We start from the raw sequence: 72,089 nt of genomic DNA, 5'->3' as shown, positions 1-72,089 counted from the left end.
CTGGGGCAAGACAATGGGCATTCCATCACCCCCATATGGATCCCACAGCTGCAGAACATTTTTCTGGCTTGCTAAATGGTGTGGTCATGGGAAAAGAGACTGAGGGTTACCTCTCCTGTGTGAGAGGGTTGTAACCTGATTGTCCAACAGGTGGAGAAGAAATGTCATAGTGAATCAGCATCACGGATGGCAATTGGGGATCACTTAACTTCATCTTTTGTAAAGAGCTAAGATGGTGGCCACAAACTTGGTTATTTGCAGATTTAAACTTGTTTCTTGCTAGTGTCTCAGCTGAGTCCAAGGATCAAATTCGACTTGACGTTATGGTTATTTGCAGATTTAAACTTGTTTCTTGCTAGTGTCTCAGCTGAGTCCAAGGATCAAATTCGACTTGACGTTAAATGCACTGCCCCTTGTCCGTCTTTTTATGTATTTATTTTCTTTAAATAACAGGCTGTAGAGCTCAACATCCGAGCCTTTGTACTGCACGTAGGAGATATCTCCAGACAAGACCAGCCACTGCCAGCCAGTATCAACCATTCTGAGCTAGACAGTCTACTGGGCTGCCTCAGTATAAAGCAGCTTCCTATGTAAATCCATTCGGAGACTATAGTATGTGGGAGGGTGTTGGGCAGCCTAATCCTATGCTTCCCACGACTGCGGGTTACAGCGACCCTGAAATGGCAGCCATTGTATCCTGCAGAGCCAAAGAAGCCACCAGAGGTCTTCTCAGGGGAAGGGGACATTTGTCGCCATATCCCAAGTAAAGTTCAGCTTCCGCAATAGGGCTTCCAAGCCCAACACAGAGGATAGGATGTGGTGGAAGAGGCCTCCACTGCTTCCACCCCTCTCCCGGGCTGATCACTCCTCCCATTCCACCTTCCCCTGCCCTCCCCCCACCCAGGAACACCTCCCAAACGTCCTCCTGCTGACTTCCCCGTGCCCTGTGCCTGTCGGCATTTACCTTTTTCTCCACCAGTGACTGGTGCCGCTTACTGCTTTATGGTGACGCAATCATGCTTTATGGCGCATTTATGACATCCTGAGCCAGCAGTACGAGTGTACTGCCAGCACTGAGGCCCATAGGATTGGGCTCTTAGAATCCTTTCCTGCACTGTAGCCCTGACAAAATAACGTTATTTGCCCCCAGAAGAAGCTGTTATGTGATGCCACAACAGCTTCTGACCCTGAGCAAATAACAGGTGTGGGGGAATTTTTATTGGGGAAATGGTATGGGGAAGCTTCTTCCCCCTGTGTTATGGTCCTAATCCCAATCAGGTCTCCTCAGGCTTTTTTTTTTTTTTTTTAACTCAAACAAGCAGACCAAAACCGAATGATGCATTGAATGTCATGTCATGTGTAGGTTGACAATAACTAGGGAGAATCAAGCTGAACATCAAGGTATTCATTGAAATGATCAGAAGTGAAACAGGAAAAACATGTCAGTGTATTTCTGAACTGTTCCAGATGACCTACACCAATGGGGAGAGTGGGAGGATCCAGTGTCTGTCACCTTCTATTGCCCACCCATTGCCCTTTGATAAGCTTGAGGGTTGTGGTGACCACCACTGAGGGGGAGGAGCCATAACTCAGTAGTAGAGCACATGGTTTACAAAACAAGGTTCCAGGTTCAATCCCTGGCATCTTCAGGTAGGGCAGAGACAGATTCCTGTCAGAAACCTTGGGTCGTCACTGCCAGTTACTGTTGACAATACTGAGATAGGCTTATGGCCCAATCCTGAGCCAGGGCAGTGCCAATGGTCAGCGCACTGTTCTGCCCTAACTGTCAAGAATTTCTTCCTGCTGTCCAGCCAGAATCTCTTCTCTTTCAGTTTGTACCCATTGGATCTAGTTCTGTTCTCAGAGGCAGTTGAGAACAAATTTATCCCTTCTTCCATATGACAACCCTTCAGATATTTGAAGTGCACTATCAAGTACCCAAAGGGTGTGATCTAGAAGAACAAATATGTTCTCAACTGTCACTGAAAGTAGAACTAGAAAAGAACTTGAGAGTCAAACTAGAACTGAACAAATTTCTGCGAGCCCTGAGCCTCAAAGGTCAGGCCAAATAGGCGAGTGTCTCAACACTTTCTAAAAATGCTTGGACATTGGTGAGTTTGCAGTGGGTGGGAATTATACAGGTATGGGACGGCCTTGATAGTTAAGGTGACGTCCTCACTCATCATAAACTGCAGGTCTTTTCTCATAACTGGGAGAGGAGCATCTCTACTCCAAATGTCTACTTTTGTGCCCTTGTTGAGTGCTACTGTATGCAATGTCCTTGAGAGGGTATCATGTGTGAATAGCAGAGATGGAAATGGGTCAAAAGGGAGTCTCTCTAAGGTGTGTTGGGCCTATTCTGTTTAGACCACTCAGTAGTCTAGCTACAGGAGAGTACAGCACCGTGTAAGTGGCCCCTCTCACTTGCTGTTGGAACCATTCTGGGCAGTGACAGCTACGGAGACTAGAACTGGATGTATACAACAATTGGATGGTGACTGTGAATCTGTTCTTGTAGAGAAGATGCAGGTCAAAGGACGCAGCATCCCGTATCTAAAGTGATAACTGAAAGCCTGGTGAAAAAGCAGCGATGCTGCCTGTCCTTTTGTGTGTGGAAGAACAGCAGGAGGGCTTTTCCTCAACCCCGGCCACTGCTGAAAAGACACTGCCTGCTGAATGCTGCGGTGCTGGTAAACGGCTAAGCACCTTGGGCACAAGAGGTGCTATAAAAATCTAATTGCATTCCGCCTCTGATGCTCATATAATATTCTCCTGACTAATAGAAGGACTTCATGCCACACACTTAATTTCTCCAACGTTAAATTTTGAGACAAATTTAGACATGCTACACAGGTTTTATGTGGAAGAGCATTCATTCCCCCTTTCTTTCCTTTTTTTTTTCTTTCTAATGTGATATGTCAAGTGGAGCCTAATCCAATCAGTATGGAGAACTTGGATGCAATTGTGTTTCCATATTTGCTTTTATAGGACAGAAAAGCACTTCAGGTGGAAATTGGATTTTGCCACCACCAGAAAGAACAGGGAAGGCTCTGTGTGCACAGGACTGGATTCAGACTTAGCAGCAGCCTTCCTGGCTGCAATACATATTTGGGTCATGGCCAATCAGGCAAAGGGTGACTGCCTTGCTGGTTAGGGCAAGTCCCTTGCTGGGTTTGAACCCATCTTGCCTGACTCCCAGCCTGTGTATTTGTGCAGTGACCTACCTGCACCCTGCTTTGCTTGAGATAATTACTCTTGGGAAGAAATAAATAGAAGGGGGGGGGCAGGAAACATAGTAGAACTGTGGCAGGGAATAGCAGGGAGCTTTAGGATATTGCACCAACTACAGTTCCAAACTCAATCACTGCCCTTCCGCACACTATTTTTACTAGAAAAAAATCTTCCATTTATTTTCCATGGAAGTGTTTTTTGTTTTCATAAAAATAGTGCATGGGATATGGGTGAGCTCAGAACTATGGCAAGAGCAAAGAACTCAAGCCCACTTTGGCCTCCTGTTACAGTTTTGCTATGTTTCATGGCTCCTGTGCTGTTTATAAAAGAAATACAAAACTTACCAGGCCATGTTATACCTTTAGTATGCTGTCTCATTTATCCCTTCTCCTGTATTTTCAAATGAGTATGGATGTTGTGTGGATACCTGTGCCTGCTTTGGCAAACATTTGACTTTGCTTGACCTTTTTTTTTTTTCCCTAGGATGAAGACAAATTTAGGGAGGATCAGTCTTTAGCAACAGCCATGAGAACTGAATGGAACCTGCAGGCCGAGAGACAGGATGACAAGAACAGCAGGCAAGGGTCTAAGGAGGCAGAATGGCCTTAACCAAATGCAGAATTCATTTCTGATGTTCTTTCTCTGCAGATGGCCACAGACTGCTGTCCACTCTTTTTTATAATTCTCCTTGCCCTTTTGGGCAATAGAAGCTGTAGAATGGATTTCTATTTTCTGACCAACCCAGGAAGCTCCAAATACTGGCCTGGACTACAGAATGGTTCAATGTCATAGTTGGTTGTATCTCTTATTTTTCTGTTTCCTATCCTCTCTCTCTCTCTCTCTCTCTCTCACAGACACACACACACACACTTCTTCAGTCCTTAGCTAGTGCTTGGAAAGCAGGTTGTCCTGTCAACCAATATGCTGCTATAGGTGCTGCTGGGATCCATGTGTACTTCATGACACACAAGTCCAGCATGATGATGATGATGGTGGTGGTGGTGGTGGTGGTGGTCATCCAAGGCAAACTAAAGAGATCCAAGGCAAGCCAAGAGCGGGATAAGGGCCCAAAGCGGCTCAGCCAGAGGTAAAGGAAAACTCTTCCCATTACATCAGGGTAAGACACCCTTGCCGCTATGGGTCTCCTCAGTCTTGTGCCACCTCCTGAGGTGGTGCAAGTCTGAGGAGAGCAGAGCGGCTTGAAGCCACTCCAAACCCCCTGGGAATGGGTGTTGGGAGCCGACATAACTGCTGGATCCCAGCCCTGCCTCCCATTCCCCTCCTGCCCGCCCGTTCCTGGAGCTGTCCACCACTCACCCTCCCCCACCCAGGAATTCCTCCTCCCCGCCTCCTGCCTGCCCACCCCAGAGCGTTACATCGACCCAGCTAGACTGATGCAAGGCACCACAGATTCAGCCTCTGTGTGCCGGTGCACCTACGTGTGTCGGTGCAGCTTAGTCCTGAGGAGGCACAAACATGCTTTACGGCATGTTTGCAACCCTCCTGGGCCAGCGCAAGCAACTTGCCCAAGTCCTCCTCTGGATTGCACCTTAACAGCACAATCCTGAGCTGCCCGGGGCGCCCAGGCTCAGCGGCACCGAGGAGGGCTGCCGCCGAATCCAGTGCCTTCTGCACTATCACGGGAGGCATCTTGGGAGAAGGGGACTTTTGTCCACTTCCCTCAAGTAAGGTAAGCAGCACTGCAATGGGGCTACTCACTTTACCGCTGACCAAAAGGTTGGTGGTAAGGTAAAGGTGCTCGTGTAGGGCACGCAACCCTACCCGAGCACCCTGGATCCTGTGGAGTGGAGCTTTGCGTATCTACCATCCCTCCCCCAGGCACACCTCCAGCCCTCCCCCCTCCCTGTGTCACACCTTCCCGTCATGCCTCCTCCCTGCCCTATCTACGCCGCCTGCCAGCCTCCCCCCTCCCCAGAACGCTTCCTCCCCGCCCCTGCCTGCCATTCCGCAGCCCTGCGTTCCGGGAAACCGCCGAGCCGCGGAACCTGGGCAACTGCCCCATACTAGCCCAGCACTGGCCGGCGCTGGGCTAGCATGGGTGGGATCCCGGTGGTGAGCCCCGCGAACGTGCCTTATGGCATGTTTGTGACTGTGCTCGGCGGCACAGAGCCGTGCCACCAACCACAGGATTGGACTCTAAATCTGGTGTTATTCAGCAATCAAGAAACATTCAGGCAAACCAGAGGAGTGAGTTGGGCACCACTTGAAGTTAGATGCTAACCAGTTGATGATTTACTTTAATATTTCATATGAATTTTTCCATCCGGTTGAAAAAATAATAGAAGAAATTGGTAAGTGATTCAGGACATTTTCACAAGTAACTCAAGACTACTTCTTTGATCCCCTACAAGTGTTTTATGGCAGCTTCTGACTGCAGCTTCACAAATGAGATTTTTCCTTCTCAATGTGATTGTCGCAGTTTCTCTATTGTTGGAAATGTCTCTTCCTTCAAAATGTCACAATTTTGACTCGGGACTTGAATCTATCAAAAATTCTGATCAGGTCTGGTTAAGGACATAAATCAGTAGTTTTTCCCATGCTCTCCAACCTTTCACAGATGGAAAGAAGAACACAAGTGAATATTTGCAACATCTCTATTTCCTAGAATGTGTTAAGTCCATTTACAAATATCTGCACCAGAGGCAAGATGAAATTTAACTTGGGACAGGAGATCGAGACCTAAGAATGGAAACTCTAGCTACTAACAAAATGGTATCCTTCAAGTGCAAAAAAAAAAAAAAAAAAATAGACAGCAGGTTTCATCTGCGACAGGTACCAGAAAATAGGTACTACCTCTGTTAAATGTGCTGTTTAACTTGGACCAGCTTCTTGTTGGACTAGACTCTCTTTGTGAGTCTGGAAAATGTGGTAGCTGCTTTACCGATGTGTTTGTTTAGCTCGGTATCGAGAGAAAGAGTGTCGGAGAGCTTGCGTCCTGAGTACACTTCTGTACTGCAGCGAGTCATGGACTCTTCGTTCACAACAGGAGAGGAAACTGAACGCTTTCCACATGCGCTGCCCCCGACGCATTCTCAGCATCACCTGGCAGGACAAAGTTCCAAACAACACAGTCCTGGAACGTGCTGGAATCTCTAGCATGTATGCACTGCTGAAACAGAGACGCCTGCATTGGCTTGGTCATGTCGTGAGAATGGATGATGGCCGGATCCCAAAGGATCTCCTCTATGGAGAACTCAAGCAAGGAAAGTGCCCTACAGGTAGACCACAGCTGCGATACAAGGACATCTGCAAGAGGGATCTGAAGGCCTTAGGAGTGGACCTCAACAAGTGGGAAACCCTGGCCTCTGAGCGGCCCGCTTGGAGGCAGGCTGTGCAGCATGGCCTTTCCCAGTTTGAAGAGACACTTGGCCAACAGACTGAGGCAAAGAAGGAAGGCCCATAGCCAGGGAGAAAGACCAGGGACAGACTGCACTTGCTCCCGGTGTGGAAGGGATTGTCACTCCCGAATTGGCCTTTTCAGCCACACTAGATGCTGTTCCAGAACCACCATTCAGAGCGTGATACCATAGTCTTTCGAGACTGAAGGTTGCCAACAGAACAGGTGTGTGTGTGCCTTTCATTCGAGACTGAAGGTTGCCAACAGAACAGGTGTGTGTGTGCCTTTCATTCGTCACTTGGCGACTACTGGAAGATTAACATTTTGGGTTGGGTTAGGGGTGCATTTATTAAAGAGCTGCTGAAGTGGAATCTTTTCCATACAAGGAATGCTGAAAGTACACATTATTCACAGCAAAAACAATCTCACTGCTGCAGTAAACCTTTCCCTCTTTTCCACATTTCCTTTACTCCATTTTTGAAGATTGGTCACTCAAGTAATTCCTCAAAGGGCCCTACGACAAGAAATGGAAGGGAATGGCTGAACTATGAATATAGACCTCAGAGACGCTGTTGGGACTTGATAGGCATAGATTACCCTGTTGCAATGTTTGCTAAGGATTCAAATGTTCTTGTAAATACTGCATTCTGTTTTGTTCTTGTGCATTGTGTAAGGATTCCTCAGGTTGCTGGGGTAATATGGTGACTGTGATCTAGAATTTCCTAATTAGGTTGTGGTATTTGGTTTGCCTTATTTAGTGTACATGTGCTTTCAATTGCCTGCTTTCTGTGTCAAATGTACATGTCCCCAGACAGCAGTTTATACCAAGGTTCACAGGCTCATACAACCTATTACCAGCCTAGGGTACACAGCTAGACACAAACAGCCACCTAGGAGGGGACTGGATGGCCTCTTAGTGACACATACTCCGCAAGCAGTGTTGGCCCTAACTACAGGGACCCAGTAAAAGCATAAAACTGAACACAAACAGTAGAGTAGTCAAGTGGCCAGACTGAATTTAGAATGGCAACAGTTCAGAGACGCACATTCAAACAGTAAAGCTATACTCCTAAACTTAACTAATCCTACCACTTAGAAGTTAGTTAAGCTTTAAGAGCATTGCTAGTACACCGGTCTGTGCTAGAAATCTGGGTGAAGCATCAAAAAGATGCTCTGATCTTCTGATGATAGGATGTTTCCAAACTAGGTATCTTTATATCTCTAGCCTGATCAATCATCCAGTCAAGAGACAGATCTGAAATCTCCTGCCTGAGTGATGGAATGTCCTGAGGTCATTAAAAAGGTCATGCCACTTAGCACAAGTGGTGGGTCCTCCGTTATGCGGAATCCTCATTATTTACAGTGTCCTTGCACCTTCAGCTATATGGAATCATCTTCGTTTACAGTGTCCTTGCACCTTCCCTATTTCCTCCCACCTGCTGGCACTTACGAGCTTCAACTCTTTCTCCCAGAACGGAGGTCATTCCACAAAATGGAGTCCAACCATGGCCTGGTCTTCTTTGGTTCTTTACACATGGGATCTGGGATTTTCCTTCTTGGACTTACTTGTTTGACACTTGAGTCCATTCAATTGCTTGTTTTTAAAATTCTCAGAAGCTGTAAACTTTTCACTGGTGGACCTAAGGGGGGCAAATACCCCAGGCAGCACCCAGTGGGGGGGACTGCATCTCAACCCTCCCCACTGCAATTTTTTGAAAAATTTTGGCCGATCTTTGAGGTCTTAGAAGGCCTTCTAAGAGCAAAGGGAGGCTGCCTGTGGTGTCCCTGGTGCCCAGAAGGCCTTCTGAGTCCTTCAACATGCCTTAAAATAGCACTTTCAGTTTTCACGGAAAACTGGAAGTGCCGGTGTTTGGGTGGGTGGGGGGCAACATTTTGCAGTCCTGTGCCGCCCAGGCAGCACTGGGGCCAGTTCTGCAATTACTTCCAACAGCCTCTGTTGCACACCTTGCCTGCAGTTGGGCAAGGCTGTGCAATTGGTCAAGAAGGGAAAAGCCCTGGAAATGGGAAAAACAGACTTTCATAAATAAATTAATCATTGTTAGAGCAGTGGAGAGAAATGTGAGCAATGGATGGATCTGAAAGGATGCATGAACATGAGCCTCCCCGCTAATTTTCAGAAGCCACAATACAACCTTCTAGTCTGCATATATTTTGTTGATCCAGAAACTAAAGCCATAAATTAACTAGAATTTGGAGTTTGCTTGGATAATTTAACCTTTCCTACTTGGGGAAATTTTTTGCATAGATCCTGAGTTATTATACCAGTTTTGACCTGTGCATTATGCAGATACAGAAGGTGAGTTGCTTATTTCATCAAAATTAATGTGCATCAAAGCACCACTGTAGACAAGCCTTAAGAGATCTCCATTGTGCTTTGATGTTTCCTGTCCAGAAGGCATACAGCACTATGCAGTGGCATTGCTAGGGGGGTATGAGGGTGTGGACCGCACTGGATGACGCGCGCAGGTGGGGTGACACGCACTTGGGGGGTGACACACTAAAATCGCGGTGGTTAGGAGTAGCCCCATCATGTTATATACCGTTGGATGCAGAATTTCCAGCAGAATGCAATGAAGAAAACCAGAGTGAAATATCTCCTTTCTATCAAAAGTTATGGCCCAAACACCAGAGAACCAAAAAATGCATGGAGCCCTATGGAAAGTGAAACTGAGCCATATTGCGCATTTACTCGTTAGTAGGTGAACTTGCCTTAGTCTGTGGGAAAGGGCAGGCTGACAGGAATCCAGTGATATCAGAATGGTCCTGATCCAATGAATGCAGCCCCCAAAAACACCTGAGAAGTAAGTCCCTCCCTCCAAGCAATACAATACAAGTGTATTGAGCCCTATGGAAAGCGAAACTAAACCTCACGGTTGTGTTTACTCATGAGTAAGTAAACATGCCTTGGCTGGTGGTCAGGCCAGGCGAAGGGGAATGTGAAGCCACCAAAATGCTCCTGATCTGATGGAACTGGAGCTCAACAAATACTCCAGAAGGCAGCCCCCCCCCACTAAAAAGGATCAAAACAGAGGCTTCAGCTGTTTAAGTGAACTTTTTTGAGACTTGCAAAGCCAGGTGGATCCTGACAGTGATCTGGTTTGAACAGAAGTTCTTAAATTGAACTGGGCACTGGGTAGGGCTGAAAATCTTACTGATTTTGGAGGGGGAGTGTTATTGCAGGCAGGTTGCAGAGGAAGTTCACTTGGTGGAACAGGGCTGGCTTCTGCTTATTTAATTATTTGTTTAATTATTTATACTTATTTATTTTAATTTGCCTGATGATGTCACTTCCACCATGACATCACTTCTGGTGGATCTTGGACAGATTGTCATTCCAAAAAGTGGATCCCAGTGCTAAAAGTTTGAGAACTGCTGCAATAAGGTGTTAGTAAACACTGTGTGTGTGTGTGTGTGTGTGTGTGTGACACCACTAGTGACCAAAACCACTAAAATCAGTTTGGAGGAATAACACCATCATGTTATATAATAATATAATATACAGTATTTATATATCAATCAATGCGTAATTTCATGCAGAATGTGTTCTATCTTTGTTCTATCAAAAGGTACAGCCAAAAAACCAGTAGGGGCGGAGTGATAGTACATCACCACGCCCACCACCTGGAGTGTTCCCCCGCCCACTGCATGGGGGTGACACGCTGGCATCCCGCACCAGGTGACGCGAACCCTAGTGACGCCACTGGCACTGTGAAACCTCTAACTATAGAGGGCTAATTCAAACTCAGATGTTATTCATTGCCAATAAGTTGAAACTGAAGCCCAGTGGGGGAATGGAAAAAACCCTCAAATTATTTCTACTTAGCAGTGTGCTGCAACATCAAGAAAGAGATTGTGGAAGGATTATGGATAGCTTTGTTGCCACACAAGGCAATGCTGTTATCAACTGATGCTCAGAATTGCTAGGAAAGGGAGGGAAAATAATGCGGAAAGTATAATTATGTGCCTACAGAACGAAGGCACACCCTAGGCCTCAGCACTGTTTTGTTCTGATCATTCATCTCATAATGAATATAATGGAAGGTGAGAGAAACACATCAGGACATGTCTGCCCTATGATAAGATTTAAGACTCTCCACTTTGAAACCAGATAGACGAAGAGGGATATAATGTTGTTCTAGGCTGTGCAGCTTTTGCTTCCAAGTCTGCCTTTGGTTTTGGCAGACCCTGGCCACGAACACTGAATTGCAATTAATGGGCAATTGAGACAATAGATCACTTCAATTGTTAGGAGGGTCATCTTGCCTCAACCTGCAGAACGGGCAGGAGCTCAGCCTGTGTCTGGCGGCGAGGGGGGCGGACAAGAATGCTGAAAAGAAGAAGTGTGAATTTGACCAGAGGGTAAAAAGTGGTTCCAAGTTCTTGGAAGTCCTTGGCAGCCACTACAGGTGTGCTGCTGTTGCTGTAGTGATCCTGATACTGTCTTTTTCCCACCGCACCTCGGCAGCCCTTGCTCAACGGTATGGCTGTCATTAGCCAATTACAAAATGCCACAAATGCCTGAAACTGTAAAGCTGCTCTGCCCTTGTAGCAGAATTGAGGAGCATGAAAAGTTCCTGTGATACTAAGGCCCAAATCCTAACCAACTTTCCAGCATTGGCATAGCTGTGCCAACAGGATGTGAGCTGCATCCTGCAGTTGGGTGGAACTCACGGAAGCTTCCTCAGAATAAAGAATAATTGTTTGCTCCCTTACCTCGGAGCTGCATTGCACTTATGTCGGTGCTGGAAAGTGGGTTAGGATTGTGCCCTAAGTCTGTGAACTCGTTTTTAAATGACCCCAGATAGCTCCTTGGTGGTGGGATGAACTGGCTTGTTGGTGGCTTAGCTGACTGGGATGCAGCAGGCTGTGTTTCCAAACTGGCCAGATCAGATTGAGATTCCTGATCAGTACTGTAGAGGGTTCTAGAGTGTGCTCTGCTATTTTTCTTTTCTGACTACTCTAGTCTACCGCTCTCCTCTCTACACACTTCCTCTTCTGCTTCATCTCTGTCAGTGGAGGTGAGTGGGTAGGCCGAGTGGGCACCCTTGCCAGTTTGCTGCCTGAGGTGGCCTCTTCAGTTGGCCTCACAGATGGGCTTGCCACCATCTCCTCCTCCTCCTCCTCCTCACACCCCAGGCTCTCTTCTCTCCATCCTCTGCTCTCACAGTCTGAGCATAACCAGTTATGTTGTAACTGGGTGGCTATCATATAATGCCAGTAGAGCTAGCTGAGATCGAGGACACTTAACTCCAGGTGAAAAAACAAATTCAAAACTTTTAAAAAATTGCTCTGCTGGATCGCTGTCTGTAAAAGGGGAGAGCCTGATTTTCTGTCTGAACTTCTATGGCACACTTACAGCCTGACTTCATTGTTCAAATGCATATATAATTGAAGTTTATCCATTAGAGTGTCTGGTTTGGTAGTACTTTTTCCCTCTAACCCCATCTAAAGATCCCAGAGTGCCCATTTATGTAAGATTATAATGGTCTTATAATGTCTATTTTACAGCTTGCAGTGATCAATACCAATTAATTAGGAATGCCTTTTTTTTTTATCACTGCCACCATTGTCAAAGAAAGTCGGTATATTACAAATCAAACAATTTAGAGCTGAACTGTGGTGTTTTTCAGTAGAAAGGGAAGATGGTATCCAACTGATGATATATGAGGCTCATGGGATTTGCTTTCGTCTGGGAGAGAATTTTCCTTGCTTGCTGTTCAAAATCTCCTTTAGCTTTAGGCAAGACCGCTAATGAATGGGCAGTCAAGGGCTTTCAAACTCATGTGCCTGGATGGGGGCTGACACAGGTTTGAACTTTGACCTCAGGGGGAATAAGAAACAGTTTTGAATTTGGCATAGAGAGAAACCCTTTGAGTTTTGTAGACAATGGACAAGAAACAAACCAGGGAAGCTGCAAGGAAGTTCTGTTGCTTTCGAAATGGAAGAGATGGTGTGTCTGCTTGCTTATCACCCATTCCACTTATATCGTGTGTGTAATAATAATTACATTAACATTAATTACCAATTACAATAATAGAGTGAATCACTATCCATGCACTCTGTTTCCACTGATTCATTTATCCACAGAAACAAGAGTATGTCTTGTTTGCCTGTTCTTAGCTATCCATGGCCATTTGCTTCATCTGTAGTCATTCTGAAGCTCCCTGCAGCCATCCTTATTTTGTCTGCATTCATTTTCATCCTCTGCCATTCCTCAGCTCTCCATAGCCAGTCTGAAGCTACCTGCACCATTCTGAAGCTATCCACTGCTGACATCCTTGATTAGGTTAACAACTCCCCAAATTCCACTGATCCTATAGGAGCAATGGTTCAGTAACCACTGATTTGATATCCGCAGGGTTTTCCTCAAAGGTAGTGAGAATTGACTGTAACTGGTGTATTGGAAGAGATGATCGCATGTGAGAGGTCCGATAGTATACATTAATGGTGATACATGAAAACTAAGATGAAGGGGGCCTTGTGTGCTTACTGGTGAGCATTGGGATTGGAGGCCAAGAACGGCAATGTAAGCACTTTCCTGACCTGTCAGCAGCTGCACACCTACACAGAGCTGACCACATTCCCCCCTCATTCCAACACTGCTGCATAGCCGTCTGCTTCCCCCTTGGACACTGTGCAGTGACAGTGTGTTTCCTTCCAACACCACTTCACCAGTAACAATTATAGGAAGGAATCTCCATTTCTCTTAGTTTTCTGCTACCTATTCACTGGCCCCCTCTACTATGGGTTGCTACACAGTTGTGTACTGCTAGTGTGGTTAATGCTTAGAGTGCCAGACTATGACTGAGGAGGCCTGACTCCATGTCCTAACTCAGCCATGAAGCTCACTAGGGCTGCAGTCTTAGGGCGCAATCCTAACCAACTTTTCAGCACTGATGTAGCTGTGCCAGTGTGGCGTGCACTGCATCCTGCAGTGGGGAGGCAGTCAAGGGGGTCTCCTCAAGGTAAGGGCATGCTTGTTACCTTACCTTGGGGGCTGCATTGCAGTTAAGTCAGTGCTGGAAAGTTGGTTAGGATTACGCCCTGATTCACACCAGTATGTGCCATTAAACTCAGTGGGATGTACTTCGGAGTAGGCGTGCATCGGATTGCGCTGAAAGTGTCTTTGGACTAGCTGCTATTCCTCAGCCTAATGTAAGCTGAAAGATTGTGATCCACTATGATCCACAGACCTAGATTTGTTGTGAACATCACTCAAGAAAGTAGTACAGGTAATGCCTCTGCATCTGTGGGGGTTTGGGTCCCTAAACCCCCACAGATTCTGAAAACCACAGATAAAGAAATCCATGGTCTGACCCATGGAGGACCTCCCAGACACAACCAGAGGTCATGTCCATGAGGTCTTCTGAACTGTGGGAAGGCCACACACAGCCTCTCCACAACTCGGAGCCTTTTAAAAGCGACTGCGTCGCAGGGATTGTTCAAAGGATCCAGCAGGCATTCTGAGTTGTGGGAAGGCCGTGTGTGGGAAGCCGCATCCAGGAGGTCCTCCATGGGTCCCACAGCGGGTTAAATCTACTGATACCAAATCCGCGGATAAGGAGGACCCACTATATGTCCACCTCGCTTCTCTCCAAGAAAGAGTGGGAGAAAAATGTAATCAATATATAACAGTATAGCTGGCCCAGCTGATTATCACAGAAAAACAAAAAGAACCCATATAAATTCAGTATATTGAGAGATAAGCAGCATCATTTCTCATCTTTGCACTTCTTGAAGTTCAATGTATGGTAAACGTGTTCTTTGCTGAGGCAGCTGTTGGCAAGTTCAGTGGCAGAGGATGGTGAAGGTAACAAATCGCAGGAAGCTGCGGAGATGGTGCTGCATTAAACAGAACCAAGTCGCTTCCCCCTCCCTGCAATTTGTAGCAGAAGAACAGCTTGTAGAGGAGCAGAAAACAAGCCAGGCAGGCCCAAACTTATATGGATTAAGAGAAACAGTGAGTCATGCCAGAACCATTAACTCTTGGCATAGCGGCAGCCTTGCTCTGAAGAAGAAAAAAATTAAGATGAAAAGATGTATTTGCCAAGGTTTGAGACATTATGTAAGGAATCAACAAGGCAGGGATTGTTGCTGCTGTGATTGTTTGCTGTGGCTTTATTTCTTGCAGCTAACCGGGTTCCCAGAAACTGTGGGGCATTTCCAAAGAGCTGTAGGAGGAACTGCTTTAATGCACAGCTTGCAGAATTCACAGATATACCTGAAATATATGTTGAGGCTAAGTGAGAATTATTGCAGTCTGATCCATGCTGTCTCTTATGACTGAGATCCTATGCACACGTAGCCCCACTGGACCCAGATCCCAATTGTCTGAATCACACACTGTTCCACTATTTTTTCCACATACTTTTCACTACTTTTCACACACTTTTCAGTAGTGAAAAAGATGCCCACATTTTTTCATTACTTTTTCTCTTAGAACAGTGATTCCCGAAGTGGTGGGTCACAACCTACCATTGGGAACCAAAATTGGGCCATTCCCTCTTAAGGTGAGTGGTTCAGTAATGGGTGCTGTGGGAACCCAGGGGATTTCCCCTTTACCTGGGGGTTCCTGCTGGCCTTGAGGAGCATCTGGGAGGCCCACAGCCTCCTCCATGAGCCTCCCCAATGCTGAAAATCACTCTGCTTGAGGATCGGAGAACACTTACAGTTTTCATGCTAAAACTGGGACTGTGCTCTGATCTCCAAATGGAGTATTCAGCATTGGGGAGGCCTGCAGAGGGGGCTGCAGGCCTCCCAGTCCCTCCCCAAGGCTAGAAGGATCCCCCAGGAAAGAGGGAAAGCCCCTGGGTTCCCACAGTGCTGCGATCGCTGCAGCGCCATTGGGAACCCCCCCACCCCAGGCCCTACCCTCGCAAACAATCATGTCTTAGAACATGCTGCAGCACTGGAAGGCTGTAACATCATGACCAAAAATGCAACTTTTGATCCAGGGAGTCCCTAGGTACCTTTGGATAAGACACTATTTTTCTTAGCCTCCTGTGAAGATAATAGTAATAACAGCTATATGACAGTACAACGCTTTGCATGTCTGGGGCTTACTTCCAGTTAAGTGCATGTAGAATTGTAGCCTTAAAACACAGGTTGTTGCGGCCTGCTGAGAAAATGTATAGGACATGGTTTGAAGCTCCAAAAGTGCTATACAGTGAGCCTGGTGTATCTGTGGCCTTCACATCCATGGATGTAATTGCGGTGGTGTAACTGGAGGGGGGGAGCACTCAGCCTGGCAGGGAGGTGGGCGAGCGGCCAGAGCCACTCCTGGAGGGGGGCAAAACGGAGCCATACAGCTCTGTTTTGCCCTCCTGCCAGGAATGGCTCTGAAGGGAGGGGCCGCTCGCCCACCTCCCTGCCAGGCTGAGTGCTCTGCCCCCCCGCCAGCTATGCCACCATGTAATTGTCTGTGGATTGAAAATGTATTTTTCCACCTACCCTTCCCTGCTCTCTCTGGTTGCAGATTCATGCAAGTTTAGGCAGTTAGTGCAAGTTTAGGCAATTTGTGCAATTTGCACAAATTTACACAATTTGCACAATTTATTCCATTTTCTCAGTGTTAACAGCAGCAGTCAGGAGCATCCACTGATTCTGGCATCCATGTGGGGTCCTGGAAGTAACCCCCCCCCCCAAGAATACGGAGGGCCCACTGCATAAAATTATGAAGTCTTATTGAAATCAAAGACAATAACGTCCCTTCCTTATAACTCGGGTTGCCAAGTTTTTTAAAGGCTCCTGCTTCTATGCCTTTAACAGCATCTGGCCTCATAGCCATTAGCAGGTGGCAGAGTTTATCAGCCTCAGCAGCTGATTTTGGCATGTTATTAAAGGCACAGGAGCATACCAGACCATTTTCCTGGTTGTCAACATCAATAATAACTCCTTGAAATGGTTTTTCTCTGTTGATTCTCTTCCTATGACCAATCAGTCTTTTGCAGTCAGGCAACAGAAAGATTTAAGTTTTCTGCACACCATCAAAAACACCTGGAGCCATTTGTAGTGGTGTGCAAAGTTTAATCTTGCGCATTATGGCAGCTACATGTCTGCCACCAGGTCTGTTTAAAGGCCTAACTGGCCTTTAAAGGCCCAGGAGACTTCCTAGAATATCCTTGTACTAGGTGGTTGATTTTTATGGTATAATCCTATGTATGTTTACTCAGAAGTAACTCCCATAGAACATGGTCTCTGAGAGGAGTTTTATCAGGGGGTACAAAGTTTTGTTTGAGCCCCTTCCCAAAGTGGGACGGAAGGGGATGAAACAGAGAAGAAGAGGGTGGTGACAAGGGGAGGCAGAACGGGTAGGGAGAAGGCAGAACAGAGCAGGGGGAGAGCGAAAATAGCTGGAAAAGTCTTTGGACCCCAGGTCTACCAGGCTTCCAATGCAGAGCCCAGGTCTACCCACTTGTGCAGCATCAGCCGCTAGATACAGTTATATGGAAAGCGAAACACACTCCTAAGTCACTCTAAAAAATTTTAAATATAGAAAATCATTGCAGGAAATTAGTATCATCATATTTAAGCTCACACTAGAATGGAAAGTGTCCTGTGTGCACCAAAACTGCAGAGCTGTAGCCCCACAGCTGAGTCCCTGAGCTCCTATACGCACCTTCATAGCAAGCAGATCCACAAGCCAAAGAGCTGCTGTAATAGTCCAGTTTCCTCCCAGATTTCACACTGTGTAAAGGAGTGTCCTGTATGCATTCCTTGGTCCAGCATATATGGCTTGCCAGTAGCTGCAGCTGCAAGCTCGTGATAATGTCCCCAGAATCCCATGCAGGTAACAAGTCTGAGTAGATAGGAAAATGTAAGACCCCAGGACATTTTTGGGCTCCCTCCTTTGGCTCCTGGGCCCCCTTTTTGACTCTGGGCCTGGGTACAAATCACCCCCTTTACCCCCCTCTCCTAGGCCCTGCCATAGAGTGATGGGGCTTATTCCTGGGGATGTGATTGCGTGGATGAGACAGTGGGCGTGAATAAGACGGTGGTATAGGGAGGAGGGGTTTGATTTGTTAGGCACTGGGGAACGTTTTGGGACAAGCGGGGCCTGTACAAGAGGGACGGGCTTCAATTGAACCAGAATGGAGCCAGACTACTGGCACGTAACATTAAAAAGGTGGCAGAGCAGCTTTTAAACTGATACCTGGGGGAAAGCCAACAGGAGTCAAGGGGCATCCAGTTCGGAAACTCCTCATCCCAAAGGGACAAAGATGGGGAGGTTAGAGAACAACAAGACAAAGGCGGAATAGGAGAAGAAATTGGGAATGGTAGCGTGATGGGATATGATAGACGGTTTGGCACAGTGAGAGGATGCGGGGACAAAGGAGCGAATAAGCAGCCCATCCTGGGGCATTCCGTGTACAAATGCTTTTATGCAAATGCCTGAAGTCTCCGAGCAAAGATGGGAGAACTGGAAGTCTGGTGACAAGGGAAAGCATTGACATAGTGGGCATAATGGAAACCTGGTGGAATGTGGAGAATCAGTGAAATACTGCAATCCCGGGCCAAAAACTCTACAGGAGGGACAGGCAGGGGCATGTTGGAGGTGGAGTGGCCATTTACGTTAAGGAAGGGATAGAATCCAGCAAAGTAGAGATTGAAGTTGGGTCTGACTCCACCGTAGAATCTCTGTGGGTTAAATTACCAGGCCTGAGGAGCAATGTAATACTGGGGGCGTACTATCGTCCTCCAGACCAGAAACCTGAAGGGGACCTTGAAATGAGGAAACAGATCAGGGAGGTGACAAGGAGGGACAGGGTTGTAAACATGGGGAACTTCAATTATCCTCATATAGACTGGGTCAATTTGTGTTCTGGTCACGAAAAGGAGACTGGATTCCTTGACATGCTAAATGATTGTGCCTTAGAGCAGCTAGTCATGGAGCCCACCAGAGGACAGGTGACTCTGGATTTAATATTGTGCAGTACTCAGGACCTGGTTAGAGATGTCAGTGTTACGGAGCCATTGGGGAACAGTGATCATGTTGCGATCCGTTTCAACATGTACGTTGGGGGAAGAATACCAGGCAAATCTCTCACAAAAACCCTTGACTTCCTATGGGCGGACTTCCCTCAAATGAGGAGGCTGGTTAGAAGGAGGTTGTAAGGGAAGGTAAAAAGAATCCAATCTCGCCAGAGTGCATGGAGGCTGCTTAAAACAACAGTAATAGAGGCGCAGCGGAAGTGTATACCACAAAGGAAGAAAGTCTCCACTATGTCCAGGAAAGTGCCCGCATGGCTAACCAGCCAAGTCAGAGAGGCTGTGAAGGGCAAGGAAGCTTCCTTCCGTAAATGGAAGTCTTGCCCTAATGAGGAGAATAAAAAGGAACATAAACTGTGGCAAAATAAATGTAAGAAGGTGATACGGGAGGCCAAGCGAGACTATGAGGAACGCATGGCCAGCAACATTGAGGGGAATAATAAAAACTTCTTCAAATATGTTAGAAGCAGAAAACCTGCCAGCGATGCGGTTGGCCCTCTGGATGGAGAGGGAGGGAAAGGGGAGATAAAAGGAGACTTAGAGATGGCAGAGAAATTAAATGAGCTCTTTGCATCTGTCTTCACAGCAGAAGACCTCGGGCAAATACCACTGCCCGAACGGCCCCTCCTGACCAAGGAATTAAGTCAGATAGAGGTTGAAAGAGAAGATGTTTCAGACCTCATTGATAAATTAAAGATCAATAAGTCACCGGGCCCTGATGGCATCAACCCAAGAGTTATTAAGGAATTAAAGAATGAAGTTGCTGATCTCTTGACTAAAATATCCAACTTGTACCTCAAAATGGCCACGGTGCCAGAGGATTGGAGGATAGCAAATGTCATACCAATCTTTAAAAAGGGAAAGAGGAGCGACCCGGGAAACTATAGGCCGGTCAGCCTAATATCTATACCAGGTAAGATGGTGGAATGCCTTATCAAAGATAGAATCTCAAAACACATAGACGAACAGGCCTTGCTGAGGGAGAATCAGCATGACTTCTGTAAGGGTAAGTCTTGCCTCACAAACCTTTTAGAACTCTTTGAAAAGGTGAACAGGCAAGTGGATGCAGGAGAACCCGTGGACATTATATATCTGGACTTTCAGAAGGTGTTCGACATGGTCCCTCACCAAAGGCTACTTAAAAAACTCCACAGTCAGGGAATTAGAGGGCAGGTCCTCTCCTGGAATGAGACCTGGTTGAAGACCAGAAAACAGAGAGTGGGTGTCAATGGGCAATTTTCACAATGGAGAGAGGTGAAAAGCGGTGTGCCCCAAGGATCTGTCCTGGGACCGGTGCTTTTCAACCTCTTCATAAATGACCTGGAGACAGGGTTGAGCAGTGAGGTGGCTAAGTTTGCAGATGACACCAAACCTTTCCAAGTGGTGAAGACCAGAAGTGATTGTGAGGAGCTCCAGAAGGATCTCTCCAGACTGGCAGAATGGGCAGCAAAATGGCAGATGCGCTTCAATGTCAGTAAGTGTAAAGTCATGCACACTGGGGCAAAAAATCAAAACTTTAGATATAGGCTGATGGGTTCTGAGCTGTCTGTGACAGATCAGGAGAGAGATCTTGGGGTGGTGGTGGACAGGTCGATGAAAGTGTCGACTCAATGTGTGGCGGCAGTGAAGAAGGTCAATTCTATGCTTTGGATCATTAGAAAAGGTATTGAGAACAAAACGGCTAATATTATAATGCCGTTGTACAAATTGATGGTAAGGCCACACCTGGAGTATTGTGTCCAGTTCTGGTTGCCACATCTCAAAAAGGACAGAGTGGAAATGGAAAAGGTCCAAAGGAGAATGACTGAAATTATTACTGGGCTGGGGCACCTTCCTTATGAGGAAAAGCTACAGCATTTGGGCCTCTTCAACCTAGAAAAGAGGTGCATGGGGGGACATGATTGAGACATACAAAATTATGCAGGGGATGGACAGAGTGGATAGGGAGATGCTCTTTACACTCTCACATAACTCCAGAACCAGGGGACATCCACTAAAATTGAGTGTTGGGAGAGTTAGAACAGACAAAAGAAAATATTTCTTTACTCAGCGTGTGGTTGGTCTGTGGAACTCCTTGCCGCAGGATGTGGTGACGGCATCTGGCCTGGATGCCTTTGAAAGGGGATTGGACAAGTTTCTGGAGGAAAAATCCATTATGGGTTACAAGCCATGATGTGTATGCGCAACCTCCTGATTTTAGAAATGGGCTATGTCAGAATGCCAGATGCAAGGGAGGGCACTAGGATGCAGGTCTCCTGTTATCTGGTGTGCTCCCTGGGGCATTTGGTGGGCCGCTGTGAGATACAGGAAGCTGGACTAGATGGGCCTATGGCCTGATCCAGTGGGGCTGTTCTTATGTTTCTTATGTGCACAGTACTGAAGCCTTAATTACAAGCAAATGACCTTGCACATGATCAAAAGTGATATTATCAGACAATATGGCATGTGTCACAATGTCCTTCCTCATGTAGTGGGCATGGCTTCTTTCCTTCCTTCCATGATTTGCTATAATATCTGAAGTAAGAACATAAAAAGAACCTTACTGGATCTGGCCAAAGATCCACCTAGCTCAGCATCCTGCTTCCCACAGGAAGGTACCCTGTTGCCTCTGGGAGGAACAGTAACAGGTACCCTGTTGCCTCTGGGTACCCCACAAATAGGAGATGAAGGCATGCCCTTATCCCACCCTTGCTCCCTGCAACTGATATCCAGAGGCACGCCACTTCTGAATCTGGAGGTCACATAGCCATTAGTAATCAGTCTGAATTATTCAAAAGCAGTGTTAATCACAGTTTATTCCAACTAGGACTGCCACACACCAAATCATGGAGTGGAGGCAGTCCTAATTATTGCTAGCTTTAATTAGTTCCTACATAGACTGATTGGCAAACTGTAGTGATAGTAAACTATGGCAAGGAGTCATGAATCCAGAGAGGAGGAGGAAGCAGCATGTGAGCCTGTGGCATGTTTCTGATCTCCAAACCAGTTTCATCTTGCAACCCGGTCAGATGCATGCTTTCTTGGAAGTAAATCCCCTTGAGTTAAATGGATCCGATTTCTCTGTAGGGTAGATTGGGCAGCAGCCTTCTCCCCCTGTCCTGCTTCCAACTCCACCACTCCCCTGTTAATAACAAAGGTTAACAGAGGAGAAGGTTGTTAGAGCTGGCAAGGAAGAATAAAAACTGAGACGAGGCAAAGGACAGAACTGTTATTTGCTAGAAGGAGCCTGTTTTTAATCCTCAGTGTGACTTTGGGCAATTATGTTACAACAGAATTTGGAACAGTGGGAAGTACCCCACTAATAGTAAGTAATACGTATGTACAATCCAGAGAAAAGTTTGGTGCACCTAAAATAAGCGACTTAACTCAATAACCCTAAGCATGGAAGTATGTTTCACTGAAATCATAGAACTTACTCATGAGTAAACATGCATAGAGCAGAGATGATGATGATTGGCAATTGTACACTGGAAGCCACCTTGAGGAGCAATTGATCAAATGGTGACGTAAGAATCTTAAATAGCCAATAAGCGGCAGCATTGATTTCATTGGAACATAACCTTATCTATATTGTGCCCTGCTTTGCTTGCAAAATCCACATAAATTCTGTACTCCAACACAAGGTGTGTTATTCCCCACATATATGTCTGCATTTGAAAAACATGCCATATCTTTTTTAAAAGATTTTTAAACATTTTTAAAACATGCCACTGGTCAAGATGATAGATGATCAGCTTGCTAAGTTGTAAGAAGGAAGCCTGATATTGATTGTCTACTGTTCTAAGTGCTTAGAATCAGTAAGTCTGGATTGGTGTGGTTCTGGCTTGTTTTAAACCATTTCTACCCAATGTTGCATATATGCAACAGGGATCAAATGTGTACACCTGTGGGCTGGGCAGAAATGGGTTAACCAAGTTGAGTTGGAACCAAATATAGTTCCCTGAATTTGTATGTCATGGGAAACTGGTTTAGTCAAAGGCGGAAGCAGAAGTTTTCATGTGGGAAGGAGGAGGAGAGTGGAGGGGGAATGCTTTGGTCCAAGGCTTGCCATACCTTGTTAATGATAATCTAAACCAATGGTTCCCAAAATGATGGGTCAGGATCCATCACTGGGAACCCAAACCAAAACTCTTAAGGGGATTGACCCAGTAATGGTGTCCCGACGGTGCTGCAGCAATTGTGGTGCCGTGGGAAGCCAGAGGCTTTCCTCTTTACCTGGTGGGTCCTTATGGCTTTGGGGAGAGTCTGGGAGGCCCACAGCCCCCTCCGTGGGTCTCCCTGATGCTAAAAATCACTCCATTTGGGGATCAGTGTGAAAACCGGAAGTGCACTCCAACCCCAAACAGAGTAATTTTCAGCATCGGGGAGGCCCACAGAGGGAGCTGCAGGCCTCCCAGACCCTCTCCAATGCCAGCAGAACTCCACAGGCAAGAGGGAAAGCCCTTACGTTCCCACAGTGCTGTGATCATTGCAGTGCCATCAGGGCACTGCCCCTGCCCCAGGTTTCACCCTGCAAACATTCATCTGTGGTCCCAAAGTCCAAGTAGGACTTTGGAAACCGCTGATCTAAACCTTAGCTTGAATGATCATCCAAACTGGGCCCAAGTTAAGCATATTTAAGTCTATTGAAATGACAGACTTAAGCATGCTTAACTCTGTGTTGGATCTTGCCACCATAGTTGGGGCTGGCCTACCCCATCAGGTGAAATGACTGCCATGAGATAGATGGGTGCAGGTGGCCACCTCATATTGCCTCTATTTACCTTCTGTGCCTCTCCCTACAGAGTAAGGCTTGAACAGAGGAGCAATTTCCATAAAAGGTGTTTCCTTGAAGTAGAACAGTGGATGGGTAGCTGACTTTTTGGAAGTGGTGTGGCACCTTTCCCAGCATCTTTCTTCTGGCCCTGCTCTGCTGCTTTGAGAGTGAGGCAGAAGGTAGGGAAGGAGGGGATGGAGGGTAGGTGGGTTGGGGGACCAGCCTCAAGTACTGTTGCTAAAGACTGTGGTGGCAGAGCTGGAGGAGTTACTGGTCCCAGTGGTAACATACCTGCACTAATACATAGTCCAGTGGTTCCCAAAGTTACGAGGGTCTTGGCCCCCCCCCCAGCCTTCCCGGCTCAATCAGGCACTGCCGTCTTGTCTGTCACAAAACTTGAGAGATCCAAGATGATGGCACTCAAATCTCATGAGATATCTTGAGATTCAAAATGGAAGTACCCAAATCTTGTGAGATTTTGTGAGATCCAAGATGGCAGCATCAGGAGAACCGGTAGGAGGGCCCACTAGGGACATCCTTTGGTGTCCCTGCGAGTGCGCCATGATGCTCTAAGGCAGTCATTTTTAACCACTGTGCTGTGGTACAGTGGTGTGCCGTGAATGGTCTGCAGGTGTGCTGTGGAAGTTTGGGGGAGGGTAATTTATGAGTAGGGCCATTGGGGGATGTGTCAAAGACTGACAATTTTAGTATGTTGCCAATGTGCCACGAGACAAAAAAGGTTGTAAATCAGTGCTCTAAGGCTGGGCTTCTCAAACTGGGCCCTGGACTCTGCCCTCTTAAGGGGTGGGGGCAGGGGAGAGGCAGTGACGTAATCCCCAGGACCACATTACTCGGGGCTTGCCAGTTTACTTGCCATTTACTTGCCAGTCCCTGCAGCAGCTTCCTGGGGGTGTGGGGAGCCCTGTGCGAGCATCTTCAGGGCTCTCCAGCCTTCTAAAAGTGAAACTGGAGCAATCGCGCTCCACTTCCAGTTTGGCAGAGATGGAGTGTGATTGCTCCACTTTCACTGTTAGAAGGCTGGGGAGCCCTGCAGATGCCCCCAGTATGCAATATGCTGCTGCAAGGACTGGCAAGTAAATGCCAGTCCCTGCAGCCTCCTGAGCAAGGTGACCCTGGGGATTGTGTCGCTGCCCCCCGTCCCCCCCAAGACTTATAGCGGCTCAAACTCTCCGTGAGAGTTTGAGAATCGCTGCTCTAAGGTGTCGTGACTCACACTTTGGGAACCCCTGACATAGGCTGACCTGAGAAAAAAGGGAAATGGAATTTGAGGGCCTCTTTGGATGCTGATTTGGCTTGGGCCAGACCTGACTCTGGCTGTCCTGCAAACTCTGAACTCTGAAATTGCCAAGAATATTTTGATGGAGCTGTAATGGTGATTGGACATTAGTGATCTGTTTTCCAGCTTAATCATTAGAACAATTAAAATCACGTGGGTAGATGATCCATTTTGCTACTATGGCCCCATTACGTTTGCTGCTGCGCTACTCACTTTGTCCCACTGACATGATGATGTATGTCTGGATTGTCCACAGTTTTCCAGGTTAAAAGGTGGCAACTCTACTTGGGACACTGTTGCAATTACCCACACAAGTGCCACGTTTCTGATCACAAAAGTGGTGTATGTGTGTGTGAATCTGCTTATGTATTTTAATTAAGTACATGTAGCAATTATAAATTATGTGTTGGCGATACACAGAGTTCTTGAAAAACATTGCCTGCAGGGTCTGGCAGCAAAGGGATTAAGTATAATGTAGACTCCAGGCATGCAGAGGCGTGATTCACATGCACAGACGTCGTGTGCTGGGTCAGTTAGCAGTAAAGGTATCTCAGAGTACATCACACCTAGAGCTACAAGCGATCTGATAAGCTGTATCGTGTTTCCTCATTTGAACTCCCCAGTTGACTTTCTCCAACATGCTGGCTGCCAGGGAACGATTGCTGGCTCCCCTGTGCAGTCAGAGACATAAACAACAATGAGGTTGGCCTCTTTTTTGCCTTTGGCCTTCATGATGGTCACATGGTTTTCTTGTGTGTGGTAGTCCACAGCAAAGGCAACTGCGTTGTTAACAAGGCCGTGATTGTTGTCCAAGGACATGTGATTTCATGTACAAAATTCCCTGGAAGGTTTGCCCAAAAGGATGAAGAAAAATTTCTGAGAAAATGATGGACACAGATCAGGTCTAATGGCAGGAGAATCTAATTAGGTTGCAGCACCACATCTAGAAATAATTTTTTTTAAATGGGCCTCATGGTTTTTAATGCTTTCTCATCATTCTAGAACTCAAGACTGCCTAATGAAATCGATGGTGAGTAGGTCCAGGGTAGGCAAAAGGATCCCTTCGGGCTACACAGAATTAACTAATTTGACACATGAAGTGGCAAAATCTGCTCGCTGAGATTACTGTTAAAAAGATTCATAGAGGACAGGTCCGTGCACAGCTATTAATGGTAGTTAATTAGAACGGCATGATCAGAAGCAGTGATGCCTTTGAGGGCTGCCACTATTGCTCACCTTTTCATTCCTCGGCAGTGTCAGGGAGTAGAACGGAGGAACAAGATGGGTCAAGGCTCTCTCTGCTGCCGAGTGGAGCCACACATTGCTGACGAGCGCACCTAGGCAAGTGTAGGAAGGACAGATGCAGGACAGAAGCAGCACAGCTGCTGAAAGCCCTCTGGCTGCTAAGGGCTTCACTTGGTTGTCCGAGGAGCATTGCTGTAGCCAGCTAGGTTCTGTTCCTGCAGGAGCTGGGATTAGGTGCCATGTCAGCTTGTGGCACCCTCAGGTAGCTGTTGGAGCCTCGGCATCCTAGTAGGGACTACTCCTGCTTGCTTTGTGCCCTTCCAGGGATGATTTCACCTGGCTGTCATTTTTTCCCCTACAGTGTTTCCCAGGGCTGGCCTGTCTATGATACCACCTGAGGCAAGGTGTGTGCCTGCCACTTCACCATTCATCCTTCCCCCACTTTATGAGTTGAAAAATGGAAGACTGAAACTGTTGTAGTGGATAGGTAATGGGTGAAGGGGAAGCACCTGGCAACTAACACCCACTTCTAACCCATGTCATCCCGAGACAGGATTTAAACAGGGATGGAGTGGCATAGCTAAGGCGTCTTGCACCTGGGAGCAGCCTGTTCCAAGATTCGTGGCTGTATGTTCAATTTCAGCTGCAATCCTAACCACACTTTCATGAGAGTAAGCCCCATTGAACAAAATAGGACTTACTTCTGAGTAGACCTGGTTAGGATTGTGCCCTTCCTCTGTAGAAAGTCTCAACGGAATAAACTAAGGGCAAGATTCTCTGACTTGGAGACAAAAACAAAGCAATTTCGGTCTAAATCTGCGTGTGTTGTGATTTGCTAGACTACTTGTCTACGATTGGCTAGTTTGCCCCTCATTGGCTAAAGAGCCCTTTTCACCCATCCTGAGTACCCTTTCAAAGCTTGAATACAGCTCTGCAAGAGTCCCTTCTAGTCCAGAGCTGTTTCTTTCCCGAGGTAAGCTTCCTGTGGTTGCTGTTTCTTCATTCTGGAATGAACCTGTGCTTGTGCTGAAGGCCTGATGCCTATCTGCAAATAGCCCAGGTAACGCGCAGCTGACTCCATTTTGAAATAGCTCCATTTGGAAACCATGTAATTTTGGGGGAATTCCTCAGGCTGTGAGAATTCAAACTTGTGCATGTCTGCTCTGGTTCATCTGCACTAAATATGATATAGGAGTTCCTTTAGAGAATGGAATGTTAAGAACCTCCTTGGTGGTCTCATGGCCAATGGCAGTCTACCAAGGGCTTTTCAAGTTTTGACCCTTTGGGTCAGGAAAATTGGCAGCATGCAGTGAAACCTTTAGGTGTGCCACCTGACCCATCTCCACTTTAAAGCATACCATTTAAAATGCATCCAACGATGTTTTAAAAAGCCTTGCTTGAAGAGGTGAGGGGCTGGTGGTGCTGGTTCTTTGGGATTTGTGTTTAATGTCATGACTTGATCTTTGTTTGTTTTGTGGCTGCCGCAGGACTTCCATTTGCATGGGGTTGCTTTCATGTTGGGAAAGTTGCTTTTGGCTTGTCGATGCAGACCAACCTTCCTGACACGTTTTTTAAAACATCTCTTGAAATTTCACTGAAAGAAGAACCTCGAGTTTTGCCTCAGGTTTTGAGATTTTGCAAGGGCTGATTCATTGGCTCTTTGGGGAAGTTACAAGCCCCCAGAACATTTACATCAGAATGTTATGGAAACGTGAGAGATGAACATTTGACTAATGTTCTATTATCTGAGGCCCATAAAATGGCTCTCATTATTCCAGTGCCATCATGGCATGAATCAGGGTCAGCTGCAGGGCCCAATGCAAAACATTCTGCCCCCACCACGACCCCCCTACTCCCCTGGATGAGCAGCAGTGGCAAGGGACCTGGCATCAGCATCACTACTACCTGCTTTTGTGGGGGGGGGGTGTGCAATTTCAAGTCAAATGGGCCCAGGGGCTGGTGGGCCGTCCAGTGGCAATGCTTCACTCACCACACTGTCCTCATGACACCTTGGCATGGGAAATTCCATGCTGGAGTGTTGGCTACAGAGTGCGGTGCAAGCTGTTGTTGTGGGTGCTCTGCTCACTGCCCCGGTGTGGGGCCCCTCCAAGAACCGGGCCCAATTTAGCCAAATTGGACACATTGCCCTAAGGCTAGCTCTGTCGTGAATCTTTCCTATGCCATACATCTGTGGTCTTTGGGAAGTGACAAGACTTTTACATTGGGAACCAAATCACAAATGTAAGCTTGGATGTGGAAATAAACTAATGATTTGCTCAGCCATTAATAAACTGTTCTCTTCTTTTTCTCTTAATAGCTTATCGCAGAATAAAATGTTGCTGACAATGCACCAGTGTTAGGAAAAAAAAAACAACTGCATGTGCTAACTGGATCCATACCTAAAATGGGGGCAGGGCAGAAGTTTATTTATATAGCCAAATTATGGTTAGGACAGAAATGCAGATGGTCACTAGATCAATATGCAAAATATGGCTGGGTGCAAAATGCATTACAGCAATTCTGGAAGAATGCAGATCTTTATTTGTTTGAAAAAATCCCTTGTGTTCTTGTACAGGTGGTGTGTCCGTGTCCCTATGTATTTATTCAATTGCATTAAGTTCAGTAGCTAATTGCTAATGGGTGAAATTGCTGGCGCTTACAGGGAGACATTCTGGTAACAGATAATTAAGCATCTAAGTAGTTGAAAATGTCAGGAGAGAAAAATGATCTCTTCACTTGGCTGAGTTCATTTTAAAAAGCTGGGTCAGTTCAGCTTACGTTCCCCCTCCCCACCCCACAGCCAAGATCTCAGTGCAGTCAATGAACTGTGACAGAGTCATAGTGTTAAATGGAATGAAAGACAAAATGGAAGCAGGTGGAAAAGGATTCCCCTTACCCATTCCCCTACAACCACTGGCGTCACTAGGGGGGTGCGGGCTGCACCAGGTGACGCGGTGCGGGGGGGTGACGCACCACACGCCCCCGCCCCCTGCATGCTTACTAAACGTGCGATGCCACAGCCTCAAACCTGCAGCCTAGTTCCTGCCCTTCCGAACTCAGCTGCAGTTAGATCTAGCGTCATGCGCGTGCGCGAGCCTCACGCATGTGCACAATGCTAGAGGCACCTACAGCCGAGTTCGGAGGTGCCTGTGAGCCCTTACGAACTCGGCTGCACAATCTAGCATTGTGCGCATGCGCATGTGTGAACCTCGCGCATGCGCACAACACTAGAGGCACCTGCAGCCGAGCTCGGAAGACTCACAGGTACATCTGAACTCGGCTGCAGTTAGAGCTAGTGTCATGCGCATGCGCGAGCCTCACATACACACACGACACTAGAGGCACCGCCCACTGCACAGGAGGGTGGTGCACTGCGGATCATGGGGGTGATGCGCTGGCCTTGCGCACCGGGTGACGCAAAGCCTAGTGACGCCACTGCCTACAACACTCTTTGCTTCTAACTTAGGGCTAGTTTATGTATTCAGCAGAAACAAGTAGAAAAGTTTTTCTGGGACTGTCCAATTTCTGGCTACAAGTCACAGTCGTGGTGGATTTTGTAAGCTTAAATGCTTTCCCATAAAGCAAACTCTCTGCATGAACTGTATTTATTTCTGAAAACATTTTACTCCACCTTTCCATTCTACAGTCCCTCCAGACAGCTAACAAGAAATCAGTCATAAGCAGTATAACAGGCTATGATGTTTGGGCCTCTTCAGCTTAGAAAAGACGCCTGAGGGGGGACATGACTGAGACATACAAAATTATGCAAGGGAAGGATAAAGTGGTAGAGAGATGCTCTTTACACTCTCACATAACACCAGAACCAGGGGACATCCACTAAAATTGAGTGTTGGGAGGGTTAGGATAGACAAAAGAAAATATTTCTTTACTCAGCGTGTGGTTGGTCTGTGGAACTCCTTGCCGCAGGATATGGTGAGGGCATCTGGCCTGGATGCCTTTAAAAGAGGATTGGACAAGTTTCTGGAGGAAAAATCCATTATAGGTTACAAGCCATGATGTGTATGTGCAACCTCCTGATTTTAGAAATGGGCTATGTCAGAATGCCAGATGCAAGGGAGGGCACCAGGATGAGGTCTCTTGTTATCTGGTGTGCTCCCTGGGGCATTCGGTGGCCCGCTGTGAGATACAGGAAGCTGGACTAGATGGCCTATGGCCTGATCCAGTGGGGCTGTTCTTATGTTCTTATATAAAGCATCATTACAGATGAAACAGCAGCCAAAAGCAGAAATGAACCCTGATAAGGGGACCTAACAGAGAGTCAGCTCAGCCATTGCTGAACTGCAAATTTTTAGTGGAGAACTTTCAGCTTAAAATGTGATGGTGAGGGTCATCCTTCCTTTGTCCACCTGTATTTTATTTGTGCTTAAATCATTTACAAAGGAAAATTGGACTTTCTGAGTACTGAGGTACAGTACATCGGCACAGTGATTGTGAGTGTGGACTGTCTTTCCTGGGAGGTGCCCACCCTGATTCAACAGACCACAAAAGAAACAGGAACAGCAAAAACAGGAAGGTCAATCCAGTGTATTCCACAAACAAGCAGTATCTACTATGATGCTGAAGAAACGTTGCAATCGGGCAGATGACTTCTGCAAACAGAAACACGCCAACTGGCTGGTGCTTCAAGGAGCTTGCCTCAATGTGCTCCTGGATACAAAACAGCAGTCAGTAAACAATCAGGTTATATATAAAACCATCACAGATTAAATGCTTCCAAAAGACTAGGTAAAGAAATGAATACACGTGGAACCTCTTTATTCATGGGGGTTCCGTTTCCTGGACCCCCCCCCCCACACACACACACAGATACCGTAGCCATTCTGAGCCTCTGTGCACGGCTCCCAGAGCAGTTTTCAGATGACTTCTGGTTTTACTGGAAGTTGTCCGAAAACCACGATGGGCGCCATTCTGAGGCTCAGTAAACCTTTCAGACGTGACCGGAATGAGGTTCTGGTCATATCTGGTAGGTTGGCAGGGGGATGATCTGGGGTTTCAGCATTTGCAGTGGGTCAAATCTGCGGATGCTGAATCTGTGGATAAAGAGGCCCCACTTGCATTTAGGTGTTATCTAAAAGATAACAATGTATTAGCTGGGGAAGATGTTATGCAGTCTGGGTGACACAATAAGAAGAGCCCCACTGGATCAGGCCAAAGGCCCACCTAATCCAGCTTCCTGTATCTCACAGTGGCCCACCAAATGCTTCAGTGAGGCCAAAAGACAGCAATACACAACCTTTATCCTGGTGCCCTCCCCTACACCTGACATTCTGAGTTAGTCTACTTCTAAAATCAGTAACTTGCACATACCTATCATGACTTGTAACCTGTGATGGACTTTTCCTCCAGAAATTTGACCTGGGATGCTGCTCAACACCACCTTGGGTCTGCTACTACTGACTCTTTCTGGAAGAAAAACACCGCTTCTCATGGTTTTTGCAAACCTGGAAGTTTGGAACTTCCAGTTTTATTTAAAGGAGCTCCTTCATTTGCATGGTCCCTGCGAATAAAACCAGAAGTCCAGCACATCTAGGTTTGTGGAAGCTGTGTGACAGCATAGTAAGGAATTGGATCAATGTGGTTCATGCCTGTGGTGGGCTGGAGGTGGAAGGTGGAGGAAATGGTACTCCAAATTCTTTGCCCCCTTGCCCCCCTGTTATGTGCCACAGATACAAGTCACATCAGGTCAGCAGATGACTAGGCCAGCCGTGGCAAGTGGCACCCTATTAAGTTGTAAAAAATGAACAATGGCAGGGTTGCAGCTGGCACTGAAAAAATGGTCTAGGTCAGAGGTGTCATACTCATCTCATACAGCAGGCCAAGTAACATTCATGGTGTCCACCAAGGGCTGGAAGTGACATCATTAAGCAGGTGATGACCAAAAATAAGCCCTTTTTCCTCACTTGGGGACACATTAGCTGCAAATGACAGAAGAGAAAAATGTGCAAATATTGATCATATTTTCAAGTAGTGAGAGGTCCCAATTATCATGCGGACCACCTTCTCATCAGTGCCAGCTCTGCTGAGGCATCGCTTTGCAGCTCAGCAGCTGAGAGGTGTTCTGCAAAGTGATGTCTTGGCAGAAATGGTGGCCTACATGATAATTGGGCTCTCCCAGCACCTTGGTGACTTCTTTTCCCTCTTGGTCTGCCACTTTCCTGAACCAGTCCTCGCCTTCTGACTCAGAAGGCGAGGACTGGTTCAGGAAAGTGGCATCAGATACAGTGGCATCACTGGAGGGGGAGTGTGGGCCACACTTTTCCCTCTCCCTTCTTTTCCCTCTCCAGTGCAGGGAGTGCAGGGAGTGTGGGCCACACCAGGTGGTGTGCATGGGGGGGGCCCAAATTTTTTAAAATTTTGGTACTTTCGAATAACCCCATCATGTTATATATATTCAATGTGGAAGTTCATGCAGAATGCAATGAAACAAACTGCATTGAAATATCTCTATTCTATTAAAAGTTATAGCCAAAAAGACAGTGGGATGGGGCAATGATGCATCACCACGTCCACTACACAGGGCATTGCCCTGCCCACCACATGGGAGGAGGTCCATCATGGGATGTCACAAACCGTAGTGATGTCACTGGTTAGATGTAGGGACTACTACATGGTCGCTGACCAAAGCCCTTGTGGAGCAGCCATGAGTGGCCCACGCCTTTGAAACGGAGACTCGTCGGACTGACTCTCTGACAGCAGCGAGATCGACAGCTCTGTCGAGAGGATATCTACAGGCTCTCTGGCATGAAGGATCTGCTCATTCATGTCAAGAAGATGAAGCACCAGTGGGTGGGCCACATCGTGAGAAGAACTGATGATTGTTGGAGCACGAGGACACTGGAGTGGTATCTGAGAGACTGGAAGAGACCGCTTGGATGACCACCGACACAGTGGGCGGATGCACTCGCGTTCAAGCACAGCGAGAGGGATGCAAAAGGTCAGGTCTCCGACACTGGTTGACAAAAGCACAGTGCCACGAAGAACGGAAGAAATGTTGGGGCCCGCGCTGAAGAAGTTAACGCCAGCTCAAAGGGGCACATGACAACTCTCTTGTTTCCTAAAAAAAAATTGGGAGGAAGGCCTGAATTCAAATCCTATTGGCTGTATTGTTTACATTCCCCTTGTTTACATTCTCCTATTTAGCCATTTTGTATCCTGTGTTTCAGTTTTGGCTGAGAAGTGGAACTCTTACAGCCTGTACAGGACATTCTGACTTTGGTTTGCTGCTATCCTTCCCTTGTCTCAGCAGATTTTTTGATGAAATGCAAGGCCATTACATAGACTTTGCATCATCGCAGCTCATGTGGTGATCCGACATAAATCACACTGTGCTTCTGCTGCTGACATAGGCAGGCTGATGTAACTGAGACTTCTCTTGCATTTCAACAGACATCTGTATCTAGTCTCATCTGATTCTATTTTAGATATATTATAGATGTAAAAACTCCAGGACTGGTTGCATTGATGATTTGCTAAATGCTTTTCACTCCCAAGTTTGCAATCTACAAAATATTTGCATTCAGAAATAGAAAACTGATACAAATACAGTAGCTGCATCTGTCTTCCCCACCTGGTTGTGTGCAAAAATGAAGCATCTTTGATGGAAAACAAAGAAATCTGGTGAGGATTTATAAGAAAAACAAATCTGTAATGAAAATCTGTATTAAAAAAATGGAAAATGCTCCTGTAAACCATTACCCAAAATGATTACAGTGAACAAAATGACTATTGTATGCTTCACAATGTTCTGTATCTGGCCCAGTGCTTAAATCTGTACAATGGTATACAATGGTATACAATGGTATACAATGGTATATTTTTAGTAAATGAATGTATAGTACTTAACCACCAGATCCTGAGCCTTCATGAAAGACTCGGCACCTGACACGAAGGCGCCAACCTTTTGGTCAGCAGTGAATCCAGTAGTCCCATTGTGGGGGCTACTCCCTTTACCCGAGGGAAGGGGACACGGCTGCCATGGGAGTACAGGATGCATCGGCAGCCGTTTTCGGTGCCCCCCCAGCTGCACACCACGGGAGCTCAGGGCTGGGCTTTTAGTTATTTATATTGCTAAATACATTTTATGATATGTATGTTGGTCTCCCAGTTCATGAGAGTGGGATATAATAAACATTTTTAGGTTCAAACTAGATGTGATATGAAATTCAACATTGTATTTCTGCCTTTTTAAAAAGCTGCCATAATGTTTCTGATTTGGATTAGGGCCCTTGTATTGTGTTTCTGGCAAAAATTACACACATGTACGTCGCATTGCTGTTTGCCGCACTAAATAAGTGCATTAATTCATTTCATGTCACCTCTAGACTGGCTATTATTTTATTATAGAATTAGCTTGATAATAATATTCAGCATTTGCACTTCATTTTTAAGTATCCAAATACATAGAGAGACACAAAGTCATGCTAACATCAGTTTTAAAGTAGGCCAGTTTTTTTGCCCATAATGTAGGTCAGGTTTTTTCATTTTCCATTAGATATGTTGACTTGCAGCAGAAATGGGTACTGGACAATTTTCATTAGAATTAACCCCCTTGCCCCCTTCATCATGGCATTTAAATGTAATCTTGCCAACAACCTTCCTGCATTACTAATTTAACCTAGAGAGATTACCGTATAGAAATTGGATTTGGTTTTGTAAAGGTGCCATTCGGTCCTATAATTTTGTTAGCCAAATTGTGATGTCCAGTTAAATAACGACAATGCTTCCTATCACAATGGGAGATTCCACACAACCCTCAACTCTGATTATGAAAGTACTTGCTTCTAATGAAAAGCAATCAGGCGCTCCAAGATTTTAGATAAGCAATGTGGCTCCCGCCTGAAAAATACAAGATGGGACAAGGCACTATTAAGCACCAAATAACTTAAAAATAGAGCTATTGCGGGGGAAGGAAAAAAGGCATAGGCTTCCAGTGACTACCATTAGTTTATAATAAGAAAGGGAGCTGTAATTATGTCATGGCTGAATCTGATCTATTTTTCTTCTAGCATTCAAAATCATTTGTAATTCTGCTTTTGCAGAGACAATGGTGTTGGGATGCTCTGCAGTTTGGGGAATTTCCTTGGCTTTATCCCAAAAGCAGCAGCTTCTTCTCTTTGTGGCCTGGTTTCTAAAGCTTCTCCCCATATAGAACAAACTTCTAATTTTGTGGCTGAAACAAGAGGTGGTCACATCTGCTAAAATCTCATTGTAAAAAAAGGCATTATTTGACAAATTTTTTGGAAACTTGTAGAAACGTATCGTAACATGCAATGGATCAGTGTGTATTTGTCTAAATCTGAAAAAAGACCTTTCTGGGATTGCCTGGTTCTGAATCAACAGATGTAGAATCAATAAAATTATGTGCCACTTTATATTGTTCTCTTTGAATCTCTAACATTCAAGGCCTCTTTGTCACCTATTATGCTTTTTCAGTACACTTCAAAGAGCCCAATCCTAACTCCCCCAGTGCTGATGCAGGCACACCAATGGGGTGCATGCTGCATCTTGTAGTGGGGGGGGGGCAGTCATGGTGTCCTTGGGGTAAGTTCCTGCATCCCTGATTGCTCTAGACCAGGGGTGCCCAAACCCCGGCCCTGGGGCCACTTGCGGCCCTCGAGGCCTGTCAATGCGGCTCTCAGGGAGCCCCCAGTCTCCAATGAGTCTCTGGCCCTCTGAAGATTTGCTGGAGCCCGCTCTGGCCCAACGCAACTGATTTCAGTGTGAGGGCAACTGTTGGACCTCTCGCGTGAGCTGTGCGATGAGGGCTACCTCTACTGCTTGCTGTTTCACGTCTGTGATGCAGTAGCGGCAGCAAAGGAAAGGCCAGCCTTGCTTTGTGCAAGGCCTTTTATAGGCCTTGAGTTATTGCAAGACCTTCATTCATTCATATAAGTTCCATCATATGAGGAAAGGCTACGGCGTTTGGGCCTCTTCAGCCTAGAAAAGAGACGCTTGAGGGGGGACATGATTGAGACATACAAAATTATGCAGGGGATGGACAGAGTGGATAGGGAGATGCTCTTTACACTCTCACATAATACCAGAACCAGGGGACATCCACTAAAATTGAGTGTTGGGCGGGTTAGGACAGACAAAAGAAAATATTTCTTTACTCAGCACGTGGTCGGTCTGTGGAACTCCTTGCCACAGGATGTGGTGCTGGCGTCTAGCCTAGACGCCTTTAAAAGGGGATTGGACGAGTTTCTGGAGGAAAAATCCATTATGGGGTACAAGCCATGATGTGTATGCGCAACCTCCTGATTTTAGGAATGGGTTAAGTCAGAATGCCAGATGTAGCGGAGAGCACCAGGATGAGGTCTCTTGTTATCTGGTGTGCTCCCTGGGGCATTTGGTGGGCCGCTGTGAGATACAGGAAGCTGGACTAGATGGGCCTATGGCCTGATCCAGTGGGGCTGTTCTTATGTTCTTATCTCAAAAATATTCATTTATGTAAATTTATTCAAATTTGAAATGTAAATTAATTCTTTTTTCCCTGGCCCCCTACACAGTGTCAGAGAGCTGATGTGGCCCTCCTGCCAAAAACTTTGGACACCCCTGCTCTAGACCTCTGGAGCTGGTGTAAGTCTGAGGAGAGTAAGGGAGATGGAACAGATGGAGGGAAGGGGTAGGATCTTGACACATGCCAGTGCTGCTGACATCGATTCCTTCCCTTGGCCCTGAACCACCTCCCCTCCCGGCTCAGAAACTCCTCCACTCTTCCCCCTCCATGTCCACCACCCACCCCCTGCACCAACTTACTGGTGCCAGAGTACCCAGAATGGCTACCACAGCTTGGCCAGAACCGAGCACTATTTGCAGCTGTGGTTCCAGAATAGCCACAGGCAGCATGCTGTACACATCTCTGTAAAAGGCAGTTACAATGGCGGACCTCTGTTCCACTGTTGTAGGGCAGCCCATAGGATTGGGCTGTAAGATTTTTTTTTTTTTAAGTCTACCCCTAAAAATGTAGTGTGACAAATTGGTTTTAAAGCACACATAACACATGTACCCATCAGTAAGCTGAGATTGGCCGAAGTGCATATATACTGAATTTATATGCTGAATATTATATTGTGAAATTATGTTTAAATTTGTTTTATATGTTGTTAGCCGCCCTGGGTCCCTTTTTGGGAGAAGGGCGGGATAAAAATAAAGTTTTATTATTATTATTATTATTATTATTATTATTATTATTATTATTATTATTATATATTCTCCATAGCAAACCGAGACTTATTGCTGTATTGTTGGCATCCTTCTGTCTCGGAAGACTATGGTATCGCACTCTGAATGGTGCTTCTGGAACAGAGTGTCCTCTCCACTGCACAAAGCCTGGGTAAAGTAGATATGGAGGATAGACTGTTTCCCATGCAGCAAATCCCCCCTCTCCATGTCGCTGAAATGGTCCAATGAAAAGGCAGAGGCCAATACGGTTGGTTCCAGTGGCGTCGCAGGAGTTGCCAGAACGTGACTGTGTTCAGCCATGAACTGCCTCAGGGACTCTGGCTCCAAATTTTGCCTCGAGGTTGACTCCTGAAGCCTTTTCCATAACTGGATGTAGCCACAAGGCAGTGGAGGTTTGGGATCAGAGTTTTCCTTCTCTCAGATGAGCTGCCTTCCCAGGCTGACGAGTCCCATCTACCCAGTGGCTGTTTAGTCACCTCTTATGACAAGTACAGCCAAACTGAGGGCCTATTCTTATCCCCAGCCCCAAGGGGATTTGCTGTGTAATGTGTCATTTTTACATTTCTAATATACTGTACGCAAGCTGTGATAGTCAGGCATATGTGCACCTGGCTGTGTTCTTTTTTGTTGTTATTCTGTCATCTCCCCCCCCCCCACTGTTTTTTGCTTATATGACAAATTGTGTGTTTCATCTTGACTTGAGTCAGAGTTCCATATGCCCCAATGTTCACAGAGGGCTCTTCTGTGAATGGCTGTCTCCATTTGCTTGGGTGGAGAGGGCAGCTCAGTGCATGTGCTTTCTTTAATTTTTTTTAATTAACTTTTTTTATTTTTTGTTTTCCTGTGTAGAGATTCAACAGATTTCAAAGAAGCTGCAACAAAGGAAACTGTGTCGATGTAAACTATGTTAGAAGGGCAGATTACTTGGAAGGAAAAAGCTGACAAAAATGAACATGTTTTGATTCTGGTGGAAATTGCCAGGAAAGTATCTTTTTCTGTTCCTTCCTCCTTTGAGTGTGCATAGGTTGATCTCTGTGTGTTCTCTGTTATCTCTGTTATAACTCTCTGTTATCAGGTGTACCCCCTGGGGAATTTGGTGGGGCCGCTGTGCGATACAGGAAGCTGGACTAGATGGGCCTATGGCCTGATCCAGTGGGGCTGTTCTTATGTTCTTATGTTCTTATTTTGATTCTTCTGCCAAGATATTCTTGGGGTGGAGCAGACTTGTTGACATCTAGTGGCTAATTTTCCCCCATTGTTACCAAATATCTCTGAGGGCCTCTGTAGCAGACCTATGTGTGCACAGGCAAAGACTGAGCTTCAGTGCCATTTTTACAAATGAAAATGGTTCTTGGGGGGGAGGGGTATTCAGAATTAAGGATTAGCATGGGCAGGAAGGACAATTACCTGATTTTTGCACCTCATGGGGCTGAGGAAGCCACTGGCAGTGATTTGAAATAGAGAAATGGTGGGTAGAGAGGAAATGAAGGAAAAGCACAAAAGGGATATGCAGCCCAATCCTGTGCTTTCCAGTGCCCAGGGCTGCAATGGTTCTGAAATGGCTACCACTGCATTACATGGGGCTGGGAACCTGCATGGAGTCTACTCGCTTCTACTACGAGTAGACTACTACGAGTCTACTACTACTACTATGAGTCTACTACTCGAGTCTACTATGAGTCTACACTTCTAAAACCTAGTGTAATCCCCAAGTGACTGTGATGTGTCTCCTTGGATCTGTACCCGCTCAGGCTGGGAAGGGGGTTAGGATATGGCGGCAGGGATATGGTGGCAGTCATACACCTCTGTTTTGCTCCCACCGCCTGGAATGGCTCCAAAGGGGAGGAGGAGGGGCCTCTTGCATACATTGGTGAGGCTCCCTGCAAAACTTAGTGCTTTGCACCCCCTCTAGTTACCCCACCATATGGACTGTTTTTATTAAAGAAAAGAAAAGCTGTGCATACACTTGATCTAAAATTCTACATGACAACGTTTACATTGTGGTGTTCAGCAGCCAAATTTTTTTTTGTTTTTTGCTCTCTATCAGAGAGTCAGTATTAGAAGAGGGACTGAAAACAAGAAGTAAGTGTCCTGCTCTGAAATTCTTTATTCCTTCCAGTTTGTAATGAAAAAATTAAAATGCTTCAGATTTCAATCTGCTTCCCGGCAGTACTTTAGGAGCACTGCAGTAGGCCCACAAAATTAGCTAATGCTGATCCAACGTTGGATAATGCATCTCAGCAGGAATGACATAATGCCCTAAAAGAAGGCGATGATGTCAGATAGCAAAAAAATTACAGCCCATTTCCATTCCCATGCTTGAGGTCTCATTTATGGTAATGAACGTGCATTGAAAATTCAAAATGCAAAAGGTTTGAGGGCTTGGGATTAGAATCTTCATTAAAAATTTTTATTTGGGGGGGAGATTTAATCCACTCATATAGCTGATATCATTTGTAAAAAATGATATCATTGCTCACTTGCTGTTAGCACAGTACTTCTGTGTGTGCTCTTATGTAGGAGTACACTGTATAGAACAACCTTTACGTTATGATGAACCAACTTAATGAAAAAGTGCAGATTGGTTTTTGTTTTTTTTAAAGAGCTGTTATTTCTCAGGACAGTTAGCTAGCCCTACTTCATAAATCAGTTTGTGCAGGGGTAAGATAAGATATTTCAACAATAAGTGAAATCATCTCTGTGCATGTTCAGAGGCAACCAGTGCCAGCTCAGGCACTGATGAATGTTTGTTTTGATTAAGGCCTGAAGATCTTGTGCATAAGAGCATAAGAAACAGCCCTGCTGGATCAGGCCATAGGCCCATCTAGTCCAGCTTCCTGTATCTCACAGTGGACCACAAAATGCCCCAGGGAGCACACAAGACAACAAGAGACCTGCATCCTGGTGCCATCCCTTGCAACTGGCGTTCTGCGATAACCTACTTCTAAAATCTCAGGAGGTTGCATGTTGCAGTGACCCTTGGGGGAGCAACCAAGCCCCCGGGCTAGGTTGCTGGATAAGTGCAGGAAAGAATCAAGGAGCCAAGGAAGAGACGAGAGACAGACTTTTAGATTCAAAGCAGAGAGAGAGAAAAGCTGATTCTACTAGCCTCCTCCTGCGTTTTTATTGTACTTGCAACATTAACAGCTACATTCAGTTCTCAGATAAAGCCACATTAGAATCTCATACAGGGGTGAGAACAGTTGCACATACATATCATGGCTTGTAACCCATGATGGACTTTTTCTGCAGAAATTTGTCCAATCCCCTCAGGAATATCACAACAAAACTGAAACAATTTATAACTAGAAGCACAGCCCAATCCGAACTAAATTTCTAGCACCAAAGAGGCCATGCCAATGGGGTGCATGCCACATCCTGTGGTAGAGGGGCAGTTATGGAAGCCTCCTCAAGGTAAGGGATGCAGCGTGGCTGCATCAGCACTGGAAAGTTGGTTGGAACTGGACTGGCAGTGTACATAAACATCATTAACTGTACTGGAGTGTCATTCGGGCTGTGAACCTATATACTCATACTTTGAGGTACACTGTACTATCTTCCATGGAACTTCCTGCTGAGTAGATAGGCCAAAATTCAGCATATAAACTTCAAGATCAATGAGCTTAAACATGCTTAACTATGTGTTGGTTGTAGTTCGTGAGGAGAGAGCTCGCTTTTCTTGGGTATGTTTTGTTGTAGATGTTTGCACTGCATGTACTCTAACCCTGTGTTTCTCAAACTGTGGGTCAGGACCCACTAGATGGTTCGTGAGCCAGTTTCGGATGGGTCTCGTAGCACCTAGTTCAGCCACCATTGAAAATACAGAGTTGAAAATACAGGGTGTAAAGCTGCTGGACAGGGTGGACTCCCAGCAGATGAGAGGCATGGTTCTTTGCCCTGAATAGATGGGAAGATGGGACACTAGGAAGGACACTAGGCTGTGTTGTTGGAGAAGGATCCAAGTTCGTGTTTTGCTTTGACTGCTGAGCTGAAATGTTTGAATTTTGAGCTATGCAAAATAACAACACAAGCATGCTGTTTAATTTATTTATTAGATTTGCTGAAACATAGACGCCTGCGTTGGCTCGGTCATGTCGTGAGAATGGATGATGGCCGGATCCCAAAGGATCTCCTCTATGGAGAACTCGTGCAAGGAAAGCACCCTACAGGTAGACCACAGCTGCGATACAAGGACATCTGCAAGAGGGATCTGAAGGCCTTAGGGATGGACCTCAACAAGTGGGAAACCCTGGCCTCTGAGCGGCCCGCTTGGAGGCAGGCTATGCAGCATGGCCTTTCCCAGTTTGAAGAGACACTTGGCCAACAGTCTGAGGCTAAGAGGCAAAGAAGGAAGGCCCATAGCCAGGGAGACAGACCAGGGACAGACTGCACTTGCTCCCAGTGTGGAAGGGATTGTCACTCCCGAATTTGCGTTTTCAGCCACACTAGATGCTGTTCCAGAACCACCTTTCAGAGCGCAATACCATAGTCTTTCGAGACTGAAGGTTGCCAACAACAACTGATTCCGCCTTTCTCCCCGAAGGGCACCCAAGGCAGCTAACAATCAAGTTAAAATGCAAGGCAACAGATAAACATTAAAAATACAAAGCACTTAAAAAATGGGACCTTTGGCTGATTGCAGCTTAGGTTTGAAGCCTAAATTTATGCTGTCACTTCCAGCCACATCATCCAGATTAATGACATCACTTCTGGTGGGTCCCAACAGATTTTCATTCTAAAAAGTGGGTCCCGGTGCTAAAACGATTGTCCCATAGAGAATTTGGATATGTCGGCTGGGTGTCAGACCCATAGCAGGACTTGAACCTGTGAATGTAGACTCAGCTATGGCACTGTCATCAGCCCAGAAAACAGAACTGTGGTGAGAGCAGCCACACCTGCAAGAGCCACTTACCCATTGGAGGGCACTGGGTCTGTTTGGTTACGGAGGCCATGTACACACCGGTGGGCAACAAGGAACAGGATTTATTGCTTAAGCTAGAATCCAAGTGACTGTAGTCAGGCAAAGCAACACAGATGACTTTACATTGCTCTTCTGCTGTTGGGAGCGCTGCAAACTCAACCCAAAAGCAGACCCCAAGCATCAGCATAGATGTTCAGTGCTGCACACATGGCCTTGGGATCTGTTGAGTTCCTGGTGCTCCCAAGGGCAGAAGAGGGGTGAAAGGTCATCTGTGTTATTCTTTCCATCTAAAGCTTACTTGTATTCCAACTTGAGCAATAAATTTTGTTCCTCTTGGCCCATAGGTGTGTTCATTGCTCTCTGGCTGTACAGTTCCAGTATATCACCCCACGCCGTCCCACCCCCCTTGGCTATGGACCCTTCAGAATAGCCTTGGCTCTTTGACCTCGGTTGCCGACAGAATGAAGTCCTAGCAAATGTGGCTGAGATCATGTTCTGGCATACCCAGAATACTTGCGGCAGCTGCAGCTGTAGGATTGTAGAGTGATGTGTTTGGTGTGTGGGAAGGGTCCTGGTTCTTATCATGATTGGCATGTTGCACCATTGTCTGTGTTAAGGTGACCCAGGCCAGCCAATTTAACTAGAATAGGGTCGACAACATCCATGATACAAACAGCATAAACGAGGAAAGTCAAACTTTCCTAAAGCCTGCAATCCCGTTTGCACCCTCGCAGAACAGCAAGGATTAAAGTAAGCACCGATGGCATGGTGTGTGGTACCTCTGATTCTACCCAGTTGCCATCATAGATGTAGCTTCACGTTGATGTGAAGCTCACTTTCATGTGCTGGCCTTTCAGGCAACTGAAGCCCTCTCTGCATTTTAGAAATACTCATTTACTCTGATAACAACACAGCAAATGGGCAAAGGCAAGCGTGTCCATGATTCAGATGAAAGCAAACATGGCAGGGGGTGAAGGTGAGCCACTGGCATGAGAACAGGATGCATTTGAGGTCCACTTTTAACTTAGCAAAAACAAATCTCTGCAGCTACCATTTTAACAAGCTTTGGATTTGGGGTTGCGTGTGTGTGTGTGTGTGTGTGTGTGTGTGTGTGTGTGTGTGTGTGTGTGTGTGTGTGTGTGTGTGTGTGAAAAATATCACTTTTATTTTGAAACCTTAGGACACTGCAAAACAGAGGGGAAACCTTTCATCTTTCATCACTGTAGGGGGAGTTCATGGGGAGGTGCTGCTCCTTCTGAGAAGCCCTGGGCTTAGTGCAGGTTAGAGCTTTCAAAGGCAGCCTTGCTTCAGGTAGTGAGTTAATGACCAAATTACTTACTGTTCTAAAATGCACCAACTGCAGAGAATGGAAATGTGGAAGAAGCTTCCTGATGGTTAGATTTGCAAGGAACCCATCCAACAAACTCATCAGCTATAGACAATTATGTATTTCTCTGGAAAGTAATGCAGAGATTTTCTGTATTTCACTGCAGATGTTCTGCTTGAATTTATTTCTCCTTTAAAAAAAAATAGCAGCCATGGGGTGTGTGTGACCCAGATAAGATCACAATATGAGGGCACTTCCTGTGCACGTGACGCAGGAGGACATTTCTGCAAGGGCCCATGGCAGACCTCCATTGTGGCTGCCCACCCTATCTGCCACTGTTGCTGTACCCCCATCCCCCCAAACAGAGATGATTATCGGTGATGTTTAAAAAAAGTGGCATGTCCTCCTCCTTCTCCGGTGGTGCCACTTTAAAATATCTAGGTGTTCGTCCTGATGTACATGTGCACTGAAATGGAGGGGGGAGCATGCTACTGGAGAAGTACTCTCCCCGGGCAAGAAAAGCTGCCCTTGAAACTTCCTAAAGTTTGGAGAAATGGGGAGCATGAAAATAGAGGAAAAAAAGAGGAACCTCAGAAATACTCTCCAAAGCTGAGTGATCTTGTTTAAGGGGTGAAACACCACCAGGACTCTTTTTCTCATCAATTTCTTGTTTCTTGCATTCACTAGTCTCTAACAAAACAATCGTGTTCATCCTGCAATATTGGACCTGCAATCCACTGTATCCACCATAGTGGATGCAAGAACATTTTTTTCATGGCAGCTGAGAGTTTGAGTATATAAAATTGTGTTTTTTATATGATTATAAAGGGGGAATATGATTGAGATGTGAAAAGTTACACAGGTGATGGGTAGAGTGGAGGGAGGGATGCTCTTTTACCTCTCCCATAACAGCAGAACTAGGGGACATCCACTCAAATTGAGTGTTGGGAGAGTTAGAACAGGCAAAAGAAAATATTTCTTTACCCAACTTGTAGTTTGTCTGTGGAACTCTTTGCCTTAAGACATGGTGATGGCGTCTGGCTGGATGCCTTTAAAAGGGGATCGGACAGATTTCTGGAGGAAAACTCCATCACAGGTCACAAGCCATGATGGATATGTACAGTCTGAGATTAGCTGGTTGCTCGTCATGAGGGTTGGGTAGGAATTTTTTTCTGTTATCGGAAATTGGCTGTGGATGGCAGTTTTTTCACCTACCCCAGACTGGTGAGGGAGGGACGGTACGTTCAGTAGGTTTCATGCTTTAAAAATTGTTCACTTGTGTTTATTAAAGTGGAACAAGTTGAACCCAAGCTGCAGTCTGGTGTCTTTGTTGGGGGTTGCGAGGGTAAATAGAATGCCAGATGCAGGGGAGTGGCAGCGAGATGCAGGTATCTTGTGATCATGTGTGCTTCCTTGAGGCATCTAGTGGGCCACCATGATATACAGGAAGCTGGGCTTGATGGGCCGTGGGCCTGATCCAGCAGGGCTCTTCTTATGTTCTTATTTTCTTATGTTTATAGTTTTCTCTTGGGTCTAACCTTTATGAAACAATTACTGGATTTTTACTGAAGGCTTTTATGGTTTTGCAGAATTTGCCAAATAGCAAATAATTAGTATCCTGGGATTCTTGCTGCCTGACCTAACATCTTGTGTAGAACCCCTTTGTGATGTTCTCTCTTGAAGCACTTTAAAAGCTGCAAAAATGGCTTGACTTGAGTTGATGGTGGGACATAAAAAATGAGTGAGCACATCATGGTTAACCATGATTTGGTTGCATTACTAAGACTCGCAACAAAAATCTGCCATCTGTTCCTAGTAAAAGATAATGTACATCAGTTTGTGGAGGCTAACACAGGTTGGCCAGATGAAAGAACAGTTTTAAAAGTCACACTTTGGACAAGGACCACTTTTTCTCTGAATGCATTGAGACTTTGTACTTTTATTATATTTTGTAGGTACTCCTTACATGCACTTAGGTATTATTTGTGATGCTCTTTCGTCCTTTTCTGAATGTGATTTATTTGATTGCTTTTCAGAAGGAAAAGCAAACTATTTATTTATTTATTTATTTATTTATTTATTTATTTATTTATTTATTTATTTATATGCCGCCTTTCTGTCCCAATAAAGGGCACTCAAGGCAGCTCACAAATAAAACCATAGTAAAAACATTTGTGTGTGTGTGTGTGTGTGTGTGTGCAAAAAAAATGACATTTAAAAACAATTAATTACTCAGTTACTGTAGCATGTAAGTTCCATGGAGCAGGGACCTATCTCTCCTCCCTTTTCTGCTTTGTCAAGTGCTGTGTACATTGATGGCACTGCAGGAATAAGTCTCATTGATTCCAAAATTAAGGACACTGACATCCATGGGGTATTGACCAAACTGTGCCCAGTGTGCATTCAGGAGCAAATCCAGTGTGTGTGTTTGGGGGGGGGGCATCAGCACTACCAGCTCCCAAGCCCACGTCAACCAGGTGGGTAGACCTGGGCTCCAGCTTGAACTCGATGGCCTACGTGGCCAAGGTTTGCTGGGTGGGTAGACCTGGGCTCCCGCCTGGCCTTGGAGCCCAGGTTTATCTGCTGGGTAGACCTGGGCTCCCATTCCAGCCAATCTCACCAGCGCCCACTCAGTGGGTATTCCACTGGTGCCCAATTTTGCTCCCCAGCCAAGCGAGCACACTTGCCTGCTGGCAGACAGTTGGGGGGGCCACACACACTTGGCCCCCCCATTGGTTCCACCCCTGTGTGCGTTGAAGTCTTCAGTGTCCTTCACGTACATTTTTATAAAAGCCCCATAAGGTAGGTCAGGATCCCACAGTGCAGCTGGATGGCAAAGGATGGGAGAATTGTAAGCTGCCCATCTAGTGATTTTGGTGCAGAGCCTGAATTGATTGCCTCTGTCATTCTGATGCAGTTAGGCATGCATAATATTGATTTCAGTACTTGTGGATGCCCTACCTTTCCATGGGCCTTTGATCAGCATGCTACTGAAGGCTCTGCAAGCCTTTTGTATGGTTCTGCAAGCTATGGTTGTAACCTTGTGCAACAACTAACACTATGCAAAAGTGAAGTGATGGAGTTTAGTCATGCAATGACTCATGTATAGTAAAATTTGCTGGTTTAGCAGGTGCTTCCTTGTTTTTTGTGGATGAATTTGGGAAAATAAATCTACATAGTAGCATTGATGACATTTGCATGAGTTGTGAATTGCCCCAATTACCTGTGAATGTTGGGTGACGTTGCCATCAGGCCAACTGAGGGTGCAGTCCTAACCCCAATGCAGCTCTGAGGTAAGGGAACAAACATTCTCTTACTTTGAGGAGGCCTCATGAGTGACAGCCAACTGCAGGATGCAGCACACATCCCATTGGCACCGCTATGCCAGTGCTGGAAAGCACTGACATAAGGGATTAGGATTGCGCCCTCAATCACATAATTTCGGCACACAAGTGAGGCATCTTCTCTGTAGATGTTAACATGCTGTACTCTGGCTATTGAGTCGGTCCTTGCTACTTGGCAGCCTGGCAAGCTCTGTGATAATAATGGTGGCTGGAGAACTAGCTGTTCACAGGTGGGCACAAAACTACAGAGAGGTGGGAATGAAGAAAGGTAAGCCCACCTGAGGTCCTCCATTTCCTTAAAGGTTGGTTTCCTGGGTACTCTGCACTAGTGTTTTTGGCACACGGCATAAAAGATGGTCCCAATCCAAAGAAAGTGAGTTGTTCCTAAATCCTTTTGAAATAAAATTGCAATGAATTTGAAGATTGGGACCCAACCTCTGAAATGAACCTTGAGAATGTATTTGCAGAACAGTTGCAAATGAGATTCAAATATTTATGCTGATGTATCTGAAAATCCGGTACGGGCTTTGCTCTGTACATTTGGAGATGATACACTTTATCCTGTAGATAAAACTTAGTCCCTTCTGCTTTTAAATATTAATTTGGAATTGCACAATGCAATCTGAAAGATTGCCATACTTTGAGGATTACAAGCTTCCAAGCCTGCTTTAATTCTGTGGTTCAGTATTGCTGAGACTTGCACAGTGCCGTGTTCTTCCACTCACTAAAATCTTGCAACATGCAAAGAAAATTGAAATGAGCTCCTTCAACTTTGACTAGGATAATTAATCTTCAAAAACTGTTCTTCGTAACGCAGAGAATGCTCCAGAATTCACAACCAAATTAATTCAAAGTGCAAATCTTCTTTTTACTATTAATTGGTTCATCATCAGGCCTGATGTGTAATTATACTCTTTGTTCCTTACGGGCTTGAAGAGACCACATCGTTTTTGTGGCTAATTAAATTTAAACAATTACACATAGGGAAAATATGTAGATTACCGAGGGAGTACCAGCCTTTCTATAGGATAAAAGAGATCCATTCACCCCCTTGGTAGGCCATTTGTTTTAGCCCAGATCCAGTACTCATTGTGTGATTCTCTATCTTCACACAATGAATGGGAGTCGTTTTACTTCTAAGCAAGGAGTCAACCCCAAAAAGAAAGTGTGGTGTGGACGGATAGATAGTGGTGGCCGTGGGATTTGCCATTTCTTATTTGCTTCCTTTTTACAGAGCATCCACATATCATTGTTTCCAAGTAACGGATATCTAGAAAGAGGGTCTGGAAAGACTCTTGCTGTATAAGTATCTGTCAGTAAAAGCCAAGGGAGAATTCTGAGAATTTTCTCTTAACATTAAGGAATAGGAGGGATGTTTAGAGGACCCTCTCACACATACACTCAATGGTCCTGCCCCCTGATGTCTGCCCCTTGAACAGAATGTCAGCAAGGTATAGCTGTTTGCAGAAATACCTGTTGTTGCAGAGGATCTTTATGCCAACAGGAATCCAAATTGCAGAGCTATACACTACAGCTGTACACTTGTAGGACCATCTGGCCAATGTTCTGCTGAACGTATGGTTTGTCGGGAATGGGAGCAGACCAGCCTCTGGGGTGGGACTGGTCAACATAGTCCCATTTCTCCTTCCATGGGTTGGGAATACATGTGGAGGGGGAATTCATGAGCAGTTCTCAGGGAATTATTCGGCTCAGTGAACATTTCAGCCTAACCCGGGCAGGGGGGGGCGGGCCTAGAAGACATTAATTTTCTGAGAAAGTTCTTAGTCGAAGCAATTATTTTAGTCCACACAACTAATGAGGCTGCAGGTCTTGCCCTGTCGTCATTTCACAGTATGTTTCACATCAAACTGAGATGTGATTAGAACTCTAGTGGCACATTTGTGGTCATTCATTCTCAGGATCTGCATGCTGGAGGACTCTGGGATGAGCCTCCTACTGGGCAAGATCAATTTCTTTCTGGAGGTCACAACCAGGTTCATCAGAGCTTCTTCCTTCCAAGAAGTGTTCCTTTTTAAGAACCTACCGTGAACAGGGCCTCCTACAGTGAGACATTCAAGAAACTGTAATTGCACCCAGATCAGTTATTATACTCTCAACATTTTCTGAATGTTTTCTGTTCTCGCTTTTCTTATTAAGATACATAGACACTTATTTCCATTAGCAAAACTGTTCTTATTGACTTCGCATTTTTTGAATATGTTGGAATGCATTAAGATCTAATCCATCTTTACCAGGTTCCCTTCCCCAGTGGAAAATCAGTGCTCCACCACTCTGTGGTCACCCAAACCACTGGGCAGCGAAGAAGTAGGTGGGGACATGGGGGGAGGTGGACAGGAGGCTTTCTGGGACGGGGAGGTGGCGGGAGAAAAGGAGAAGGCATTCCAGGGGGAGAGAGCAAGGCAGGAGGAGGGTGGGACCAGTGGAGCTCAGTTCCACTGGATTCTGAGCTCTGTGTCGGGCCGTGCGACCCAACATGGAACACTTTGATTCTATGGCAGCTCCAGAGTGCTGTGGCAGCCCCGCGCTCTGGACATCTCTGGACTGGGGGGTCAGTTGTTTGATTAGGTAACAGTTTGAAAGTGAAATTCCAATCAGAGCCACTCCAAATTAACAGGACTAGTCTTTTAGGCGCTGTGGGGCCCAAATTGGAAACCTGTTTTTCAGGGCCCCAGGTTCACAGCCAAGGTCTGTAGAAACTTAGAGATATAAATAATATTTTTTATACACTTTATAACTATATGGTAGAATGGAAAGGAACCAAAAGGTGCTCTTAAAACGTGCATGTAAGTTAATGGACCAAATGGATCTAAGCACATTTTAATATAAAATTGCATACAAGACTAGAGTAGATTAGTGTGGGGTCCCCTTAGGCATGCAGCCCAATTGAGAATAATTAAAGCTGACCCTGTAACTTAAGGTGACTTATATGTTGTATAAGCTTATGAAGAATCTACATTAACCCGTTTCTGCCCAGCCACAGGTGTACACATTTGATCTCTTTTGTGTATATGCAACATTGGGCAGAAATTGCTTTTTCTTTAAAAAAAAAAAAAAGAACAATTTAAAAACCACAAAAATTTCCCTGTGACCTTCACGGACTTGGAGCTTCCAGAACTGTTGAAATGTTCAGGACTCTTGAACCAGCTGACTAGAAAAGAAAAGAAAAAAGAAAAAATGGAGTTCAGCAGGATTTGGGTTGCTAAAGTTCAACAATAGCTCAGAAATAGGAAGTATTCTGGAAGACAGAAGAGTTAGGATCTGGGGGGAGGGGGTGCATGCTGTGAGATTAAAAAACTCTCCTCCCTGGACTTCCCAGGGATGTTTTGAAGGAAACAAATGGGGAGAAAGTAAAATCTTCCTGAAATCTTCCAGGCCTCCTTGTGCTGTGAAGTCTGACCTAAAAAAGATCTTGTTCCAGCAGCTGGAGCCTTGAACACTAACAGGGGCTTGTGGTCCTGGAACATTTTATTGCTGGTCCCACCTATTCTTTCAGACACATTTTCTGGTTGGCCCTGTGCTGACCAGTGAAATATGGCAACCCACAGGCAAGACGTCCCTGCATACCTGAGGGAATCTCCAAGCGTGTGGAAGAACAGTCCCTTGGTTTTCATAGCAGGAGACACGGCCTACTAAAACATCAAGATAAGGGCTGTCAAGTCCCACCAGGGAAGAAGGATTTGGGTTCCCTTAAGCCACAGCTTGGTGCTTTCTACACTATTAGCTGTATACAAATCACAGTGAGCATGGCTGTTGGTATTTGAGTTAATGATATGGATAGGGCTGGGGACGTATGTGTAACGGGATCATACCTTGCAATTGGGTCTTTAAAGAACAAATACTTACCTTAAAGAAAGGGCAAGAAATCAATCAGCTGCAGCTTTTTTAATTCATATAACATGACTGGAGTCCAAATGAAAGGAAAAAATGCTGCAAATGTCGGATCCAATACTGGCTGAAACTAATGGCATGGCGTCCATCAGCTTCTCTGGGATCTGGCCGCTTACACATATTTCCACATATTGCAGTGGAATTGTGGGCAAAGCCATGGATTTTCTTTAAGAGAGAAAAACAAGCTCTTTAATATCAGTTTTCTATTGTTGCCTTCTCGACAGGGAGATGTCTGGATTGATAGTCAATATTTATGGTTTGGGCAGAATCTTTGCTGTATGTGGCTGTACGGTAAGCAACAGGATTGGATACAAGTCCAAAATAGACATGACAGCAGCTTAATTTGGGTCATGATAAATCTCAGTAAGAGATTTAGGTAATAAGAAGGGGATAGGAGTGGGGTGCTGAACCATTCCCCCGAAACAGCTTTCCTCAGCTGTTTTTCTCATGGTAGCGTTTACTTGCTGTTTCAGAGCCCTGCCAGGGATAAAACAGCTGGGGAAGGATAGTTCTGTGAGAAAAAAAACTTGGGGGAGTGTTGCCAGCACTCCAAGATTCTCCAGGAGTTTCCAGGAATCAGGGATGGGTGAGTCCAGCACTGCTTGAATCGGGTTGAGTTATGAGTCTCTGCCCTCAGTGATTTGATTCTTAAACAAGTCCTAATGAGACAGACCTTCTGAGTTGCCCAGAGCATTTGTAATGGAAATGCGCAAGATCCCCCCGAGGAGATAGGGTCTCCAGGACTACATTTAGACAGAATTGGGTTCAGTCTCACTTCTCACTACCTTTCACACAATTCAAATTGCCTTCAACTCCTTGACTCAGTGGTGACCTGTTTCTTTTAAAATAACTTTTATCTCCCCTTTCCTCCAAGGGCAGCATACGTGCCCTCCCCTTTGTCGTCACCGCAACCCAGCAAGATGGGTTAAACTGACAGATGACAGCTGGCCCAGGGTCAACCAACAAGCTGCATGGCTGGGCAGGGATTTGAACTCAGGTCTTCTGAGTTCTAGGCAGACACACTAACCACTGTACCACATTGTCTCTCATTTTGAGTAGACTGATGGTGACTGTTGCAATCACATCTGGGCCACTTTGCATACAGCAAGTCCCGCATGGGGCTCTTGTGCTTTTGATTTGCATTATCTTCAAAAGTATAATAGTGAAGTCAGAGAAGCTTTAATTGTAATGGTAATGTAATCAAAGAATATTGATTCCTGGAAACTATAATCTCTAACATCATCAATCTGCCACCTCTTGATATGTGTCTTTGAGTTATGACCTGAATCCTGTTTTTGGAGTGGGGGGAAGGTGATACTATTCTTGTATAGGCTGAGACTTACATTGATTTACTTTTATTAGGCACATTGGACTCTTCTGAGATAAGTCTGAGAAGTCTTTATATGATGTATTCATGCTTGAAGGGAATGGGATAATGTCATTTATTCTTTATTATTAAAGCAAGCAGAGTGTATGTCATGTAACAGAATGCAAGAAGAATACCTGGAGCCATTTTAGATTCCAACATGTATTTGTTCTCCTTTATTCTTTACTGTTTAGCTCTGTCGAGGGTCAACAGAAATGCAAGGAGTATGGCTGGTCTCTTTTTTTTTGTATTTGCTGTTGGGATGAAGTGTGAAGCCTCCCATTCATCTTTTGCCACTCCCAGCAGTCCCTTCCTTCTTTAGTATGGTCCCACCCTACAGGAATATCTCTAAAGCAGTGTTTCTCAAACTGTGGGTTGGGACCCACTAGGTGGGTCCCCATTCATTTCAATATTTTATTTTTCATAGATTAGACTTGATGCTACCAGGGTCTGTGACTGCATTTGTGGAAATGTTACAGACCTGTACTTTTAACAAGCTACTATGTTTATTCTTTTAACAATGCTAGTAAATGGGACTTACTCCTGGGTAAATGTGGATAGGATTGCAGCCTAGGGTTGTTAAAACTTTTCCTGCTTGATGATGTCACCTCCGGCATACAAAATTATGCATGGGAAGGATAAAGTGGATAGAGAGATGCTCTTTACACTCTCACATAACACCAGAACCGGGGACATCCACTAAAATTGAGTGTTGGGAGGGTTAGGACAGACAAAAGAAAATATTTCTTTACTCAGCGTGTGGTCGGTCTGTGGAACTCCTTGCCGCAGGATGTGGTGACAGCATCTGGCCTGGATGCCTTTAAAGGGGGATTGGACAAGTTTCTAGAGGAAAAATCCATTACGGGTTACAAGCCATGATCAGTATGTGCAACCTTCTGATTTTAGAAATGGGCTATGTCAGAATGCCAGATGCAAGGGAGGGCACCAGGATGCAGGTCTCTTGTTATCTGGTGTGCTCCCTGGGGCATTTGGTGGGCCACTGTGAGATATGGAAAGCTGGACTACATGGGCCTATGGCCTGATCCAGTGGGACTGTTCTTATGTTCTTATAACATCACTTCCAGTGGGTCCTGACAGATTATCATTCTAAAAAGTGGGTCCCGGTGCTAAATATGTGAGAACCACTGCTCTAAAGTTTGCATACCTGACATCACTGCTGAGGGACTTCTGTTGGCCCCCCTTTAAAAAAACAGAGTTTGGAGGGGAAAAAAGGCAAAATCTGTCTTCTGCACAGTGCTTAAAAGCTGCTGAGTGAGCCTCGCGTTACTGCATGGTTAGGTCACTTCTGTCTGTGGTCACTTCTCAGCATAAGATCCAGTTCTGGACAGCTTTGTAATGTATTGAAAGGTGAATGTGGAATGTAATGGTGGCGCTTTAGAACTTAGTGGACATTGGATGGATTCTTTGCTGCAATATAGTTCATGGCACAACTCAATGGACGGGCATGAAATGGGGAGAAAGTGAAGTATATGGTTGCACCCATACATTTGTTTTATTGCGTGGAGGATGAAAACACAATAGCCAGGCAGGGGAATCAAAACGATAATTCAGTGCAATATTTGTCCACAGTCACTCGCTTGAAGATGGGGAACGAGAGGGGGAGAGAAGACAGCCAGGGAATAGTGGGGGAAGCAGGTGAAGTCAGAGAGGAGGAGGAGACAGCCGGGCTGTAGCTGACAAGGGGGAAAGCTAGGCTAAGGCAGGGTTTCACAAGGAGGCGTCTCAGGAAGAAGGCTGGGGATCAGGAAGAGACCCTTGGGTATTTTCACCAGGAGCTCTCCTGTAAGTCCAGAGCTCCATCTGGCCAGTCCCGAGACCCCGAGACTGGACTGGGACCACTCCAAAGAGGCTCCATCTAGAATCAGGCAAGCCCAACACAAGAGCATAGATCTATTATTATTAATTATTATTAACAGTATTTATATACCGCTTTTCAACTAAAAGTTCACAAAGCGGTTTACAGAGAAAAATCAAATAACTAAATGGCTAAGCAAAGATCTAAGCAAAGATCTAAGATCTAAGCAAACCCCTTTAACCTCAGCAGGATACTCCCTCCCCCAGGGCTACAAAAGTCCTGTAATGTGTGCAAGTGTGCCACAATAAATGTCTGAGCATCACCTAACTGACATCTCTGTGATCCTTCTCCCTTCCCCGCAAGCATTCCCTGAATAGAAGCAAGGCTTATTCCAGGCCTTATGACATAGACCTGCCTCCGTGGGATGACCCCTGAGGGTGCAGAAGACACCACACCTGGATTTGAACACACACTCACAACACTTGCACCAAAGAGGGAATGGATGGGAACATTGAACATGTCATTAATTTGACCATTGCACTGGACACAGAAGATTGGGGGGGGGGATTTGGGACCAGTGGTCTTGGGTGCCAAAGGCCAAGATAACCAATCTATATCTGCTGAGGTAAGGGTTGTGTTGCTTCAGAGAATACGTGACTAGGTTGCCAAGACACAGCAATCTCTTTATTCATGTGGTGAGGAGAAAGGCAGAAAAGGCCTTGAGAGGCAAACCCCAGAGGGCTAGGCAGTAGCCTTAGCTAGTTTCAGGGAGGGAAGCAAAGGGAGGGAGTTCAGATTGCTTTCCAGAAGAAAGTATCTTAAAGGGCAGATCAGTGGGTGCCTGAGCAGCATTTTGAGGTAGGTCTAGGTAGGGAACAGGTGTGCAGAAGAAGGAATATGGCTGGAAGAAGGTCTGGTATCTGTCCTGGGCGCCAGTAGATGTATGTGTACCGAACTGTATGAAACGTCATGTGCCCATCTGATTCTTGACTGCCACACCAAATCTATGATTGAGGTGGCAGGAATAGTGTAGCTTGAATTGGGCTGCCCATTTTATATTCCTCAATCATACTGCTTGTGGTGGGATTGAATTGCTGGGAAAACAGAAATTCATAACTTCTGGGACATGTGCTCTTTTGTGTACAGAAATTGGAGAGTTGCCACATATTTGCTCTAGGGATAGCTTTTCTGCTTAACACACTTGGTAAAGTGTCTGTGTTTTCCCCACCAAATTTGACTTCATCTATGTCCTGGATTTGCATACAGAGGCAAGTGGATTGTAATGCCAGTGATTGATAGCTGAAGTTTCCTTGGGTTCAGATTGTTTCCTAATGTAGGCCATTTTTCATCATCTCGGCTTGGCTGATAATTACGTTGTTTCCATTGCTTGAACGTTGAGGCGGCAGCCACATATCATGGAGCTAAAATGACTGTTTATAGGGCAGCTAAATTGTGTCATTATCAGTTTAAGCCAGCTCTTGCTTTGCTCCTGGGGACAAAACAACAATCCAAGTCTTTTCAAACTCATCAGACAAGAAGAGAATGCCAAGAATATAAATCTGCTCGGGAGCCAAAATGAAGATGAAAGATGCGTGGGAGCACATAGCTGTGTTGACCATCAGATAAAAGTGACAGTGATGCTCTCGAAAGAAAGTCACTCAGATTGCTGATCACTGGATAACTTTGATGAAATATTCTGAAATAATCTCACTGAGATTTTAGACCAAGATTAATATGAGAAGATAATAAAAAATGTATATAGGAGAGTCGTCGTCCCCAAAAAAAATTCAGCTGCAAGATATTTTCTCATCTAGATCTAACATGGACTGATTACCATTAGTAATGCAATAGATATCAGAACAAAACCTCTGCATATATAATAATGAAACAGAATAGCTGCATTTTGGAAACTTTTCTGAAGGTTCTAAATGCTTCTGATGTCTACATGTACAATGAATGCATGTGGGGAAGTGAGGCATTGCAGTGGCAATCAAGGTACATCAGTGTTGTACATCATTGTAAGGCATGAAAATACCCTGTGCATGCAATTTTAAGTGGCTTGGATTGGTGTGTACTCTGCATGTTGTCGCAGGGCCTTTTACAACAGTGGAACACTATCCCACTGTTGCAAGTTGGGGAATAGGGTTAGGCTGTAAACTACATTGGGAGAGGCATGTATGGACATGTCTGCTCCACCTGGCATGCTATCCTGCCACTGCTTAACTGCTTTGTGGAGGTTTGGGCATTCCGCCTCCTAGTGGAAGTGTGCCAGGTGTAGGGAGACATGCCTGCACATACATGCGCCTCCTTGTATGACGGAAGAACTGTTTGGACAAACTGGCCCACGGTTATTGTTTCAGTCAGAATGTTGTTTCTACTAGGCTGGCAAAAAAAGAGAAAAGAGAAATGTAAGACTTCAGCCTAACCATACATTCCATTATTTTCAATGGTTGGAGATAGATCATCGTTCCCATTTTTTTTTCTTCTTCAGAGGGTTGTGACCAGACTGGAAGAGCAATGACCACTTGTGATGTGTATACTTGGCCTCCTTTTAATCTCTGGGTAACAGGTTTAAAGGTTTTTGAATTGGTTTGAAAACCTGCCCAAACTATTTGACCAGAGGTGCTAATGGGGCAAAATAGGTAACTGCATACATCTTGCGAAGCAATCTCTCAAACCACTTTCTTTTATTTATTATAATGTAGTGTCTAACTTCAATCTAATTCTGAGGGCCAAGTACACATTATTTAGAACCTATGGGTTGACCCGTTCCTGTTAAAAAAAATGCGTGCCAGAAGGGATGCAAAATGGGATGAAACCATAGTGAGGGTGTCAGCATTTTGCCCCCACTGTAGTCCTGATCCTGCTCATGCATCTCTGTGTGCCATTTGCTTTAACTGGAATTTCAGAGGTCTTTCTTTCTTTCTTTCTTTCTTTCTTTCTTTCTTTCTTTCTTTCTTTCTTTCTTTCTTTCTTTCTTTCTTTCTTTCTTTCTTTCTTTCTTTCTTTCTTTCTTTCGTTATATACACATAAATATACAAAACATTGCATTTTCTGTTTTTAAAATCTGAATAAAAACACAAAGCACCACATTTTGGTGTTTAAGATATTTTCTAGAAATTAAAATAGATGACTTTTCCAGTTAAAAATAATACTGTGGCTGCATCTGCTGACACTATGAGTACAATCCTAACCAAATTTCCAGCACTGGCCTTGCTGTGCCCTATATCACTTACCTAGCACTCTTAAAGTGTTCAAAGTTAATACAGATGAGAACTTGGAATGAGAACTTGGAATAAAAATGCATAACTCTGCTTTCTGTCCTTTTCATTTTATTTTTCAAATCATGAAATCTGAGGAAAAAAACCATTTCAAAACACCCCTAGGTATTACATATAGTACGTTGGGTCCTCAGTAAATATGTTCAGGACTACAGCTGATGGACTCTTCACTCACAACAGGAGAGGAAACTGAACGCTTTCCACATGCGCTGCCTCCGACGCATTCTCGGCATCACCTGGCAGGACAAAGTTCCAAACAACACAGTCCTGGAACGTGCTGGAATCCCTAGCATGTTTGCACTGCTGAAACAGAGACACTGCTGAAACAGAGACGCCTCGGTCATGTCGTGACAATAGATGATGGCCGGATCCCAAAGGATCTCCTCTATGGAAAACTTGTGCAAGGAAAGCGCCCTACAGGTAGACCACAACTGCGATACAAGGACATCTGCAAGAGGGATCTGAAGGCCTTAGGAGTGGACCTCAATAGGTGGGAAACCCTGGCCTCTGAGCAGCCCACTTGGAGGCAGGCTGTGCAGTATGGCCTTTCCCAGTTTGAAGAGACACTTGGCCAACAGTCTGAGGCTAAGAGGCAAAGAAGGAAGGCCCATAGCCAGGGAGACAGACCAGGGACAGACTGCACTTGCTCCCAGTGTGGAAGGGATTGTCATTCCTGAATCGGCCTTTTCGGCCTTTTCAGCCACACTAGACGCTGTTCCAGAACCACCTTTCAGAGCGCGATACCATAGTCTTTCGAGACTGAAGGTTGCCAAATGGACAGCTGATCTAATCAGCCATGTATACTGGAGCCAGATGGAATAGACTACTAGTGTCCTACATTTCTTATATATGCCTTCAGGTTTGTGATGCTACATACAACTCAACACTGAATATTAAGAGGGATAAAGTTGCACACAGGTTGTTTCTTATGAGAATCTTTCCTGCTCATTTTTGTTGTTTTAACTGAATTGCACAGCAATTGACATACCATTCTTTCGATCTTACTTTTCTTTGAGTCATTTAACCAGTGATCAGAACGAAGACTAAGATCAACAGCACCTCCTTATCTGTTTGTTCCGTAATAATTTTTCCTTCCTTTGTACGAGGAAATTACGAGGAAAGAACATGACTGATTTCACGGTAACCTTCAGATAGCTAATGGTTCTCAGGGCTCAGATGATGGTTAAATGCACACTTACAAATCTTTCCAAATGCAGCAGATGCAGCCACATAAATCTGTAGCTTGTATTTCACAGAATGTGTAAAGTATGTGATTCATCTCATAAGCAGCTGCTCTGCGTGGTTAAATATGGGCTTAATGCCTTTAATGTTGGTTTTTAAATGTGCCAATCTTAAAAGCAAATCAGTTGCTTCTCTCATGGTGCCAGGCGGAAACATAAATAATGCTGAAGTCACCTCAGTATTTCTTTCTGGGTTGTGAGTCAGTTCAAAATGATCTTGGATAACTGGGGAGAAGCCCAGCCTTGTTTTATGAGAGTTGCTGCAGAATTTCAGGAGATAAGTCAAGAATGACACCAAGAAATTATATAAAACTCACTCTTGGAAGATGACACAATTCTCCAAAGGCTGTCTCCTAAGAAATTTTGACAATATGGGATATGGAACATAGTCTTTCAATTTCAGCATCTGAACCAGTGACCTTTTCTTACTGGGCCTGGTCCTTCACTGCAGATGTAGTCATGGTCTTAATGAAGCATTGGTGGGGATTAGGGCTGCCACCTTTGACTGAAGCTATTCCTGGAGATTCCCCTTCCCCCAGTATGATGTAATGCCATTTACCCAGGGAGGCCATTTTAAAAACTCCAGGATTTCTTTCAATAAGCTCCTGGAGATTGATGGTGGTTCCTGGAGACTCCAGGCCAGTCTTGGAGGGTTTGCAACCCAAGTAAGAAAGGGTGGCAGGATAACTTTTCGCCTGCAACTTCTTGCCCTCCCATGCTTTGCTGTGCCAGTGTTAGAGCAGGGGTGTCAAACTCATGTCATACAGAGGGCTGAAAAGCATTCATGACATCTGCTGAGGGCTGGAGGTGATGTCATTACACAGGAAGTGATGTCATTAAACAGGTCAAAACCAGAAATAAACACTCTGTTCTCATGTAGGAACTCATTAGCTGCTAACGACAGAAGAGAAAATACACAAATCTCGATCATATTTCAAGATATGGGAGAGCCCAATTATCATGTTGGCCACCCTTTCAACAGTGTCACCTCAGCATTGCTCAGCAGCTGAGAGCCCGAGGGCCAGATGAAAAGTTTCCATGGGCCGCATCCAGCCCCTGGGCCTTATGTTTGACACCCCTGGGTTAGAGCAAGGAGCGGCCAGGCTTGCTTCTTCCAATACGGCTTCTCTCCTCTGTTCTCCAAAGAATTTGACCATGGGCATCAAATGTTGGGAAAGAAGTGACAAACGCTGCTTGAGAGTATCAGGCCTCCCAGCTTGCCATAGTACAGCAATTTTCAACCTTTTTTAATCTCATAGCACACTGACAAGGCACAAAAATTGTCAAGGTACATCATTTTTTTTTACTGTTGATAAGGCATACTGCACTGCCAGCCAGTGGCCCACATCCTCCAATGGCCTGACTAATAAATCACTCTTTCCCAAACTCCCATGGTGCACCTGTGAACCATTCATGACACACTGGTTGAAAACCATTGCCATAGTAGGAAGTGCTGGCATTCAGCTATCAGTCACTGTTCAATCCGTTTCCAGTCCAATTTAGTACTGCCTGCAGCAATTTGCTGGAGGGAGTTCTCTGTAGGCCGGTGGTAATCAAACTTTACTGGCCAGTGGCTCCCTTGACCCCCGTGGCTGTTGGCCATGACTCCCCATCATGTTCCTGAGGGCTGGAAGTGACATCATTAAACAGAAAGTGGCCAGAAATATTAACTATATTAAATATAATATAACATTTATTATAATATAGTATTAAATATTAAATATATATTAACTATATTAATATTAATTATATTAATCATATCATTAATTAAATGCAGATCTTTTAGATATATTATTAATATACAGCAATATACAAACTTTATAAATGATTAGCTGCTGATCATTGTTGGAGACAGGATGCTGGACTAGGTAGATTTTGTCTGGTCCAAGAGGACTCATTTTTTTTAAACTTGGTAAGCATACCAATAGAATTGTTTTATCAAATGAACTTTGTGAACAACCAGTCTGACCAACATTACACACACACACACACACACACACACACACACACACACACACACACACCCCTGTGGAGCCCAATCCAACTAGTCATTTCTCCCATTCTCCTTGGATAGGATAGGATTAATTTAATGAAATTAAATTTTTCTAGCAGCTGGTGGGGAAAACAAAAATAGACCATGAAAATATATCAGAGCTGATAAGGGTTTGGTTAGGAAGCTGATTTGTCTCCTATACTAGGAGATGCACAGCTCAAGCCTATGGATGTCTACTCAGAAGTAAGTCCCATTAGAGTCAATGGGGCTTACTCCCAGGAAAGTGTGGATAGGACTGGGCTGGCAATCACTTCATCAATAAGTGATTGATAAGTATTCCCTTCAAATAGCAAGATTCATCACTTTAAAAATACAGCCTTTCCTCTTCAGTCAAACAACAAGTTTAATAAATCACTTTAAAAACAGTACCCTTTTTCTGCTCCTGGCCAAGTAAAGTGCGTGCTTCTCTCTTTCTCTCCCTCCCCCCCCTTTGCCAACTGCATGGAAGCAACTTTAGGACCCCTGGTGACTGGTAAAATAGGAAGCATTTTATTTGGGGAGGGGGAGGAAAGTGGGAAGGTTTGGAGAGCGAAAGGGCGGAGTGGAAGAGGGAGGGAGTTGAAAAGAGAGATTTCACTTTGATGAGAAGCAGTCCCAGGCTGGGAACTAGGAACCAGCCAGACAACGATCAGCAAGGGTTAAGGACTGCAAGCTGAGCAAACAACATGCAGCGAACACAGAAGGCGGCAGCCTTGGAGTGGAGGGAAAAGAGGGCGGGGTGGTAGCAGCTGAGCAACACCCCTTTCTTCTGCTTTAAAAAAAAACACACAGACAACAGGCTCATATTCTGTCCAGGGGTGTGACTGTATCACTGCAAGAAGACATCCCGCGCCTCCCCTTTGAATTCCTGGCACCTCCCTAAAGAGCCGCGCCACACAGTTTGAATAACACTGCTGTAGGCTCTTGTGTCTAACAAAGTTGTCTGTTGGTTTTGCACCTCTGTGTGGACTCCTCTCATAATAGTTAATGCTTCCTTCTTCTCATCCTTTACTGTGGGTGTTGCCATTGTAATGGGCATAAGTGGGGCTCTGTGGGTGTATGTGCATGTGCGTGCGCACATTGAAATTAGATTGGGGAAGGGAAAAAGAATTGGAAATCCCCCTTATTCCCACCGCCTGTCAAACTTTGAAGGACCTTTGCTCTTTCTTGCACATTCCCTCTTTCAGAAATGAGAAAGGAAGAGAGAGTGGAGGCACCTGTGCATCTCTCCTCTGTCCTGCCCACAATGTATCATATACCTCTGAAGCCAGTCTGCACAAGGTTAGTGCTGGAAGATCAACGTGAGCATTAATTGCTGATGCAGTTCTATAATCAATGAACAGATTACTACTTTAACAATAGTACAAGTGTAAAACCATTATTAAAACACTTTGAGTATAGTCATGATGTATTTTTTTTTTTTTTTGCTGGTTCCTACATTTTCTAACATATTTACTCAACTGGCTTTCAGCAATGCAGCATAAGTATTTGTCATCTATTTTGTTAATTTTCCTAATGGTGTTCTTACAGCTCAGGTCTATTCTGTGTTTCTCCATAAATTATTTTAAAAGGATTTGAAAATTACTGATTAAAAATTAATTCCAAGACTTTTGTGAAAGTTGGTTGAGTTCCATTTAATGCCAATGGAATGAAATTCTACTCTTGTAGGCAATGACATAGCCAGAGGAAGTGCAAAGCACTAAGTTTTACAGGGAGCCTCACCGTAATCATCTCTGTTTTACTCCCCTGCCCAGAATGGCTCCAAAGGGGAGGGGGGCTGCTTGCACACTGCGGTGAGGTTCCCTGCAAAATTTAGTACTTTGCACTCCCTCTAGCTATGCCACTGCTTGTAGAGCATCTAAATGCAATGTCTTCATTGCATGTAAGCCCCCAGGATTATCAATGAATGTAAAAAAAAGAAAGAGTATGGACAGTTTAGATAGCACTATTCAAATCTGGGTGTCATCACCCTAGGGGAAGTGTGAAACCAGGAGCCCCGTTTCCTTGAAGTCTGAAGCTCCCTTGGGATGGGGGAGGGAGTGATAATGTCCCCACATAAATGTGACTGTAATAATCACATATTCTTTTCTTGTGTACCATTGTCTCCACTATCCTACCTTTCTAATGTTGTGTCCGTCCCGTCCGTCCCCCCGTCCCCTGTTAGAGGAAACAAAGTTTAGATTCAAATTGTGCCTCAAGGACCCCAACAAAACTTAGGGCCCAATTCTATCCAATGTCCCAGCACTGATGCAACCACAATGTAGTGCCATGGTAAGGGAACGAATGTTCTGGCACAGCTGCATCAGTGCTAGAAAGTTGGATAGGATTGCGCCCTTACTCTTTTACGCTGTAAAGTGCCATGTGCAAGGATGATGGTATAAACACGAGAGTAAATGTAATAAAAAATATTCTGGGTTAAGCATACCATTGAACCTCAGCGTTTGGCTAACATTGCCGTTGAGGTCACAAAATAGAGGAAGTTGGTGGAGAGGCATTGATAACCAGGAAGTTTTGGCTGTTGAATTACTTTCATGCTACCCCATAGCTATCTCACACTTCCTCCAAAAGCACGACCCCTGTTTTTCCAGTCAAGAACTCTCTGAAAAGCAGGTTAGGCTGAGAAATATTGAGCTGAGAAATACTGAGCTTCATTCATTGGGGGCAGAGTTAAAACCAGGTCGTCTCAGTTCCAGACCCAACACTCTATCTATTAGGCCTGATAAAATAGAAAATGTGCATGGTGACTCTAAGGCTACCATACTATGCTATTCACTCATATTTGGGAGTGAGCTCCATTGAATTGAATGGGGCTCCTGTGTAAAAATGCTCAGGATTGTGCTGTGACGTTGTGCTGTGAGGTTGCTGTCAAGTGCAGGATAGCTTGTAAGGCCTACTGAACACTATGTGGTTTGTTTCCAGGTAAAGATGCTTAGGACTGGATAGAGAGGATGCAGTCCTATTCACACTGACCAGGACAGAAGTTCTATTGAAATCCATGAGACACCCTTCCATGAAAAATGTGCTTAGGATTGGATGGCAAAGATGCCTTTGCATGGAGGAATTTTAGTGACTTCTGTGTTTGTTCAGTGAGCCAAGACCTAGGGCATGTGCTGCCTTGGGACACCATATACAACCTCTCTGTGAGAAACCCTAAGCCACATTGTACCTTCCCCCTACCCTGCCAGAACTGCTTACTATGCTTCTTGGCTGCATGTTAAGGTGTGACCAGGGAGCTGTAGGAGATTCCTTTGTGGATATACTATTAGCACATTTGTTTTGCATGTTAATTGGTTGTGGAAGGCAGTTTTCACACATCCCTTGTCATTATTATACTATTAGGGGTAAATCTACCTCCTGGGAATTGACTACACTTAGAGAAAGAATTAAGTTGTTGCTGAGTGAGTACTAGGTGAATTATGCAGGGGATGGACAGAGTGGATAGGGAGATGCTCTTTACACTCTCACATAATACCAGAACCAGGGGACATCCACTAAAATTGAGTGTTGGGCGGGTTAGGACAGACAAAAGAAAATATTTCTTTACTCAGTGTGTGGTCGGTCTGTGGAACTCCTTGCCACAGGATGTGGTGCTGGCGTCTGGCCTGGACGCCTTTAAAAGGGGATTGGACAGGTTTCTGGAGGAAAAATCCATTATGGGGTACAAGCCATGATGTGTATGCATAACTTCCTGATTTTAGAAATGGGCTATGTCAGAATGCCAGATGCAAGGGAGGGCACCAGGATGAGGTTTCTTGTTATCTTGTGTGCTCCCTGGGGCATTTGGTGGGCCGCTATGAGATACAGGAAGCTGGACTAGATGGGCCTATGGCCTGATCCAGTGGGGCTGTTCTTATGTTCTTATGAAGGACAAATAGTCCTTTACTCTTTCAACATCTCCAACTTCTTTAGGCTCTAGGATGGCTACCCTAGAGAAGCCTGGTCGAACAAGAGCTGCTCCTGAAAGATTTGTACTGGAGACAGTGCACTTAATTGAAACCTCTAATTCAAATAGCCGTGGGAACATAAGAGAAGGTTCCAGATAATGTGAATGTGCTGATAAATGGGACTATTCTATTTGAAAGTTTACATTATTCAGTGGTGTCACTAGGGAGATGCAGGGGGTGCAGCCCACACCATGTGACACGCACAGGGGATGATACTCACTGGGGGTGTGTGGTCACCATTAGTGACCAAAATCGCTAAAATCACGACGTGTAGGAATGATACCATCATGTTATATACCATTTGATATGTAATTTACAGCAGAATGCAATGAAAAAATCATAGTGAAATATCTCCATTCTATCAAATGTTATGGCCAAAAAACCAGAAAACAAAAATGCACCTATCTTATGTAACTAAGGGCACAGTTCTAACCAGGTCTACTCAGAAGTAAGTTCTATTTTGTTCCGGGCTTACCCTCAGGAAAGTGTAGTTAGAATTGCAGCCTAAAAAGTACATTTCCTTTCATTCAGAACAGACCAATGAGACTGATTGTTCAAAGAGCAAATGAGATGTTATTATAACAGCATGGAACCAATAAGGTGTTAATAAGGTGATACCCTCAGGGGGAGGGGTGACACCACTAGTCACCAAAATTGCTAAAATTGTGGTTTGTAGGAATAATACCATCATGTTATATACCAATGGTTCTCAAACTTCCTGGGAGCTTTACTCCCAGGGGAGGGGAGGGGAGGGGGCGAGGGCAGTGATGCGATCCCCAGGATCGCTTCACTAACGGGGGTGAAAGAGGGGTGCTTTTACCTAGTGATGTGTGCAGGACATTGCAGGAGAAGCGGGGAGCCCCACGCAGTCATCCACAGGGCTCCCCGAGTCTTAGAACACTGGAAAAATGTGAGTATAAAGCACTTACTCTTTGCTTTCGCGTTTGCTTTGGTGACTATATCACCTACCTAGTACACTTTTAAAGTGATTAGAACTTACAGTTATAATGTAAATTTTGAATAAAAGCACATAACATTGCTCTCTGCACGTCTAATGTTTGGAAAACACAAAAATCCTTTAAAAGATAAAGCCATTTTCTCCCACCTCTACCTATACGTATTTACCTCGAACTAACTCCCATTGAACTCAGTGGGGCTTACTTCTGAGTAGAATGCTTAGGATTGCACTGTTACGATGGTTTAACTCCACTCATCTCAAAGGGGCAAAGTTGGTCTAGTTACAAAAATTCTGGAATGATTTCTCCATTCCATAACAGCGTTACTGACATTTGGGTATGTACAGGCAGTGCTTTTTTTGTAAAAGAAAAGGTGCAGGAACTCACAACTTGTTAATCTTTTTTTTATTTTATTTATTTATTTATTTATTTATTTATTTATTTATTTATAAACCATTTTTTATTGGAGAAATAAAATCTTTTTTATGTGCTTCCCCCCTAAAGATGAACTTACTTCTGAGTAGACATGCATAGGATTGGGCTGTCAATCTCCACATCCTCTTCCCCCTAGCTACTTTTTCTACACAGGGGGAAAAATACTGTACAGGTGCACTTGTAGTGTGTAGTATGTAGTGTGGCACTACTTCAAGGAGAGGTAGCAGTGAATGAATTCTGAAAAATGGCTTACATGAGTTCCATGTAGTAAAATTACTCTAAGCAACTGTGGGAGTAAGAACAAAAAAGGAATTCTTACACGAGAGGGGTCCTTAGGTGCACATAGAAAAAGCTACGTTTGCAAACAAGCGATTAAATATGGTTTAATTCAGGTTTCAGAATACTCTGTGTCTTTGGGAAGGCGCTTGGCATGCAATTGTATGTTCTCTGCTGCCCTGACCAGCTGCTGTGCATTGCTGGAGAGGAGCTGCAAACGCTGGCTGGCGGAGGGCATGCTTGTGGGGGAAGGATGAGGAAGATCTCTGGCAAGGCACGTTGTATACACGTAGAATCCCTTTTCACCTGCCCTTAGCATGTGAAAACGGGTGCAGATATATATATCTCTGCCAGGATTAAGAGCCCAATCCTAGGTATGTCTACTCTGAAGGTATGTCTACTCTCGTTCTAGTCAATGGAGCTAACTCCCAGGACAGTGCCTAGGATTGCAGCCTAAGAGCCCAATCCAATGCATGTCTACTTAGAAGTCCACTTTAGTGAATGGGGCTTACTGTGCATAGGATGGCAGCCTCAGGGCCCAATCCTGTGCCTGTCTCCTCAGAAGTCAGTCCCATTAGAGTCAATGGGGCTTCCTCCCAGGAAAGTATGGAGAGGACTGCAGCCTCAGAACCAAAGCCTATGCCTGTCTCCTCAGAAGTCAGTCCCACTAGAGGCAGTGCCAGCACCTACCCAGCGAATGCCTCTGTCTTGCTCCCCCCTGGAATGCCTCCGAAGGGGAGGGGCCCCTGCAAAAAGGTGCCGGAACTCCGTCCCCCCGCGTTCCATTAGAAAAAAAGCCCTGTGTACAGGAATTCTATTATCACGTAAAATAGTGTAATTTTGGTAACATTCTGCTATTTCTGGTTGCAACAAATTTGTTTTATTAAGTTATTTTCTGAACTTTTATGATAACCAAAAAGGAGCTTGAGTTGCCTGCCAGGGAAAGGTTACACTCAATTTGTATTGTGTCCAAGTTTCTTTTCTCCAGACGGTATAATCTTTTCCCCATTTATTGTGTACCTATAAAGTTTTATTTAGTGTATTATGAAACTTATCTTTGACATTGGAGTCAACATTCTGGAAACTGTTTTATGCTTCTGCATCTCCTTCAGAGCTGCTCCATCAACTGGCTCCTTAACATTAGGCTACCCAGAAACGCTTCTATTTGGCAAGGTTTTCTTATGGACTGTGAGAATTACTTAGAAAGCCAAGATGGAAAACATTTACCAGATCCTTGGTGATGAATAATAGCATTCAGAAAAAGATAAGTAGGCAGTATCTTAACTACCGGGGGGGAGGGCAAAACTGCAAGTACTGTAGGTGCCACAAAGTACCATGTTAAGCAGCCCCTCCCAATTAATGTCAGAGCCATTTCGGGCAGTGACTGTAATGCACAAGGATGCCATTTGGTTTTATGAGCTCTGGTGCTGCCCAGAAAGGCAATTGGGAGGGGCTGCTTACATGGTGCATCACAACACATGCAGTACTTACCATTTTGCCCCTCCCCAGCTACGCTACTGTAAGCAGGCAAAGGTTGATTCTACCAAACTGCTCCCTCGGTCCAGCGTTCCCCTTTCAACTTTCTCCATCCCTCCAGCCAGGGCCTCAGAAGAATTTTATCAGGGGGTACAAAGTTTCTTTTGGGCACGTTTGCAAAGGGAGAGAGGTGAAACAGAGTGGGGGAGGGTGGTGACAGGCAAGCAGAATGGGGGCAGGGAGAGGCAAAGCAGGGAGGGTGGAGACAACTGGGAAAGTCTTTGGAGCCCAGGTCTACCCACCCATGTGGCATTGGCAGCTAGACGGTAGTAATATGGAAAACCAAACACACTCCTAAGTCTCTCTAAAGTCTTTTAAATATAGAAATTGTGCAGAACATTAGCACCATCATATTTAGGCTCACACTAGAATGGAAAGTGTCCTGTGCATACCAAAACTTGCTTCTGCAGCAGCTGTAGTTTTGCGGCTGTGTCCATGAGCTCCTATACGCTCCTTCATGGTAAGCGGATCCACAAACCAAAGAGCTACTGTAGCAGGTCAGTTTCTTTCGAGATCTGACACTGTTAAGGAATGTATTCATTCCTCGGCCTGGTGTGCATGGCTTGTGGCAGTAGTCACTGTCATGTGTCCATGATAACTACCCCAGCATCCCACGTGGGCAGGGAGTCTGGATGAGATTTGAAAATGTAAGATCCCAGGAAATTTCTGGGCCCCCTCCTTTGGCTCCTGGGCCCCCTGGGCCCTGGTACAAATTATCCCCTTTCCTCCTCTTTCCTAGGCCATGCCACCAGCTAAACCAGCACTTCATAGGCATGGTAATGGTTCAAAAAGGTGCTTGAACACCACCAAAGCGTTTCGCACAGATATCTATACCAAGTCATGGTTCATACCTTATTCCTGATCACCCAAAACACTACGTCTAGCCCTGCAATGCTTTGTTGCTTCCCCCCTTTCTCTGTCAAACAGAATGTGCGGATCAAGATGACAGAAGATGTGCCAAGTAGCCGTCCTTGACCTGGATCGTATTAAGGGTGACTTTACTTTGTTTCTTCAGCTGAAATGTCACTTCAAAATTTCCCCCCAAACTTCAAATTGGAATGCTGTGCAGGACTATCCAAAGTTAGTTCCACTAAGTCCTGTGAAAACTTTCTCCCAAAAAAGGACTGCAAAGCATTAAGTTTTGTGGTCATCAGAATGCGCCATGAAAGCGACCCCTCCCCTTTGAAACCATTTAACCCCTGTTAACTGGTTAAGGGCGCAATCCTGACCCCTTATGTCAGTGCTTTCCAGCACTGGCATAGCGGTGCCAATGGGACGTGTGCTGCATCCTGCAGTTGGGTGTCAGTCATGGAGGCCTCCTCAAAGTAAGGGACTGTTTGTTCCCTTACCTTGGAGCTGCACTGCCCTTATGTCAGTGCTGGAAAGCACTGACATAAGGGGTTAGGATTGCGCCCTAAGAGGCACTTTTTCAAGTGGGTGCTAATCTTTTATTTAGCAGGGGGAAAGTAACTGGTCCACCTCACCCCAGCAGTGTCTTTTATAGTGGCTGTCTGCTGGTGTTGCATCTTTTTAGATTGTGAGCCCTTTTGTGACAGGGAGCCATTAGTTATTTGATTTTTTCTGTAAACCGCTTTGTGAACGTTTTGTTGAAAAGCAGTATATAAATACTGTCATTATTATTATTTTTATTCTGGGTGGTGGAAGTAAAATGTAGGCAAATGCCTCTGTTTTGTCCCCACCGCCTGGAATGGCTCCAAAGGGGAGGGGCTGCTTGTATGGCACGTTCAAGTGCTTGAAAAACTTAGTTCTTTACACCCCCTCTAGCTACGCCACTGGTGCACAGGGCTGCAGGTGGAGATTTATTGACTTTTCTTGCTTGTTTTGACTTTGGCAGGTGTCGGGTTTAAAATCTTGAATGCTGACACTGTTCATTTCTGTCAAATATGAAATTCCCCTGTGAACCATCTTCTAAATACGTTCAAATATCACTGTACTAGAAGATTTCTGTACACCAAATGCCTATATTAAATTTGGTGAATACTGTATTTCGCATCAAAAATATGTAGACAAGAACTTGGAGGTGAATTTTTGGGAGCACATTTGTTTCAGCTCTGTTTTCCCCATTGCCAAAATTGATTGGAAGTGTCTACCCATGGTCTTTGACTGGGCTCTTCTTAGTCCTACTTGGAGATGCCAAAGATTCCACCTGGGATCCTCTCAAGGCAAAGCAGGGCCTCAGTCACTGATCTATAACCCCTCTGCTCCATCATAAAGTACAGTTAATCTTATCCTTTTCTAGCCTCCTACTGGTGCAGCTGCACCAAAAACGGGTGTGCTGTATCAAGCAGGTTTGGAGGGATTGACTGCCTTCAGAGGGTGAAGTCCCCTTTAAATCTGCTTACACCTCTGTGAGCCTCCTGCTCCACAATGGAACTCCTTGGAGCTGCAACAGCTATTTCACTGGCACAAATCTAAGGAGAGAAAGGGGGCAGGGAGGTTGCTGTCAGTGGGGAAAGGATCCAGCACGTATCATTGCTGCTAGATCCATCCCCTCCTGCAGCCCTGTTCCTCCTCCCTTCCTGCCCAGTTTCGCTGCTCCCTGCACCTGTTCCACCCTCCTCCTGCCACCTCCCCTCTGGCTTACTTGTTCTGGTGGGTGGCCAGTGTTCTGACAACATGTGCTGGAAGGCTCTGGCTTTCCCACCGGCACCCTGCCAGAGCACACTTTACAACTGCTTTTCAGCAGCCTGTGCTGTCTGAACATGTATCCCACCAATGCGAAGAGCCCATAAGATTGGGCTGTAACTACTGTATGTATTATCACATTTATCAACCACTTTTCTACTAAAATGTGCAAGCAAGGAACATAAAATACAGATAATTAAAATTTAAACAATACGATTGAAATAAAAAAAATTTTAATACCACATCAAAACCACACTGAAACACAGTTCATAACTAGTTCTCTGAAAATAGCACTAAAACTCTGACAGCTCACTGCTATGCATGCCTATTCAGAAGTCCCATGGGGCTTACTCCCAAGTAAGTGTGCATAGGATTGCAACCCAAATGTTCTGTTTTTACACTTGAAGAGATATTAATCTGCCCATGGATGCTTCCAAACTATTTCTCAACCACATTTCTCCCAGATGTTGGAGTGAGTGAAGAAATTTTATTATATAACCAATTGGTCATTACAATATAAGAACACATAAGCACATATGAAACAGGCAATAGCGGTTCAACCCTCCAGACAAACCGAGCGCATTAAAACCCAACGTAGGATAAAAGCATAAAATGTTAAAATGGTTCCGAAATGGAACAAGCTTCAGTAATTTTCAAGATCTTACCAGCTAATAAGGAGAACAGGAAAATTTAAGATTTAGACAACAGGAAATTGGCACGGATTTTCTTTGCCACAAGGGCAAAGCTAGCCACTTTATAGGTGACGTCAGAGTTTGAGTCAGCAAGGAACCAGCAAATCAGGGCTGAGATAGATCTTTCTTGGAACAAGGAAATAATATTGGATAGGTATTTAGATCTGGGAAAGTCGTATAAAGGACATTTTAATAAATAATGAGAAACCAGATGTTGGAGTTAAATGGTCTTGTCTCTGAAGTGAAACCAACGCACATGGAGTTCTCTGTTCCGTTTCTTATTTTCAAATTTTGTACCGAACCCTATGCATTCTTAGGTTGCCACACTTTTCATTTTGTGCCTTTTCCTCATACACCTTATCCAATGGAATTCGCATTGATGTTATCAGTGGCTTCATCAGTATCCTTTTTGTGTTGTGTTTAACTGATGGGCATGTGCTTCTGTGTGCATTGAGAAAACACTGCAAAAAATAAAATAAAGCAAACAATGTGACTGTATGTATGGCGTAAACTTTTGTACAGTGTTTTGTGAATGTGCAGGAGCATAGACCCACATCAGTAAAACACCACTCAAAAACAATATTGATGTGATCATAGATATGATTGCAGCAAGAACATCCTTCAGCAGTGTTTTCTCAATGCAAAGTGTATACTGATAACACAAAAGGAAAACGATGTAAATGAATCGATGTACATGTAAACGTACATGTACGTTTGTACATGAAACAATGTACATGTAAAACGATGTAAATGGATTGAGAACTGGTTGGAGGCCAGGAAGCAGAGAGTGGGTGTCAATGGGCAATTTTCACAATGGAGAGAGGTGAAAAGTGGTGTGCCCCAAGGATCTGTTCTGGGACCGGTGCTTTTCAACCTCTTCATAAATGACCTGGAGACAGGGTTGAGCAGTGAAGTGGCTAAGTTTGCAGACGACACCAAACTTTTCCGAGTGGTGAAGACCAGAAGTGATTGTGAGGAGCTCCAGAAGGATCTCTCCAGACTGGCAGAATGGGCAGCAAAATGGCAGATGCGCTTCAATGTCAGTAAGTGTAAAGTCATGCACATTGGGGCAAAAAATCAAAACTTTAGATATAGGCTGATGGGTTCTGAGCTGTCTGTGACAGATCAGGAGAGAGATCTTGGGGTGGTGGTGGACAGGTCGATGAAAGTGTTGACCCAATGTGCGGCGGCAGTGAAGAAGGCCAATTCTATGCTTGGGATCAATAGGAAGGGTATTGAGAACAAAACAGCTAGTATTATAATGCC

Source organism: Tiliqua scincoides, chromosome 2, assembly GCF_035046505.1.
Source record: "Tiliqua scincoides isolate rTilSci1 chromosome 2, rTilSci1.hap2, whole genome shotgun sequence".
Classification (NCBI taxonomy): Eukaryota; Metazoa; Chordata; class Lepidosauria; order Squamata; family Scincidae; genus Tiliqua; species Tiliqua scincoides.
This window is presented reverse-complemented; position numbering follows the sequence as displayed.